The sequence below is a fragment of the Rhopalosiphum padi genome, chromosome 3 (assembly GCF_020882245.1).
Source record: "Rhopalosiphum padi isolate XX-2018 chromosome 3, ASM2088224v1, whole genome shotgun sequence".
NCBI lineage: Eukaryota > Metazoa > Arthropoda > Insecta > Hemiptera > Aphididae > Rhopalosiphum > Rhopalosiphum padi.
The window spans coordinates 48,241,045-48,307,210 of record NC_083599.1 but is presented as its reverse complement, the minus strand read 5'-3'; the positions used below and the strand labels follow the sequence as shown (position 1 = coordinate 48,307,210).

At 27.4% G+C, this 66,166-nt stretch overlaps 2 protein-coding genes across 3 annotated transcripts; one reads left to right on the top strand and one right to left on the bottom strand.

Moving 5' to 3' along the window:
* Positions 1-24,364: 24,364 nt before the first annotated feature.
* On the top strand, positions 24,365-52,607 carry LOC132928026 (protein abrupt-like). Of its 2 annotated transcripts, XM_060992583.1 has the most exons (8): positions 24,379-24,914; positions 26,875-27,086; positions 27,166-27,351; positions 27,422-27,643; positions 27,721-28,033; positions 28,106-28,168; positions 42,818-43,116; positions 46,004-52,607. In XM_060992583.1, exons 2-8 carry the CDS (start codon positions 26,892-26,894, stop codon positions 46,754-46,756), a joined length of 2,031 nt encoding a protein of 676 aa, XP_060848566.1. In that variant the 5' UTR covers positions 24,379-24,914; positions 26,875-26,891; the 3' UTR covers positions 46,757-52,607. The 2 variants fall into 2 exon arrangements, with proteins under 2 accessions (XP_060848567.1, XP_060848566.1); XM_060992584.1 differs by lacking the exons at positions 42,818-43,116; positions 46,004-52,607 and adding an exon at positions 36,214-38,550 and having other exon boundaries at positions 24,365-24,914.
* Positions 52,608-55,189: 2,582 nt separating this feature from the next.
* Positions 55,190-63,141, bottom strand: LOC132924634 (uncharacterized). Its single transcript, XM_060989054.1, has 8 exons — positions 62,941-63,141; positions 61,352-61,565; positions 61,048-61,214; positions 56,914-57,019; positions 56,550-56,791; positions 56,311-56,476; positions 56,083-56,215; positions 55,190-55,480 (listed from the first exon to the last, which is right to left on the bottom strand). Coding segments are annotated over exons 1-8 (1,047 nt in total). The 5' UTR covers positions 62,959-63,141; the 3' UTR covers positions 55,190-55,479.
* Between the last annotated feature and the right edge of the window lie 3,025 nt (positions 63,142-66,166).

Below are 66,166 nucleotides of genomic sequence, written 5' to 3'. Positions count from 1 at the left end.
ATACCTCCTCTAATCTACGTTTGAAATGATTAGGTAATTAATATAACGTTGATTTAAAACTATACCATCACTAATAATAAAAAATAATTATAATACTATACAAATTAATCTTTTGGTGTATATTCTGTATCAAACTTTATAAAATAAAATTTTAAAAAATTAAAAAGGTGTGAAACCGTAATAAATGTCTAATATGATGTAAAATGATGTATCTTAAACAACTGTAGATATATCTGACTTAACTTAAAATATCTCATTTTAAATCATAATTCATACAATTTATTATAGTTGCTGCAGGTAGTGGGTTATACTACGCTTATACGTCATTTAGGTACGTATATAAATTGGAATTATAAAATATTGATTTTAGATTGACATGACGTAGTCATATATAGACATATTAGAAATATTATCTTAAGATGTTATCGAAAAGACAATCACCTATAAAGGTATATAATACGCAAAGGTTATACGTGTGCTAAATATATACTATTATATTTATTTATTATTGCAACTTTTCTTAAAAGAATATATTATTATCTTGTTATAATATTTAAATATACAAGGATTCGATTTTACATGTATTTAGATCATAAATATAAATAAGCTTTCGTTTAGTTTAGTATAACATAATATTAATATCTAATTTTCTTCCACCTTCGTATTTTCGCAACAATAGATTTAACAATAATGTTATTTACACATTAAAATAATATTATGCATGCAAAAGGATGCAAAATAATATTCATTGTCCTCACTGTTATAGAATTTTGAAATGTCAACGGTTATGTGACATTGAATAATTTTTGCTTATTCCAATGTATTCTGCCATGTATTTATTTCATGGGAAACTATACATATTATGTATACTATTGAATGTTTATTAAGTATTGTAACATTTTCTAAATTCGTAACGCCGCCGTATACTTTTAAGCTTCAGCATCTAGTGATATGCATACAAAATAATATAATGTATTCTTATACATATAAAAATGTTCGACAGACGCTCAATTCTATTTGGTTTTTACGCATATAATAGGAATACACACTTATACTCAAGGTCAGGCAAGTTTTTTTTTTTAACTTGTTAGGTTAAGTTTACACGGAAACATGAGAGTTGAGTTGAAAATTATACTTTTATTTTTGTTCAGTATAATAACAAAAGTTAAATAGAAAAAGTAAAACTAAGTTAAAAATCTTATAACAGTTTCATTTTTTTTAAACTGAATATTTGCGATCTATTCCAATACATAAAAAGCATATTATATAATATAAAAGTAATAAATATATACACTTACAAGATTAAAAACAAATAGAAAAAATAAAAAATGCATTTTATAATGCATAAAATAGTAATTGACAGAAAATAAAACAAAAATGGTGGACATCCATTTATAATTTTATACTTACAGAAGTCATTAATTATTCAAATTTTAGATTAATTTTTTTAAATTAATTATTTAAATGTTTAACTGGTTTATCAGGTATTGATATTGTTCAAACTTTCGGATGTGCTTGGGTAAGATTCTAATTTTCTAAGAAAGTTTATAATTTATATAGTGTTGTATTATTTTGATTTGTACCTATTAGAATTTAAAAATAATATATTCAACTCATTAACAGTCTAAAATTTACTTTTATTACTATACAATATATTATAATAATATATAATATAATATTTAACAATATTAAATACCTATTAAATAATTAAGCTTTAATCTTTTTACTTATTTTATTAATGTCTAGCCTTGAGCCTGCCTGTATCTACGTCGCTATATGTATAAGTATTTGAAATAATATTATAGCTTAATATAGGTATACATTTAAACGAATATATTTCAATATGTATGTTATAATTTACTAACAATGTAATTATATAAATACAATTTGTTTATGATACTCAAAATTGCAAAATCTCTTTATTATGACTGTATTGTGTTTTATGATTGGAATATTTATTATGGAAATAGTTTTTGACACATTTTTTCGTATTATAGTTTATTGTGATGGTAAACATTATCCATCACTGCTATTTAAAATTAAAAGTATGATCGAAAAAACTCTGCTCAAATGTCATTGTTTAATAGATTTTGATTTTTATAGATAGAGTTAATTTAAATTTAAAAAATAAAAAATAAAAAATAAAAAATAAATTTAAACTTTTTTAGAAATTAAAAGAACTTATTAGATAATACAACTTTCGTATTTTAGTGCAATACGAATTGCGAATTTTTTATATAATAACAAAACATGGCATTTTGAAAATTTATTCCAATTATATATAATAAATAATTTGTAATAACATCAAATTAATATTTTTAAAAACGAAGGTACCAATAAAAAATACTCAGTGTCACAGTAAAATAGTAAATATTTCTTCGATTTTTTTTTTTTTTATAGTTATTTTACTATAATTTTAGACTTAAGTGATAACGATTAAGTAGGTACTATTTACTACTATTAGGTGCCTAATGAGTGATGAATAATGATAAACTTTATCTAATGAGCAACGAGTAATAACTAATACCTTTAATTTACTCACAATTTCAAACGACAATCATCGTTTATTAAAGTGCTGCCGTACGTATATGATGTAAGGTGGTTATATTTAGTTGTCTTATATATTTTCATGGCTTACTAGCTTATAAAATAATAATGCTATAATATAATAATAGTAATAATACCATATCCAATAAAACCAATCACATGACAATATGCGATTTATATCCAAAAAATAAAAAGTGATTTGTTAATCGTTATATACAAAAAAAAAAACAAAAAACTTTAGGCTTAAAAAAACCTTGCAAAATGTTAATTGTCCAAAATAATATATCATCGGTATTTTTATTATATTGTAACTTATTATTATTTTTAACATGGCTATTCATTTAGTACTAATTTCCTTTCAAAAATATCTTCTAAATAATGTATAGTCTACGCCCTATGCCATTAGGTAGGTAAACACTAATTTTAACACATTTATAATGACTACAATAGAACCCACATTAAAATCTGGTTTGGGTATTTAAGGTTCAAATTTATATGAAATTGGCTATAAAATAACGAATTTATTCTCTTTGGACGATTGTTTTCTATTTGGCTGTAACTAAAAAAAAAACTAATTGTAAAAACTTGAAACATTTCACTAATATGACCTAGCTACGTCTTAATACTATCATTGTGTATATACCAATTTATACAATAACATTTAAATTATTTCTATGCTTTTTATTTATTTTTTTTTGAGTCGGTCATTACCTCTTAGAGCAATAATAACAATAATTTAATCTTTAACTTTAAATTTGATTTCTGGTAGCAAATTGAATCTAGTTGGTACTTTTTCGAAAGTAATAGTTATAAATAATTATAAAATTAATACATTCGCGTTCCCCTCAGAATCCAAAATTTCCAGTAGGTAATTTTCAAAATGATAAAGAAAAATATAAAGGTAATTTTTACCCCAAACCAGTTTTTGACCAAATCAAATTTAGTTTTAAAAACTTTCGGCACTTTTTCTAATACTTAATAATTACTTATATACATTTTAAAATTTTAAACTTTATTTTCGATTTATATATGTTTTTAAAATTATAATTTGTAAATAAAAATTGCTTAAAAATTCTATTAGCCTCAGTCAAAAATCTTATTCATTCCATACAAAATTATTGTTAAGTTTTACTTATATAGTGATTAAAAACTTTTAAAGTTTAATTTTTAAATAATAAATATATATTAAGTTATATATATATAAGTATATATAAATATAAAGTCTGTCAAAATCACGAAAATTTGCAAAATTATTTTATATTGAAAATTTTGAAAATCTTTAGGTTTTAAAATTGAACACAAAGTTCTTCGTAAGTTATTATTGCAAAAAATAGTTTAATTTACCGCAATAGATATATATAAATGATATGTAGAATATCCTAAGAAATAGAGCCAGACGATGTGTCTCTACTCAGAATCGCAGAATCGATTTTCGTATTACATGATTAAAGTTTACGAGCTAAACTAAAAAGATTACAAATAAAACTCATAAAAGAGTGAATTACTATCTTTTTTTTTTTTTAATATAACTTTTTTCATATTTATAAAACTTTCCAATTTTTAATTTCCAAACGGTAATCACTATAACACAATTTAATGGTAATTATAAATTCCCAAACAAAAAATTATGATGACATAAATCTAAAATATGATTTAATATCGTATTATAACAAATTATTATTAATTATAATAGCAATTATCTGAGGTCCGTAAAATTGGAATTTGGGAGCAGACCTATATGAATGTGTTTCTAATTTTAGTTATTTGGACTAGCCGGACTATGTAATAAGTATTAAGTATACTGTTATTAACAAAAATCGAAATCGGACACTGATTGCGTAATGACAGTTAAAATATTATACATTAAAATTATGAAAATATTATATAAAATTTAGAATATGTATATTATGTATTATTAAAAATGTATAACAAAATAACTATGTGTGGATATAAGATAATTCTCGAGACCAACAATAATTATTTGGCTGATTAGTGATTTACATTTCAAAAATCATTCTGTACATCGATTTTACGGAATTTTTTAACAATAGTCCAAGGACATTTTCCAGATGTTCTCAAGATGCAGGGACATAATTATATTATATACAATATATATATATATATTTATTATTTATAGACGGCATGTAGGTTAAGTTATAACGAGCATTGCACGGAAATCATTAAGACGTTTCGATATCGTTAGAATTTCATACTATTAATAATAACGAACTACCAACTAGAATAAATCAATGCAGACAAGAAAATAATTTATAAATGTACTTTTTTATTTTTTTACATAAATTAAAAGCACGCATTCTAATTATAGTTATTTTGCGTTTTATCGATGACAATTAATAATATTATAATTGTACACATTTGGTGTACATACTACATACTACATATACGTACAGTATAATTTTAATGGTACTTAAAAATTCCAAAAATTCCCTAAAAACTGCAAAACTGATTTCAAAATCTTAAAATATGCACTATAAAAATTCTTTCAGTTAAAAAAGAATATAACGGGAATGTGTTGTATAATGTTGAATTTGTTTTCATAAAAATATAAAATACTTCAGATACTAAAATAGAAATATTTTTATCTACATTTCAATTTATTGTTAATAGATATGAAAAACGTTGGTCGAACAGCTATATTGCATAATAATTAATAATAATATACGTTACAGGTTCGACTATACAATAATTCCAAATTATTATAGTGATTTAATTCGACTACTGATTACTGAATACGTTCTATCAATATGCTGGTTTTTCATTACAGCAATACATACTCTCGATTTAAAAATAGACTGTGAAAATGTTCTAAAAACTTTAAAAATACCATTATAATCATACAACCTCAAGAAAAGTTGAATTTTTCAAAATAAAAATATCATAAAAAATATTCAAGGTTAACTAAAAACATTTTCCATTTATGGAACTACATTTTTTAAATACTTGCCAGGTATAAATGACATTTATTGACTGTATTTGGTATTCATAGACCCAAATACTAACCATTTTTGTTTTATAATTTTTAAAGAATTGTCGCATGTGTCGTCTAGTTGTTTTACACACGCCTAACATAACAAATCAATGTATTACAGATTATTTTTATATAGTTAATATTAAAGTTTAAAACAATTTTTCATAGCATAGAATTTGTAAAAATAAAATTAATTGAGCTTGAACGAAGTTTCTTCATATTTTTAATTTCTCATGATTAATTTAAAACTCTCATAAACTCATTTAAAATAAATATATGATAAGAAAAAACTCTTCACTCGAGTACAACATTTTCTTCTACAAATAAACAAATTTGATAAAACGACACGTACGTCCTGTTAAATAATATAACATAGTTATTATAATGTAATGTTAAAATAAAATATTACTCTAATTATACTCTGAAATGTTAATAGATAAAAGTTTGCAGTTAAGTGAAATAAAAATGTTGATTTGAAGATTTAAAATACATTTTATTTTATCAAAATCTCTACGGTTTTTTTAAAATATTTTATTATTACAATTTTATTTACATTATATTACATCAACTTTTAGCAAATGAAGTTTTTTTTAACATGTGTTGATAAAAATTTGGATGAAATAATTATATAGAAGATAAACATAATATTAAAATATAAATTTTCAAAAAAAATCATAAATTTGTCTTTTTAATAACGTAACAACTACACGGTTATTGACATTTTTTATTTTTTTAATAGAATAAGGTTTTATTATAATAAAAATTCACAAACAGTCAAAAGTTAAAATTGTACTAAAATATATTAGTAATATTGACACACATAATTTTCAATCTTTATAAATACTAAAATACCTAATACAAATAAAAATAATCTTATGGTAGTTATTAACTTAATCAAATTGAACGCGTAAGACACAATTTATTGTACAGCCCGAGACGTTGAAATAATATTTGTTTAGCATTCAGGTAGACGATGTTTAAATTTTTATGTATATTTTAATTTATATATCTAAAAAGAATATAATTTATATAATATGTCAATATTTATATAGTATATACAAATATTGTATAATATTAAATCCAAAACATAAAATCATAAACAGCTTTATCTTTATGGCAATTATAAATGTTAAGCTATAGGTAGACTATAATAATTTACTGTTTACTATACGCTAACTAGACAATTATTAGGTATTACTTTTTTTTCTACTAAGACGCCCGCGCACTCACAGATTTCTGCTTGCTAGATGCAAAATATATTTGCATTGTAAGAGCACCGACGGTGGGCTTCACCACCGGCTCTTCCCACACTTTGACCACCGCGCTCATCGCATTTTCAAACGGACGAGAAAATCCACATTTTCAATAAGTAAAACATATTATATTTAATATAAGCAGTTCAAACTTCAATAACGTTTGTTTGTCCGGAATCATTTTAACGCGGACATTATAATATAGTCCCTGCACTCGTATTATATTGTGTTGGCGTATATGACAAAAAATAAAAAATAATGTAGGTATGTACTGCGTGTAACGATTACAGTTTATCGTCTGTCAAGGTCGAGCGCAAACCATTAAGTATACATATAGAGACATTAAGTTAAATTTTTTGTTTTGTTTTTAACGCACCGCTGTACGGTGATAATAACAATAATATTCACATCGATATAATAATTATTAATTATGATAATATGCGTACATCGTAAACAGCTAGCGAGCGTATACTGCACAGCAGTCATTAAATCACAGACTATAATATTATAATGATAGTATAATGTATACTCGGTAGTACACTAGATAATCGTGTCATGAGAAGAATCTTGTTTCACCATTTTCTCGGTTGGCAAATTGACACGGGTAATAATATTATGTAAATATTATCATGTATTTTTAGAATTACGTGGTGTATTAAGTAAATAGTTTGTAATTTTAATGGACATTAACATTTTTTCTAACCTTGCATAAGCTGGCACTCGGCAGACCAGCTTCAATTATATTTTGTATTCGTTTTATTTAAAGTTCCAAATTTAGCAGCAGGTAAAGCGTAGAAATATATCAAAAAAATCGGGTAAGGCAACCGTTATGCTGTATAGTCGATGTCAACTTTTGAGTGCGCTATACGTCCGCAATAAATCATTGTCTATTTTTATGCGATGAAAAACGATTCTAAGAGAAGATGGTCGGTAAAACTGTCATAATATATGCCTACAAACAATTTACAAGGAATTTTTCAAATCGGAAATTTAAACCTTCAAAAAAACTCTATAAGACATTTCGTTCAACTTTTTTTTTTCAAATCATGTAAAAATAAATTTATGAAAAACTTGATGTTATATTTTCACACAGAGGAGAGGGAGGCTTAAAAATTAAAAATTTAATGAATTTTCAACTACAAAACAATTTGCAAATGTTTGCAATTATGTTTAACTTCATAAAAATTTGGGTTTCGAAAGCTTATAAAAAAAATTGTGACCACGAATTTTCGATATTTTTAATTGCTTAAGAAATACATTTGATGAATCACATACAACCTGTATCAGGAACTATATATTGTATTAAATTTCACATATACTGTATAGGAACTGTGAAATTTCTAGATTTCTAGAACAAAGTGTAATATTATTTTGTACTTAGTAGTGCAGACTTTATATAGATTCAGGACACGTATACGTATACCAGCTACTATATTATTATACTGATATTATTATTATTATAATACGTATATATTTTATACGCATATAGCCATAGTAAGATTACGCTGTTATACAAAATAATATTATCTCGTAGACGTTAAAAAAAACGAACCAAATATCATACTTTTAAAACAGAGACCTATTGTATAGAATAGTGCAATAGTATAAAATTCAATACTGAGTCTTATAATAATAGCATAATTTGATTTTTATAACTTATCAACAATTTTACTTTATGCTTCTAAAGAGACGTTTTTGTATAATAATTCGTTGAAATATTTACAGTATTTACACACAGTATCTCGAAAAATTGTAAGCTTTTTTTAAATTATTTTTTTAATTATGTGTTATGTACGAAAAAACAGGATGCTACTTTAATGATAACATTTTAAGTTATGTGTCATTATATAAAACTTTTAACTTTTTAAAAATAAATATATTTATTCAATTTTTATTTTTATAATTTTTTACTTTTTTGAATGACAACATACATTTCTAGTTTCATATTCTAAAACTCAAAATGTTTACCCGAGTATATCGATACATAAAAACTTTAAAAAAATTATAGAAGAGTAGGTAACTAGTGCAGGGGTTCGAAATTTAATGCACTAAAAATATCCAAAATGTGCATAATTTATCATAGTGGTGGAAAGTGGACAAGTGACTGCAAAATCTTGGCCATTTACTCTATTTATTATCTTAACTTCAAATAGTTTCAATCATAATTATTAACTAATATTTAAAAGAATGATGAAAAATCCAAGAATTTTGGAAAATATTCTATTTAGAATATGAAATTATAAAAACGTAAATGTTATCATTCAAAATAGTGAAAATTAAAAAAAAAATGTTCTTCTACAATGACATAAAAAATTCTGTGACAATATCTTTAAAAAAAGTAAAAACGTTTCAAAATAACGAGTATAATATTATATAGATAATAGATATAGATATTTAAATGAATCACATTATACATAATAATATGTATTATAATTTTACATATAGATATAGATGATGTTTGGGTCTTAGTTGTTTAAAAATGTGCACATGTCGTTGAAAAATTTTATACATTTATATAACTGCTTCCTAAGCGTTGTAAAATAATATCAAAATACGCACGCATAATAATATTTCGTATATAATAGTGATATTGATATATATTGTATGTCTATAATATACTATTGTTACACCTATTATACAGAGTGATTTTATTACAATGTAAAAACATTATCATTTAATCTATCATTTATTGTAATTTTTGTAATTTTGTAGGTTATAAGTATCTATTTGAATTGAAATAATTACATAGGTAGATATACTTATTATATATATAGTTCGAACTTCGAAGTACATATACTATCTAAATCTAATTGTTTAATGTTTATGAACTTATAAATGTATTTATGCTGATATTTTAAAGTCGTCGCAAGTTCCATAATCAAAATTTAATTCAGGCTTTTACTAAAAACCATTTGTTTGTAAAATCTAGGATGTACAAATCATAATAGAGTAAGAGCTGATTGATCTATATCAAAACACTAATATAATTTTTATTCATGGCAATTAAAAATTAAAAACTAATTTCTAAATATCTATTCAATTATATATTATACATTTAATTGTTAACATATTATACTTCTTTTGTTTCTTGTTTGAAATTAACACTAATATTACTAATATTTATTTAAATTATATGTAAAAGCTCAAATAAAATTGTAATTTCTAGCTTTCATCGAGTATGATTAGTAAAGCTTAAGCAATAGTAAAATCCATCTTTAAATGTTGTGACCGGGCTGCGGGTAACATATATATATTATATTATTATTATGTATGTATAAAAATATTTTACATTTAAAAAACATAATAGTACAACAGATAATAAAAGAGATAATAGAGTAAATTAGATTAAATATAATAATAATAATGAACTTGAATTTACAGTAGAGTTAATAAGTAGTATAGGGTCTTAGCTCTTGGTATTTGTAGATAAATACAATTGAAAAAAAAATAAATTAAAAAAAAAAATGTTTATTAATTAAAACTATAAACCCAGCTTTTATGATAAATTAGATTAAAGATGAAATAATAACGGGAAGAGGGGTTGAGAATTTAATAAGAGAATATGGTCTGGTGAGAAGTGCTTAGGGAGCAGAAGAAGAAAAAAATAAGTCCAGAGTCTGCAGAGAGAGAAGAATAGTCAATATAAGTAGTATGATGGCGGTTTCAACGTGGTGTTTCCTCTGGAGCGTGCACAAGGGGGGTGAATTGAGAAAAAGTAAATAAGAATGGGAAGCGAACAGATTATATGACTGAGTCGCAAACGTGAGAACGTGAATATAGTGCTTCGATGAAGGGGAAGTGCAAAAAACTATGGTTGTACCATGGGGTATTGAACATATAAAGTATACTATGCCATATGCGATGTGCACAGTAAAAAGGGTAAGAAGCCCACTTAGCTTACCAAGCTTTCCAAATTATGTTCTTATGGATATAGAAAGGAGTTATTCTAATTTACACACACAAATAATATATTATAATATTTGCTTTTTTAGAATTTTTTTGAGTTTTACATTTCTCATATTTTAGTCTATAAAATTATCAACAATAGATAAATGAGTACTACTCTGCTGTACGTCGAGTGGGTCACTATTATGGGTGTGTTAAATTTGAATTCATTAATATAACATTGTTTACGAAAAACGATTCTGAACAGAAACGATCCATCATCCTATTTAATCAAATGATAATATTTTTTTGATATAGTTAGTCATTTATTTTACTTTTGATATGACAAAAATATTATATTTATTTTATTATTAGTACTTAGTTATTATAATAATGTATTTTATAATATACCATATCAACTTATAAAACACAAAATGTAATAACATCTTTCGGTAAATATCGTAAAACAATAAACATAGATTTATAGTACCTATAAATAAATAATATTATAAAATAAATCAAAAATGTTATTGTATTAAAATTAACAATGTTAATATAAAATACATAAAAGTTTAAATTAAAACTTTTTTTTTAATTGAGAAATTAAATTTTCAAGCATTTCTATTTGGCAAACAATTCTTAATTGACATTTAAAAAAAAAAATTATAAATGTCTTATGTCTTATAAATAGCTCGATTCTGTAAAAAATTAGATTTGGTTGTATAAATATCACCGTTTTTCTTTCATATTTTTGTTTACTTTTCCTGATTATGTAAAAATAAGAATTGAAAATTAAATTTAGAAAAGTAGAAACTAAATAAAAATTAATATCTCAAACCACTCCGTTTTTGAAATCGATGTATTTAATCGACCATTTATCGTGTATTTGTCCACAAAAAAAACACATCATACTATGATAGTAAAATCAATTCATATTATACATCGCTCCGCTCAGAACCTCAACATTAAAACGTTATAAATTCGATTAGGGTGTATCGATTCATGTGGGATGAGTAAACAACAAATAAACTTCACCAAAATAAACCGAATTTGTTATTCAAAATTATACCACCTACAATTAAATAAAACAAAAGCAAATGCAATATGATCAATAATAAGAATGTCCTATATATATGGCATAGCTCACATGGAAATATCGACTACGTAGGACGATAAAGGAACCTGCGGTGTATAATATTGAAATATTGAAGCACTTCCTACGTGAATTGAAGCGAATAGAAATGAAAGTTTTGTCATATTCACCCTAACTACAATAAATCCCGAAAATAAAGAACTTACGCTTTCGTTATTTAAAAAACAAATTATTTTATACTATTCAGTAATTGTTAAGTTTATTAATCAAAACGTAATACTGGTAAATAACTACTCAAGTCGAAACTGTGAATAATAATAAAAACAATTTCCATATTTTTTTTTTACAAATAAACAATTAATTTAACAAGATAATGTACATCAAGTGTGACAAAAATCACCTTGTACAAGGTAACGCGTCGAAATCATCGAATAGATTTATATATTATTAGATATGTTTTTTAAAGATTCATCAGATGCAAGGAAATGCACAAACAGTCAACCATAATCGGAGCTATTCTCAAAGTAGGTACTTTCAGAATTAAACATTTTTATTCAATACTATACAACATTTTAATAGTTGATAATTGTTTTCTTTTAAACAAATGAAAATAATTAAACACATAATTCTAAAAGATTATTAGTACCTGTTTTCAATTCAATATTATTTAGAAAAAGAAAACGTAAAATATTATCGAATATAGTTATGATTTTAGTACATACTTAAAATCTTCGACAAATATATAATATAACCACAACTTATCGTTGTAATTAAAAAATTATCACCTTAATTCTTTAAAAATGTCTAAAAAAAATTAAACTATTATCATTATTACATTTAAAAAAATCATTCTAACAACTAAGAATTTCAACAAAATATGTGTAAAATTTAATAGGAGCGTGTATGCGATGCAAATGCACGCGTTCTCTATTGCATTCGCATTTTATATCCGTGAATGATGACCGCATCCCGCAAATGACGTCCCTAGACGAATGATATTAAATAATAATAACGATTCGCTCTGTATCTACCGTACATAATATTATTATAAATAACAATAGGAATATTATTTTCAGTTCGGTAGGGGCGCGTTTATCGATTGTATAACGCGCATAATATTATAATAATGTGTATAATGCTCGTAGTAATAATATTGCCGCGGTACAACTGTATACCGGGTGATCCATTTAGTTTTCATTATTTTTTCTACACGATAAAAACCGGCATTAAATATATTATATATTTGTTACTATTGTTTTTAATTTTTAACAACATGTGTTTTTAATTCCTTATTCCAAATCAGAATGTTTTTTTGGAGTTTATACTTCCACATCACATAAAAATGAAATGTTGGACGAATAGTTTATGAGTTTTGATGAGTGGAGTGGAGTGATACGGGGATACCCCACAAAATATTGGTCCACTAACTTTAAACACTCGATGGAATTAAAAATACAGTAGTTATCATTCGAAAGAAGAGTAAAACACTTAACAAATCATAACGAAACAAACAATAATAAAAACAGAATTTTTTACAATCGCGTAAAGGAAATATTTTCAAAAACATCAGTGTTCCCTGAAAGAAAACGAATGTCTTACGTGAAATGGATCGCTCCGTATAGTCAGGTAGGTATCGGCCTATGGTCGTCGATGATCGGGATTCGGGACGAAAACAAGAGTCGATGGCGTTTACAGCTGCGCGGTCGGCGGTCGACGGCGGCGAATCTCCCCGCTCGGCAGCGCGTTCCCGCGACCATTGTCTCCGCCGTTGCGTTTATTGTCGTCGGCGCGATATCGCGCGTCATCGATTAAATAATAAAACGTTATTATACGCGCAACATCCATACACACACACACACACACACACACACACATATATATATATAATATAATATAGAAGCATGCTTGCGTATCATCATGTGATATAAAATATAATTTAAAATCAATGTCGGACAACGATCGTCGTCGGCAGCAGGCGCATACGGTTGTTCGTTATATAGAATGCGAATGTATAACCTGCAAAGGTGGTGGTGGGCGAGTTTATTTCTCCGCTGAGAAAATGCAATTTTAGGATTTTTATGAATTATTGGGTAAAACGATTCTTCGCGTTTGAGCGTGTAACACCAATTAAGTATACAACTTACTACGGTTCTCAATTATTTGTGAAGACGATAAATTACATCTCCGAAAAGTCATATACATGTAACAGTCATATACCGTGACATTGGCATAAATCGCTGCTCCTGGAATATTTCTAAAAAAACATGCAAAGAAATACATACTTATATATTACTTTGAAAGTCAGTGAACAAAAAGTAGAAAAATTATAGAAAAATATATATTAATTATAAACTAGAAAAATGGAAAAACTGCACCGCACAAAAAAAATATAGGTATTCGTTTAGACGTTATGCGGGAATAATTGCATATTCATATACATTATACATTTTTACCAATTTCTTAGTTAAGTATTTTTAGTAATACATTTTTTAAGCATAGGTAATCAACAGAAAAACCATCATAGTTTTAATATAACTATTATAATTACCAATATTAATAAAATTATATTGCCAGTCTTATGTCTGAAAAATAAAAGAAAATATTGATTTTTCACAAATATCCCTCTACATAATAATAGACGTATGAATAAAAATAATATTTAGGCCGCAATTTAAACGACCCACAATTTGTCTGGTATAAAGTATTTTAACGATTAAATAATATTAAATAATTATTCTCATAAACCTATAAGCTATAACCTTACATAGTGATATCTATTGTGTATCTTAAAATTATAAATAATAGGTAATAATAGGGTTTCCAAATATAGGTACATTGGCAAAGTTACAAAAAAATATTTCAAATTTCAAATTAATTTAATTGGTATAGAAAAAATTTCAATTTTATTAACCATTACAATGTATACGTATATTTGAGTAGAAAAAAATAAATCGAAGAGCAGTCTAAATAAATAATTTAATAATTAGACTAAAAGACTGTTATTAAATTATTTATATTAATTCGGTATAAATATTATGATTATTTTTTTAATTTTATATGTTTTATTTTTTAATGTTTATTCATTATTATTTAGCTAGTGTTGTTTAATATCTCATTTATTTTAAAATTTATTATTTCTAAAAAATATTTTTTTATATTACTTATTATCAGTTATCACTAATACTATATGCAAGGTGGATATATCAACCTTGACTATATGATTATATGACAATATTGATAAAACGATTTGAATTATATTAATTTTTATTTTATAGAAAAAAAAATATTTATAGTTTCGAATGTTTCGATTAAAATCAACGAAAAATGTATATTGACACATCGTTATTTTATATTTATATATAGTCTATACTCGATATAGTATATACTATACCTAAAATTCGTCTGTCTAGACTCAAGACACTCTAGTGGATAATATTTGACTTTTTTTATAAAACATTTTAAAAAAGGGTTAAAAAAGGTTTCAGAAAAGCTATACGGTTACTACATATTGCCAACGCCTTAAATGGACAACGGTTCAGGAGACCGGATATCCCTCAGAATTATTTTTAAAAAGTAAATCACTCTTAGCAGTAAATATCGTCTGTTTATAGTTTTAAGAATGATAATATATTTTCATTAAAATGATGATAAAAAAGTCTGACCTTTCGAAATTTGTTTTCATCGTACTAGCCATGTGACGTGCGTAAAAAAATGATAATATAATATTTAAAAATTCTAAAAATAAAATTAAAGATTATTAAAGAAGAAAAGGGGGTGACTGGTGAGCTGCTGCTGGATGTAAATCGTCCTGTACAGTATACCGTAACCATATAAATATACACTGTATAAACTATAGACCATATACATATAGATACATCGTGCAAATGTTGTAATATAAACGGTGACGAGCGAAACGATTCGTTTCCGGGGCGTTCGGTCCGGTATAAACACCCGCGGGAAAAAAAGTAGCAGACGGCAGCAAGTACCTCTCCACTCCGCCATAATACATTTCCTCCGCCACGCCGTCGTTTCCGTATTAGACGCGCTAAACGCGGTGGCGGCGAAGGTGACACTACGGTATATGACAACACCGCGTGAAAGCACTCTAAACGAGACGGGGGAGAGAAGAGGAGAAAAAAGCGAAGTGTACGCATCAAAAAATTGCAAAATTGCGGAAAGCTGTAATAACCGATTTTTTTTTTATATATATATTATATATATTACCTGCAGCTTCCTGCAAAAGTGCATGTCTGTACACCAATAACGGAGGTGTATCGTGTATGATGTGTTATATACGCACACGCTGCCGTCACGTCAAAAGTATAAAAGTGAGTATATTATGTAGGTATACTTGTACCACTCTTAAATCAGTGGCGGATCTCTCTCCACTGGTAGGGCCGTATAAAAAAAAATTATGTATTAAGTATATTATATTAATTTAATCAAGATTATTCTAGAATATAATCAACTATAATAACGATTTTGTGATAGTTTGCATTATAATCACATAATTTAATACACAATTATTATTATTATACAATTATTATACATGAAGAACATATTTCGCAACGTTCGGCACATCAAAGGAAGTAGCATCCCCTTCCCACGGTATAAAAAAAATCTGTTTCCGCTACTGTCTTAAATTTATCAGTTTTATATTTATTATATAGACAGTACCTATTATATATGTGTACAAATCAAAGCCTTGCTGATTCACCCATGTCCGTCCGACTTCCTCAAATATGCTACTGCAGTGGTTGGAAAAATAAAGTCTATCACACACTCATTTTCTGTAAAGGATGAAAATATTTTTCAAAACATAACTACCGTCTACCATCAATAATATAAAATAAAGTAAAAAAGAAAAAAAATCGATTTTCATGAACTTTATTACATTATTTATTTGTTTATTTGATAAAAACGCTCCGGAAAGCAAACATTACACAATTAACAACATTTAAAATAGGTAGTTCATATATTATCATAATGAAATAATGCAGCTGTTAATTTATTAATTAGTCTCCCAGCAATCCACCACCCATTTTGGTAGTGATGTCGACCAAAAAGTCCCAATTTGAATTTTGGTTTACCTGCAGTAATTCAGTTTTTTAGTTGAGTGCTCGAGTATTACGCATGAATGTACGTCTTCTATATAGCACTTCAATTCTTATATTATACATAGATTTCCCCTCCCAGAGTCAATATATAACTATATAAGACAAAGAAATCAATTCAAAAGTGAATATACAATATTTCATAGTGTAGAATAATGGGATCTCATTTTATCGGGTAAATTTTTTTTCGGCTAAGCGTGTGTGTTCTCGCCGGTTATCATTATACAATATATTATAGGCGCTAACAAAAAAAATTGGTTTTAGTCCTACACTTGCGGCCTACCAGTGCATGTATATGCATGGCAAATCGAAAGATGTTTTCGATGTAAACTGTCCGAGCGAGCGAACAGCGATACCCCGCAGAGTCATTATATATAGAGAAGGCTGAAAAAAACACCATACGTATAGAAAATAACCGGTGGGGGTCACTCGCAATTCATTTGGACAGTTTAAATCGAAAACATCCTTCGGTTTGCTATGCAATAACCACCGCAGGTATAGGTCACAGCCCACAGGGTATAAAAAACCAATTTTTTTTGTCAGCACCAATAAATTATATGTATATATAAAATGAGAGAGACCCAGATCACTTTCTCACTAAGCCGGGGGAGAAATATGTACTCTAGAAAGTGATGATTGCTGCATATAACGGTGTATAAGATCTGAATATGGCTGCAATATACACAATAATGAGCTTTCGTTACAATAAAAATAGTTGGATTTGTTGACACTCTCATCTGTAGAACTAGGAATCGTAAAGAGATAAATTTCGACGAAATATTAAGTATTGCAGTGTATTAGCTATATAATATATATCACTATATATTATATACATTAATGCATATTTATAAAATTATTATTATGTATTATATTTAATTTAAGCTTATTAGGTATATGTAACTCATATGTACCACATTATCACCGATATAAGCTTATAATACTCAAAGGTGGATCATTATATTTTATTCTAATCAAAATTGTTTTTTATTATTATAATTATTTCTAAATGTTATACATATTTATGTTAAACCATGTTTACATGATACACTTTTGGTAATTATTTCGGATGAATCATTTCTAGTCATAGGTAGAGCTACGGGCGGTAGAGTATATGCAGTGACACCCCCTAAATGAAAAAAAAGTTCTTTACTTAATAAAATTCTCTAGAACGGAGCATGTGTATAATATATGATAAAGGTAACCTGACATTAGTCAAGTATAGTTCTCAATGTTGAATTACTAAATGTACAGCGTATATATTGTTATTATATAATACGAGTAATATTTTTATGGGGTGAGAGGGTTAAAATTTCCAGAAATATTTGCAACCCCTGAACATGAAGGCAGGTTCCACCTATGTTTATAGTGAACAAAAGTCGAAATCTACACAACTTAATTTATTGTTCAATGTGATTTCAACGTGTGTTCAATTTAATGATTTCGTTTTTACATGTTCGTTTTTATTCATTACAGTGAATTCATCCCATAAATAACCATCAAAAGTAAACTGTGGAAACGCTACTTAAAGTCTTAAACAAACCTCTTATTACAATATAAAACATATGAATACCTTAAAAATTAATGAATTATTATTCAAAAATCGAATACGAGAATACATTTTATTGTAGTACGAGTATAATATCATAAAGCCCCTTCTAGGAACATATAGGCACGCTATAAATATGTACCTAAACATATAATAATACCAGAATACGCACACACTCGAAACGTTAATCGTTATAACACTTTCCCTATACGGCTTCTGCAGTCACCACCGAAAATTTGTCGAGTGCCTACCCCCCTCTACATACGTACATACACTGTATAATGGCTGTAAATGGGGGTGAGACAATTCCGGGAATAACCATACGCCCCCGTACGTATTGTAGTCCCTCGCGAGATTCGTATTGACAGTATATACATATAATATTTGCACGGGTGGGTTGCTACACCGTGTATATAGGTAATACTAATAATAGTATAATAATATATAGCTGTACGCTGCAGTGGTGTTCGTACACCCGTTTCACTCTGGCCGTACTTACACACACACACACACTCAATAATACTATATGGTTTTGTCGACCGAGATGTCGTTCCGTTCGAGTATTATAAACATACATAATATAAATAAATAATACATATATATATATATATAACTTTGTGGTGAAACGACGTCTGATTTCAGCCGGACACGGTTTTCGAGTAGGTTTCTTGGTTTCTATACACACACATATATAAATACATAGAGAGAGAGAGAGATACTTACTCAATGCGTTTGTAGGAAAATTATTATTATTATTATTACTATGTACACTGCTAGAGATTCATATATTATATATTACTATTATACTGTCAGACGTTATCTGGATGATGGGAGGACAGTTGCCAATTGCCCTTTTGACATTGTAGGTATACTTGAGCAAAAATATCGTTTGCTCCCCCCTGCAGTTTTAATTCATTGAATATTACAATAAAACATTAATTTTAAAATATTATTTTTCTGTGTGATACGATTCATGTATATACCTTAAAATATGTATACTAAAATAAGTACACTTAAAAGTTAAAGTTATTATAAATATAGATAGTATAGGTACTGAATATTGATATATTTTCACTAATTTAACAATTGTACAAAATTACAAGGACTACAGCTATATACAATTTACATGTGTATACATTTAATGTTGGTATTTTTTTTGTGAAGTAGAAGGCATCCTTCCTCCACCCCATATTTTTAGACACTGAGTGAAAACATTTTTACTATGTAATATCCTCTCGCCAAAAAAAAAAGGAACTCCTAGTTACTGCTAATGTGGACTATAAATGATTAAAAATAATATTCTTTAAATAATTAAGAGGACGCTACAGCTATACACCAGTACGTTGTGATGCGTGTTTTACAAATGTACAACATGGCAAAAACTGTTTTACGCGGGAAAGAACCGAGAAGGCAAGGTCATAACTAAGAAACACAATTTTCACAACACCAAAGGAAAACTTTGGTTGTGAAATATCGTTTTTATTTTTTCGATATCAGAACTACAAAAAAAGTTATTCAAGTTTGAAAAACACAAAAATAATGGATTTTGAAACAATAAGAGCTATTTTCGTATAAGTGAAATCAAGAAAATAAAAACGATATTTCACATATAATGTTCTCAACTATATTATATATCAATTTGGAGTTTTAACTATTAGTACAGCCTGACTAGTTGTATCCCGTGCAAAACAGTTTTCGCTATGTTTTATGTTTGTAAGACGGAGACAATGCGTGCAGGTGCAGTATCCTCTTTAACTATAGTTTGTATACAAGATTTGAGTTGAAATTCAATTCTAAATTAACATTTGCTGTAACTGACATTCTAATCACTTTTTGCATTTTCAATTTAATTTTAACAATTATCATGATTAAAAATTAAAATATATTACGTAATTTTTATTAGGAAATAATATTCATATCACACTTTTGGTTATAATATTTTTGTTTTTATTGACTCATCAGGATTTCTGTTTGAAAGTTCAATAACTAGCTATTTTAATTTATAATTATACGATGTTGAATCCGTTAATTTTTTTTTCTATATCATATTTATTATTATACATTACTCAACAAACAACAATAAACTTTATATTTGAATGACCTAATCCGGTAAAATCTGGAAAAATCCAATACATATACATCAAGTGTATTATAATATTTTTTCAGTTGTTGAATATTTAGTGTGGTAACATAATGATATAAAAAATAGAAAGGTGAATATTAAAAAATTATTGTTACCCGACAAAAATTTCAGTTGCACAAAATAATTGGGATTTTTTGTTAAAAAATTCTTCATTAGTTCATCCCGCCCTGCAATGAAGTACATAAGTGCCATCTAACAACGTTGTCTGATAAATGAAAATGTATGATTAGGACCAAGATACACGTAAGTCGTAAGTCCTTAGTATTACTGCAATATTGTAATTACTAATTATGTTTCCGTTTTACTAACGTTCGGATTTTAATTTTAATGCATGTTAGTGAGGATTTTAAAACTGTAAATTGTACACAATTGTTTCTATTACTTATTAGAGACTATTGTTAGTGGTATGAAAACATTTATAACTTTGAAATTGCAATGGTGTCGGTGGTCGGGTGGTGTGTTCGGGCTCGAATCCGCATCCCATCGTGTATCCTGCACACACACACACAAACACCTATGACCTACGTTGTCCACCCGTCCAGTATGTATATGTAAGAGAGCTGAGCAATATACAGTCACGGTTTACAACATTATTAAGTATGTGGATATTGTTTTTAGGTGCACAAACACGTGCGCAGTATCGCGCAGTGTTCCTATAGCATGCACATTACACACGCTGTACGATCGCATCGGTGTGCGCGCGCGCGAGTTTACTCTCTTTAGGTGCGTTTCACACACGCACGACGCATATTATTATTATAATGCATAACATATAATAATAATAATAATACGCGACGACGTATATATTTATACCATGACCGAGTGTGGCGGTGTTTTAGTGTGTGCAGCCGTCGCATGATGAGAAAAACGTAACACATTATAATATTATAAATAGGACCCGGATTTATTAAGCACTAAAAAGTAAAAATGTACGAAATATATTATGCATGCATCTAAGCATTTGTTATCGTTATAAAATGTATGCATTAAAAATATGCAAAAAGCAAAACATGCCGATGGGAAAAAATATATATTCACGTTCGATAGATCGAAAATGGTTAAAAAATGCATAACATAATATTGTATTAGATAATTGAAATAATTAAACTGTACAAGACTGAAGTCAAAATGTTATATTACTAATTTCATTGTACAATTTATTTGAGTGTTCGTTTATCAACAAAAAAAAATTTATGAAATTAAATCAATATATGAAATATAAGTAAATAAAAGTAGGCGAGTGGATTCTGCTCTGCTGTATATATTGTAGGCATACTTTAAATATCGAGTAGGTCACTGTAATGGGAGTTTTAAATATGAATTCAATGATGTACTTATATATCATTGTGATTGTATACGAAAAACGATTTTGAGTAGAGATGGTCTGTCGGCCTAATCATTAAGTAATTTATTTTACTTTTAGTCTTGCGGTATTTTGTTGTAATAATAAATACCATAAATAGTGTAAATAAGTTTATAGTATAAATAGATAATATCTTAAAATTGTATTAATATACATATTTTTTAAATTTAATTTATAATACTCACATGCACTTAAGTCCTCTCGAATAATGTTTTCGAATTAAATCAAAATAATTAACAACGTTGTTTAACGATAAAATACGTAATTTCGTCCAAATTTGAATTATTAATATGAATAAAAATAATTGTGATTTGTGTTTGTATATTTTTTATGATTTTTGGTTCTAGTATAAACTACTTGTAAAGAAGATTTTATACATTTCTATTACAAGATATTTGTAATTTTTGATGAATTTTGTAAATATTTGAACTTTTAACTTGGTTTTTTTTTTTTTTTGTTTTTTCCGATTAATACCGAAAAATACTGGGAAATTCGTCATTTTGATATCCAATTTGCTATCCGAAACTACCTTCAAAGCTGTAAATCAAAGCATTTTTACTACCCCAAAGGCCAAAAGGTACACACATACATCGTTATAAAGTTAATACATTCGACATTCATCGTTCTGATTAGAATCTAAAATAGTACATCTGTATTCTGTATGCTTGTATGTACTATGTATCGTTTGGAGAGTTACAGTCAACTATTAAAAACTTGTATACATTTTCAAATAAAAACGCACGCTGGCTTTCAGACAATATTATTATGTTCTTGAATCGAGAAAAAATCTTTGTTCTATATGACTATATCCGTCAAAGAGTACACAATATAAAGTCACTACACATAGAAATTACATAGAAATGTACACTAGTTTTTCGTTATCGACGTTTTCGTTGTGGTGGCCATGCAGGAAACTTTATCTTGTTACAACCAGTTCTATTAATGGACATTTATTATCGATTGAGTATTGACAATGATAATTAAACCAGAGATCAACGATTTGATATAGGTATTAGATTACCTATTTATTATGTCTATTATGGGCAACAATTATAGAAATGTGGATGTACTGCAGGTTAGATTGGAAAATTTCAGTAACCGAAATACCGTATTTTTCTGTTAGTCTATTGAATTATACAAACAAAACGAATATCTATAAATTATTAGTAAATGTATTTTTGTGTATATTACTTATGTTTAATAAATGGCATTGTTATTGATTTCAAAATTACAGTGAGTGCTAAGCTTCTAAATAGTAGTGATTTTGAGGGGTGGCGATGGAGCAATCTTCCCTTAGCACTTGGTCAGCACTAATTTATTTTATTTGTGTAAAAGTTAATAATTTTTAATAATTATTCTGTTCATCATTTTTATTAATTAAATAAATATAGTAATACAATAATATTATTATAACATGGTGTAAATAAAAATAATATAGCAATTAGTAATACATATTTTGTAAAGTTGATGTTTCGTTTTGGTAAATATTCCCAAGTATATGAAATCTAACACTTAGTTTTAATTAATTAACTTTTTATTATATCTATATTGTACGGGGAATATCTATCGTGCATGATATTGTACATAAAATTAAATATAATTTTTTTTAAAAATATTTTTGGTATATTTTAACGTACGTATATTAGTTTTTAATGGCCCAAAAATGTATCGGTGGAATTTATATTCACCCTTAAAAATTCGAACCCTCCCTCGCGCCACTCCGCATTCTAAGTCTTGACGGAACCACCCGCGGTATCGCGCCCCTTTAAACCGCATAAAACCGGAGCGATAAATTGAATGATAATATTATAATCGCGCGCGCGGCAACGGAAAGAGTGAAAGGAGTGGCGAAAATAAAAAAGAAATAAAGAGGAAGAGCGAGAAAACGCCGACGCCGATACGTCGAGAGGGGAGGGACACACACACGAGTAGCAGCGGAGAGCGCGGCGGTGCGTGCTGGAGCGCGTGAGCGCAAATTACCGGGCGCCGTGCGCGGGCGCGACGCGCGCGAGCGAGAAACGTCGGGCGGCGGTGCGCGGAGAACGAGAGAGAGCGAGCGAGCGAGTCTGCCTCGCGGTGTTCCTCAAACCGCGACCGCGTTCGAATCGCGCGGGCTTCTATTCGGACGTTGTTACCGTTTCGCTCTTTCGTCTATTTATTTACATTTATTTTATTTTTTTTCTTCTTCTCCTAATTTCCCCCGCCGACGGACGTTACGAATTTTCACGCGATTCCCGGACGGGCCGCGGTACGTGTGCGGGCGCCCCCTTCGTGCGTTGTGTGCGTCGTAGGTAAATACGCGTGGGAAAAAATTCGGGCACCCTCCCCCGCCCCGCGTCCGCGCGCCGTTTTATTCCGATCGGCCGCGCCGCCGCCGCACCGCCACCACCGTGTCCGTGCGTGCCGCCGCCGTCGCGCGGCGTATGTGCGTAGTCGGTCGCCGTTCGCATCAGTACCGCAGTACACGCACACGCACACGCACTCGACCCACTCGATGACCGCCTGCTGCCGCCGCCACCACCACTACCACCACTACCGCTATCACCACCGTCACCACCACCGCCGCCGCCACAGACACCTCCACCACCCACAGATACGGCACTACCGATATCCCCTCCGCCCGCCGCCACCACCACCACCACCGGAGACCGTCGTGCCGACAACAACAACGACGACGACGACGACGCAGCGGCGGCGGCGGTGGTACGTCATGTCCAGGCCGCACCGGCGCCCGTCTGCCGTGAAGGTTCGCGCGCAGTTTTTACGTCGGCCCGCGGCCGCCATGTGAGCGAAATATTTTCCTCCACGCACGCACACACACGCACACACATTGTTGTCGCCGCCGCCGCCGCTGTCGTCGTAGTCGTCGGTTTTCGGTCGTCGTGTTTCGTATCGCCGGTGCACACGACCACCGCCGCGCCGCCGATATCGTCGTTCGCCGTTCGCTCAGTTCGCTGTCGACGGGGCCGCTGCAGAACGAGGTAGGTTTTTGTTATTATTATTATTATTAATTATATTGTTTTTGTTTTGATCCGTCTTTCGTGCACTCGATGTTTATTTTTATTTTTTTTTCCTCAATTTTTTTTTTTTTTAATTACATAAATAATATCCGTAAAATATTAATTTTATTCATCTTCTTTTTTTTTCTTCTATTTTTCAAATGTTTTTTTTAAATTTTTTTCTCGTCTAAACTCTCTCCCGTCCGACGATATATTTTTAATAATAATTTTATATATTTTTTTAATTTTTACGATTTTTTTTTTCGCGGTCCGCGAATTAAATTATTTTCGTCGTCGATTGCGCTCGTTTTCGCGCTGTTTACGGGGCGCCACCGCCGTGCCGTGCGCATCGACGAGTGTTAAAATGCATTCAGTGCACAGTCGTTGCTTTAACGCAATAATAACTTTGATAATAATTATTATTTGTTGTTTCTGTTATTATTGTCATCAGCTGCTGCTTCTGTCGGGGCGATTATCGTTGTTATTACGTCGCGCAATTATATAAAACAGCACGTCGACTCGTGCAATGTGCTGACCAATCGCGTAGGTATCGACCGCGCGGTTCCGTCGGGTACCCGCCGAACTATGATGGAAAACAAATCGCCAATCGGTCAGTCTCGTTTAGCATTCACCCCTAGCCCGACCGCCAACCATTATTATGATAATATTATTTTCGATGTTTTAAATAATATTTTTTTCGATCTATTTCGTCGACGCTCGCCGTGTCTTCGTCGTTCGAGGGTTGTCGACGAACTGACGACGGTCCGTTTGTTTACAAAAGTAATATCACTATTATCGTTTTATTGTCGTTTTCACTTTTTTTCACAACGGGTGGGGGTGGCGCATTACAGTAGCCACACATTAGGTATAATAATAGTATAATACACGTCCTTTCACCCTCGCCCCGGTGGAGGTCGATTTTCTTATCAACAATATTTATTATTATTACTTTACGATTTTCGCGGATTTACCGTCGTCGGCGAATCCGAAAATATTCTAATATATTAATATTATTATACAGTGTGACGGGACGACGGATGATGACTTTTATAATAATAATTATTCGTAATTTTATTAATACCTACCTATTTATTGTAATAAAGCACCTATACTGCGATGACATCGCTATCTTCTATAACTCACAAATATTCAAGTGCCGTTTTGAATTTTCCGTTTTTAATGTTATGGCGCACTTATTTTGTCTTTTTTAGTACGAAAAAATATGTAATTTGATAATTATGCAAAACGTAATATTATTTGGGAGGTACTTTACGTACCTATCTACGTCTCCGCACATGAGTTGTACCACACAAACATATTGCGCAAAAAAAATATTTTCGATGAAAATAACCCCTTTAGAATCAGTATGAATAAAAATTAATTTTATTAAGTATATATAATATGTATTTTTTTTATTTAGGCTAAATATATTTTTCAATTTAATTACCTTATACACTTTAAATGTCCATTTGTGTAAGGAATGTATCAATTAAGCATGTTAATGTATTTTGTGTGTATTAATTAATATAAATCGTTTGGCAATGATTAAAGTAGATATCTACATTCATTGTGGGAGATTTTTTATGCACCAATTAGGATTACTACTAAGATATTTTACAAACCTTTTAAATTCACATTATGCATTTAATAATTTAGAAATTGTATTTTAATTACTTTTAGCACAATTTACTATCTCGACATTTTTAGTTTTTATTGATAGTTTAATGTGGTTTAGTTCTTCAGTAAAGAGTTTTACACTAAAAAATACAAATCAAATTTTTATTCTTCCAGTCCCAAAATGTTGTGTTTAATTTTCAATGATTTTGACTTTTATATATTTTATGATATTCAAATTAATTAGGATTTTAAATACCTACTTATATATAAGTTTAAAGCTAATCACTAGTTTATTTTATTTAATAATATGATTATTTATTTTCAGATGAACATAAGTCAATAATGGGCGGAATGGATACAGATCAATTATATTCCGTGCGTTGGAATGAATTCCACACAAGTATTATAACATCATTCAGACATTTACTCGATCAAGAAGACTTTATAGATGTTACTATCGCTTGTGATGGTCATTCATTTACTGCACATAAAGTTGTGCTTTCTGCATGTAGTCCTTACTTCAGATCTCTGCTCAAGGTATTAACTTAAAATAATATATATATATTTAATATTTTAAGTAATTTAACATAATTTATTTATTCCTTATTATTCTTAGGCAAATCCATGCCAACATCCCATTGTAATCCTTCGCGATGTTAAGAAACAAGAAATGGAAGCATTATTAAGTTTCATGTACAATGGAGAAGTTCGGATTAATCAAGAACATTTACCAGAATTTTTGAAGACTGCTCGTAGCTTGCAAGTACGAGGTCTTGTTGATTTTACTAAAGAAAACCAACCAGTAAGTCATAAACTAGCCATGGATGATTTTGGGACATTTTTAACTATTATAATTTTATTTTATTTATTAGTCCTCATGGGGAAGTTCAAGTGTAGTTCCAGTTGATGTGGTTGGAAAAAATAAAGCCAGTGATAATTTACCTAGCCCACCATATAAAAGACAACGTAATAACTCTGAACAGTTGACTACTCAACCATTGACTCCTAGTAGTAGTTATAATGCCGATAGAGATAAAGATACACCATCACTGCTCGTTCAAGCATTGGAATTGAATCAATCACAGTCAAGTCAGGTAATAAATGTACTTAAACAATCATGTTTTTAAAATAAGTATGTTTACTAATTGTTGTATGTGTTTTGAATTTAAAGAATAAAAATACAGTAGACTCGTCGGTTACTGGTCATTCATCCGATGAAGAGGATAGTAATTCTGGAGATTCAGATGGCAGTCATACAGTTAATGATAATCCACGTTCAGATGTAAATCAGCAAAACAATGATATTGTTATTCAACCTCAAATATCTCAGGCCCGACATTCAAAACTAGAACCTGCAGATTTTTTATCAAGTAGTGGTAATAATCATGACCTACACAACACATCAATCTCAATTGAGCAACAATCCAGGCATTCTTTTCCTACTTCAATTTCATCTGGAGTTTCAATTATAAGTAGCTTACAAGGTTTGTTTATTTTATGCAAAATCTTACAATTTTTTTAGTAATAAATATATATAAATATATTAATTATTTTAGGATTGCCAGGTTTATTACCAGGTCCATCAGGCTTACACAACAATAGCCAAGAAAACAGCTATGGTGAGTGAATATTTATATTATGCTTACTAACAACAATTGCAATATGCTTTAAAAATGAAAGTTAGATATAATATTTAGTTATTCCTAATAACTAAAAACAATATTATAACATATTTATTACTTCACAAAAAGGTTTAAATTTAAGTCTTAAGTTTAAGAATTATAAAAACTAAATTGCACTTTTGTGTATACCATAAAAAAATAATGTACAGTATTATACAATATACATGTTATCATAAATATTATATTTTATATTATAATATTAATAATCTCTGGTTACTAAAATATGTTCCTTTGCCAAATTAAAATTGTATTTCATATGTTACTAGAGAACTATATCTAATTAGTATGTTAACTGTAATATTAATGAATTATTTATAAACAAAAAAAGAAGAATTATCTAAGAAACTTGATTAATTATGTTTCAGTTATTATGTTACCGCATTAGTAACAAATAGAAAATAAAAGTAGTCAAATTTAAATTATGAGCTAATTTTGTTTACAATTTTTTAAAACTTATTAAGGGTTATATAAAGCTACATTATTATATTTCAATTATAATTATTAACTCTTAGTTCTCTTATAATAATCGGATATATTTTACGATTGATGTTTCTAAATTTATGAGGTAGGTATTTAAGTTTGACTACACTACACATTTAGTAGGAGTATTAGATACTTGTAATGTACTTTTATTTGAGGAAAACAAATGGATTGATTAAATTTTGTACAGTGAAAGAACACTACATAGCTGACAGAAATTGATTCTTTTGTAGCCATTGAGACTAGTTAGTTGGATGTTATTCTTATGTATTTGCAGAATCGGTGTGTTCTCTTATTTGATAGAATATTGTTTTTATTCAAGAATAAAAAAGGAGGTATAGACATCTTTAAACAAAAATATGGATTTTGAATACATAGGAAATCAGGAAATTAATGATTCTATATTTTCTTCTACTAGCTACTATTACTTATAACTTTTAAGTTATAATAATTTATATAGCTTATATTGCTGTATATTTTATTATTATTTTGAACAATAATTACATTAAAATGTTGTAAAAAAAACAACCTTACCAAACCCACATTTTACTTAAACCTTTTTTCATCTAAAGTTTTTTTGTACTTATAAATATTAAATTTTATAATGGTTGAATGAATGTTAGTTACTATTTTAATTTATTTATAATAGTTAATTATGTTTATACATTGAAATGATAACAACATCATTATTATATTTAGTGAGAAATTAATCTTCATTTCATAATAAATTAATCAATTAAAAATTTTAAAATATGATTTCCTGACTTGTTATCAAAACTTTAAATGCAAAATATAAATTTCAAACAAACAAATTGGTTTTTTTTTTTAAAAAATTATATGTACAAGTAGTTATTTGTTTGATTTCTCTTAATTAATTTAAAAAATATAATATACATTTAAACATACATTTAAAATTTAAATAATCTAAATATTAATCTAATATTCATCATAATTCTTCAATTTGAAAAAAAAATATTTCCATAACATGGTTGAAACATTAATGATTTTACAATTCATATTTTTTAAATATTCCATCAGAAAAATATTCGTACATATTTTATTATGTTCATTTTACATACTGAACATATTGTTATTTCCTTTAAATATCCTCTTTATATTGAAGTTTAATTATATCAGTTATAAATATATATTAATTACCTGCTTATATTCAAGTTAATAAATTAATTTATGTTTATAATTTAATACTACCTAGTTAATTTTGATGTAGTGTGTGTATCACTATTCAAGAACTATTTGAGAAAAATGTAAATCCCTCTTTGAAGAATTAATTTTTTTTAAAAGATAAAATTAACTTATAAGTCTTTAAGTAAGAATATTATAAAATAGGACATTATAATAATAGTAAAAAAAAAAAACACTAAGTTGGCTAATGATAAAGAATAAAACAACATTTAATAATAGCTCTACTATGCGCTGATGAATTATGAGTAATTTTACAATATTTAAAGAAATATAAAGTATAAATACATAAAGTAAATTAGCTCATTATTTTTAATTTATTAAAATATATTGGCTTCTCAGGATGATAATTTTTTTTATAAGACTTGTTAAGCCAAATATTTTATGTTTTTGTTTTTCAATTTTAACTATATCTATTAACTATTAATATTAGTTGTACATTGTAATATGTAATCAATATTTGAAAATGTTCATTAAAAATTTTAAATTGTACATCATAGAAATGTTTTTAGATAGTTTAATTTAATTAAACAATTTTTTTCTAATGAATATCGGTTAGTAGGCAAGTTGTAACATTAGTTCAAAAATTGGTTCATGCCCTATTGATTTGATATTTATATTTATTCTTTAAATAGATAACATTTAGTATTACATTCTACGTAAACATCAGGTTATCTACCTGTAAGTTAAACTGAAATTGGCCGACATCTAACTTCTGATAAATTGTTTTTAAAACTCATGGTTTCTGATTACATATTTTACAATTAATTAAAAATAAAAATCTTGGATCTAAAATGCGTAATGATATATTTTTTTGTATTCTATTTATGCGAGATTGCATAATCTAATGCGACAATTAATTAATATTGGTTTATTGATAATTTAGTTTAGACTGTTCATTTTTTATGATTTTCTCTGTTTATATTCCAATAATATTTTTGTACCTATATAATATAATATATATATTAAATATTAATACTCTTTTAAGTCGCACCATCAATATTTATTTCTAGACTCTAAACGGGGGGAGTATATTTTTCCCCATCTGGAAAACGTTTATGTTAACCGAAAAAATTCGAAATTAATACATTTATATTATTGAAAATTGTTAAACATAATATTACCTATATAGTATATGATATAATGTTATGTACGTTTGCCTTTAAAATAAAGCAATTTAAAACTAACGGAATACTTATTTAGTTATCTCATTAAATGTGCTCTATTAGATGTTTCTGCGTTCATTGATCATCGAGTTGTTTACGACTGAATTGTTTTGTTATAAATGTTTTCGCCAGTAGGACTTAAGATAAAAATAGTATTGCATGCAGGCATCGTTTGTTAGTACACTTCAAAGAACTCAAAAATGTATAAATTTAACGATCTTAAAATTCGTACAATTTTTGTATATTTAAAAAATTTGTTTGAATATTTATACAAAACATACATCACACAGTATACTAATAAAAATAGTATTTAATGTTAAAAGCTATGAGAAACGAGTAAAAAATAATTTATACTTCGATGAAACAAAATACTATACAATATAATATAGATACATGTTATATATTATTATTATTATTACAACTATTTTAATATTATATACACCCAGCTTAAACTGAAATTAATTAATTGTTTTAATTTAAAATATTTATTTAAATCGATAATGATTAAAACTTACAAAGAAACTGTTGTATAATATTAGTATTCGTATTTCTTAATTTCGTCAATCATTATTCATTAACATACCTATATTTCAGAATGTTATGTGTAGATTTTAACTTAATTTGTTTCGTGTGTACTAAGTCATGCGCCTTTAAAATCTCAGGTCTTTAAGTATACTGCACAATAAGATTAAAAAAAATCTATTAACTTGTAAATTTATATTTGTTAAATAATTATTTGTATGTGTATAGTGTATAGATTCATTAGTGCGTTATCAAAATTGTTTAATTTGTGTGTTGTACTACTTAATATTCACAGTAGCGTTTAATATATCAAATGCGAAAACATTGATTAAATGTTTTCGTTGATTAAACTGTTATTGAAAATCGTCTATAGGTAGTTTTGTTTTTAACAACGTTTCAAGTTATATTTTACTTAGGTATTTACTACCATTATGCCATTGAGGAAATAATGTCAATTGGCATCCATTTAATGTATACACAATACACTACACTTAATGTGAATGTGAATTATTTTGAAAAAAATAAAATTATCTGAACAGTTAGTATATACTGTTGACGTTGTAGTATTTGTGTTGATGTAGACACTTTTTTTCGTCATCTTATAAATATAACTAGGTTGGTAGTATTCAGATAATTTCTTATTGAATTATATTTATATAGCATATTGTTGTGTTATGCATTTGAGAATCCGAGTAATCGTGTATGAATGAGTTTATTCATTATCGAATTACTCTTGCGTACTTAATTTTAAATAAACATTTGTCTATGTTCTACAGCATTTCATGATTATTTTATTATGATTATGATAAAAATATAATTTTTTATTTAATACATGGTCTTAATTCATATCACAGATTTATTTTATACTAAATAGTTTGTAATATATATATCTGTGATTTATGAACAGCAAAATATAATAATAATATTATGTATTATTATATATTGTAATATAATATTAATAATGATTAAACGTATTATATTAAATATATACTTAACCAAAATTTAAATTAAGAAAAAAGTCTGCATGGAAGTTGTTTTATGTATACTGTTTTAAAAGGTTCTTTTAGGTATTATTATTTTTGTCAACAATTTATTATACGATGGAACTAGAAAATAAACTTAAATACCATTCTAAATAACTCTTGGGTAAATTGTTTTTGTGCAGTTACATATTATTATATATATTTTACAAATTAACAAAAATCTCTGGCTGTTGATGAATTCCAGTCCTTTTCACGGTTCTGCCACATTTTTAAGTTGCACATTTTAAGAACCGTTCGGAACACATGTGTACGGCACATGGTGAGATCGTGCAATAAATTGTAAGGCACTGCTGTATAAATATGGTTCATAATAAAGTGACCTTAGTTTTTGGACTGTCTTAGATGTTGGCACTGAAGAAACTAAATACAAATAATCATTTTTCATTACGTACATTTTAAGAGTATTCGTTGTAGTATGAATAGTGTTTTTTATTTTTAAATTATTAAAGTAGACACATATGTAATTTTCAAATTAAATCAATACCTAATACCAGTAATTTTAAAAGTAATATAATTTTATTTAATAAATAAAAAAAGTAAATAACGAATTAAGGTACGGCCACATTGAACGCAATTTGCGATGTGAGCGATTTATTTAACGATTTAGCGATTCTACGATTTTTTTAAAACTATAGAATTGCTATGACATGGTTTCATAGAGTGAATTTTGGGATTTGCGTTTTGCGATAAATCGCTTCTATCATGTTAAAATCAAAATAGTTCTCCTGCGAATTATCGCGAGTAGCCCACCAAAAACGTAAATATCGCTAATTCGGTCGCATCGCAAATCGCGTTCAGTGTGGCCATTTGGCCATACCTTTAGTTTAACCATAAAAATTAAACGTATTACTTCTAAAGCTAAATTTATTGTTCTAATGAGTAATGATTATAATTATTATTAATTTTAATTGAAAACTATGCATGTTTTGAATTTAATTAGAATGTAAATAAACTGATAAATGATAATATATCGTATTAACGTATTAAGGTGATAGATATTTGTCCAAATAAATTCTCGTAGTAAATCATCAATAATAATCGCAAATAATATGTCTATTGGTGCTATCAGGCCACCAAGTATGTACTTGTTGAGGTTGGGTTTAGGCAAAATGTTACGTTTCGCAAATGAGTCCAAACTTGTTATTCTTTATCGAGCAGAAAGTACTGAGAGAATATAGTTGTCATGTATGCCTTGTATGTGTGTGCGTGTATGTTGTATGTAAGATGTCTTTGAACTGGAAAATAGAATAGAAAGCTCAAAATGATGCTTTTTGTCCATATAGTTAAAATTATAATTTCCTTAAATCCTAAAGATTATCACTATAGTTAGTCACAATGAATTTATGTCGATTTAATGCTATCTACTGGAATGAAATAAAAAAAATTAGTTTGGAATTTTTAATCTGATAATCTGATAAAGTGATAAAAAAATTATTTTAAAATGTAATACGTTTTGTGCTGCAGCATTTGGCCTTACTACAATTCTTTATTTACGAGTATCTTACTTAATTTTTTTTCTTGCACGTAATTTTTATGAATTAATTTTTTTTCCTGGCCGTATAAATATTTTTCAAGAAACTCATTTGTAAATATCCGTTAATAATAATATAAAAATATTATTCAATTGTTATAATATATTTGGTTTCACCTCGTCACTAAAATATTAGGTACAGTTAATTATAATATCTACTTAATATAACTTATGTATAAAGAATGATAGTCATCATTTTTCCTGTCTTCCCGTAAGTAGCTAATACAGGGATATAGTGGACATTTGGTTATTTTTTGGTAGGTTAGTATTATCTAAACTAAAGTGGTGTATACCTCGATTTATATTAACATTGTTCACATAAATTACAGCTAAATTAATAAGACTGTGCACTTAAAAGTTCTCATCGATATCCTTCTATGCGTGGGTACATGGAATAATGTGGCGTCTCACTCGAGTCTAGATAATTATATATATTATGTAAAAAATTGCCAGTGAAAAATATTCATGTTCCAAAATAACGAATGGAAAAAAATGGTAATTAATGATAAACATTGTACGTAAAAATATTTAAATTACCTATTTCTAAACTATACACAGATAATCATGTTCAAATTAGTAAAGCAAAATGGAAATAAAAATTTTAAATGTTCAGTAATTATTTATATTTGCATAATTTTCTATAAACATGATACAATTTAAAAAATATTTTGACTCATTTCTGAGGAGTATACAATAATTTATCATTGATTAATTGATTTAAATTCAAAATTCTCACATCAATTTCAATGACCTACTCAATTACGATATCTTCTCAATACAGTAAACACTTAAAAATTGTAAAGTAGAACGGCTTCCTTGACATTTGAATTTAGACTTATTGTCTATGGTTTTTACATACTACCACCTCACTTTGTATATTATATACTTGTAAGGGTTGTAGATATATTGGTTGATAATGTATATGTATTTGTGTATAATTAATTCTTGATACAAATGTTATCTAGGATCGTTAACACTTAAGTAAAAAATACTATATTAATTGTATTGTATTCTAAATAGTAAATAGTTTTTAATATATTTAACATATATTTTAATATTTATGTTTACTTTTAATTCCCTAATATAACTTTTGATTATGATATTGTTTTACTTAAAAATAAATTATTCATTACCACATAATTCAATTATCAGAAAACACTATTTTTGACGAAGGTTATGAATAATTTTATAGTCATTATTTGACTTTATTAAGTATAACCAATAATAATAAGCTGAAAATAAAATATTATCCCAGAAGTAAAACTAATATTGAATATATAAAACTTTTTCTTTTATTATACGTCATATTTACCTCCAGTTTCCCCATTGTATTGTACAGAACTTATAATGGAAAATACATTGGCGTAACTATATTGAAAATTATTCTTTAGGACAATAATATTTCTACCATGAGTTCTGAGGGTTCACCTGCTCTTCGTTCTCTGGTGATAAAATAAATGTAATCATGCCGATTTGTATATAAAAAACAAAATAAATATTTCGAATAAGTCATGGTCTATAACAATGTATATGAAAAAAGTACTTTTATGCAGATACAGGGTTTCTCACCTTATACGTACTGGTGCCCACCTATACTAACCACTAGGTATACTCCTTTTCCGCCCTTTGCCTAAACTTTAAACGTACATACTACATAACAATTTGAATTATTTAAATTCTATAGTTATTCAACTTGGAAATATTAACATGCATTTTTATAAATCGGTTGTCTATACGGATAAAAAATTATTTCTCGTAAACCATAAAAATACTATAAATTATAATATGTGTATAAAATATATAAGTAATATATTTGGCTAAAATCATGTTTGAAAAATACTGTATAGAAAAAAAGGCAATACTCGTATTATTGACATGGTGACAAAAACGGTATACATCACGTGTGTATGCGTGTATGTGAGAGTGAGATATATTAGCCGTGAAGAGAAAATCGAAAAAAAAACCAAAAAAATAATGTTATTTAAAAAAAAAAAATGCTGTATGACACGTATATATGACACTAGACTGGTGGGGTTCCAGGGGATGGCGGTGGACCTACGATGGGATGTTACTTGAACGCCACCGAACCGAAGCCAGTATGCACAGAATGCGGCCGGGTGTATAGCAGCGTGAGCAACTTGAAGCAGCACATAGCCAACGTCCACTCAGCCACTCTGCACTGGGAACCCTGCCCGGTGTGCGGTAAACACTTTAAGACCAGACAGTATCTGTTCAATCACCTGTTGCAAACCCACGGCATCCGGCAGCGGGGCAGCAGGATGCACATGCACTTACCGGCGGGAGGTGGTAGTGTCGGGGGCGGTGGCGTTGGGGGTGGAGGCGGTCACCATCACCATCACCACCATCACCATCCACCGCACCCATCGGCGGTCGCGTCGTCGTCGTCGCCGCTGCAGGCCCACAGCCCCTCAGCCACAATTTCCTCGTGTTTTTCCAATGCCTCCGTGGTCAAACCACTCATGTCGCATCACGCCGACATCAAGCCCCTGTCGCATGCGTCCGTTGCTGCGGCCACCGCAGCAGCAGCAGCGGCAGCCGCTGCCGCCGCCGCAGCCGCCGATCATAACGAACAGCGGCAGCAGCAGCAGCAGCAGCAACAGCAGCACCCCCCTAACAGTTTCGTACCTCCCCTACCGTCGTCTTCGTCCGCATCTGTGTTAAATCGACTCAGCAACCCCGACCTATCTTCCCAGTTCTACATGTTATCCAAATCGGCCGTTACCAGATAATATGATAATATAATATAATATTATTATTTATTGTTATTATTGTATACTTCCCCGTTTCATATCATACTAATTCTGTTAAAATATATTATTAATAATACTAGTTTAGTTAGGCGTATATTCGTGTACCTCGACGACGGGATTTCGATGGATATATTTTAATATTTATCATTCAAAAACCACGGTTTCTCATATTACCTATATATACTTGTATATATTGCGTGTAATGTATTATTGCCTATATTGGCTATTATATATTATTACGTGTCTACGCAGCACTTATACTGTGCGTATTATGTCGGACGACGAGGTCATTGTTTACGACTTTTTTTGCTTTTTTTACTCGAAGTATACTTTTATAATATCGTTATACTGATTTTTTTTCCAACCCGTCTTTCGTACTAGGTTAGATATATACTATACCACATCCTTTATCCAGTTCACACTCAGGTCTGACGTTCAATAAACTGTGGTTCGTACCGAAAAATAGGTACCAACGTAATATATTATATCATATTTGACATTGTTTTCCTTCTCTTGTATTTGCGAGCGAAACTCTAAAACGTCGGAGGCGGGTAGCGGTGTCATGACGTCAACTCGTCCAATTTTAGTAATAAATATTAACTAAAACTTTTTTTTTATATTTCGTAAACGACTAAATATGTGCCAATTTCGACGATTTTATAAATGTATATAATATGTTATTAATTGTGCTGATGTCCGGTAATATCATATAAAACTCAATTGTAGCATATTTTATTAAGCTGCATATACCATCATACTTTGCTCATCTTATTTTTGGACATGTTCGCTTAAAATTATGAAATCAAAAAATGTGCACCGCACTGATTCTAATAATGATTGGTATTCACGGTAAAGCTTGATCAATAATACTATAATATCAATAAATTATTTAAACATTAAGCATATTTTACAAAAGAAAATATGGTTAATATTCTTCACGATACGCCGTGTTCGTCATTAGGCATTACTTTGACGTGTATAAAAATGTGCTTATTACACATAATTTTAAAATAAAAATCATATCTGAATTCTTTTAATTTATCCTTTACAGTCAAATAAAAATAATAATATCTAATATATTATATTATTTTTATGTATCAATTCAATTTTAGTGTATAGTTAATTAAACAGTTATTTAACTCAGACTACTTCTTTTTCATTCAGATTAATTGATTTTTTTATATGAATTACTTACTGCTGAACATAATCATCAATAAATCCTTTAAATAATTAAATTACTTTTGAAAATAATACTAAAAATTAGAAATATTAGATAACGACACATTAAATATGATGCGATAAGTGGGTGAGTGATATAGATATTTATTAAAATATTTAAATGAGTCCTACATTTAAAAATGATGTAAATATTTTGTTGACATTTACTATTTCTCAGTGAAACAGTAGACGTTTCTACTGGCAGATAAAAATAATAATGATTTTTGTTAAATTTTAAATGAAAACATATATTTTTACATTTCATATATAATATATAGTGAGGATTATTTGTATTTTATTACTATGTAAATATGACTGCGTAAATATTGTATATTTTATATTATACCGTCATTTATCCTTAATTTGGTCCTCTGATTCTAGTCTTTAGTACTGTGGAAATAATTATTAGATATTAGTCATCTAAATATTTTAATTGATTATATTATTAAAAAATGTCTTCAGACAATGAATTGTATCTATATAATGCATTATCATGTTGTATTACATATCTTACATTTATTTACGTTTAAAAAATGTTTGAAAACTTTTGTGTTTTAATTACATTTTATTGGTTATTTTATTTTTAGTTTATAAAAAAGTTACTTATATTTTTGTTACTTGACGTAAAGTATTTTGGTTGGTAATGCAATTTTTATTTCATCAATGAATTTATTGTACAATTGATAAATACTATTTTCAATTAAAGTTAAATTTCGTTAAATTCATAGTTGTGTCTGATATTTTAATTTTCTAAATAAAATACCATTTTCATATTTAATTAAATACATAATATTATTTGCCTATAGAAATTATTTTAAAGTATTGATAATAGTATTTTAAATTTATATTATTCAATTATAAAAATTAATTTTCATTTTCATGGATTACAATAACTACATAACCAATTTACTTTACACTGTCAACTATATTTATCAATTATTTTGATTTTTGTTACGTTTTATTTATAATTTTTGAAATGTTTAACTTAAATTTTTTTAAATAGTTTATTGGTCATTTTATTATTATTTTTTTTTTTTTTTAAAGAGTAATATTAATAATAAGTGTACCATTCATATATATTAAGTATATTAATCATGTAATAATAATAAGTTTAAGTGCATTATTTAGTCAATAAGATGCCAATTATAATATCATTTTCATCTTTTATTATTCGGGCATTTCAAAACTAAAATGTAATCAAAACTTATAAAATCAAAATGTCGAAAAACTGTTGTATTTATTTGATATCAAGAATAAGCTATATTCGAACTTATTTTAATTTATTGTTTATAAACTTGGTTAGCACTCGGCATATTCTGGCCGTTAAAAATAGAAGTGTTTCAATCAGAAAAATTTCAATTTTATATGAATACATGCTATTATATAACATGGAATATTTTATTTGGTTTTATTTTTATGATAAACTTATTTGATATAGTAATACATAACTATTAACTGGTTAAGGTCAGATTTTATGTATGTTGGTCATTTTCGGGTGCTATGATGTTTATATAACATTTAATATTATTTTTTTTTTATCGAAGCAATACAAGTTGTTTTTTAATGTATGTGAAATGGTTTGTTTCTTGAAATTAAACTTAGTGATCGATCTCAATTATGTGATACCTATTACATGTCTGTTACTAAACACTATATAAACAAAAAATGCTAGTATTGTTCCTTTCGACCAACTGAAAAATTATTTGGGTTATTAAATATATTATTTTTATTAAGTAATATTCTCGTTGTAAATAAATGATTTTTCTGGAAATATGTTTTTTTCCTAGTTTTAAAATAATCAATCGCAATTTATTTATTAATTTGTGGTTGTCAAAATTGTTTTAATTTACTAATGTACCAATATTAAACTATATAAATCACTATATTCCAATCATCAATTTGATACTTTTTATTTATTTTGGACTTTAATCAGCATCAAAAAATGTTTGCAGTAAAATCATTTAAAAACTTTACTATTATGGTTTCACTTGTTGCTGGTTTTCTTTATTTTTTTGTTTACATTATTAAACTCGAATAGCGAAGTCTCTCAGTTTAATATATCTTTGAAATAATAATTTAAAACATGTTATTGACAATCATTTAGATATTCTTTTTATTTTGGTTTTTATGTATCTGTTGTGTAGTATGTACTCCGTTCTTGTCCAATAGATAATATATGTAGTATACAATCTTCTTTTTACACCTCTTTTAAATTTGACTATAGGTAGTTTTTTTTATATTTGAACATGATATTTTACCATTCATTTTTAACTTCCTGAAATTGATTAAAAGAAATAATAAAATAGTATAAAATAAATAAATAAATCAAGTAATACATTTATAAGTTGTACCTATAACAATATTACCATAATATTATGCTTACATCGAATTTCAGATTTGTGACTGTTTTTTATTTAGTTCTGTTTTTATTTCTTTTCAATAGAAGACTGATCGATACTAACACAGTTGTTTGTATACATTTATCAGTTAACGGCAAACCGTTTATTGTTACGTGTCATCAAAAAAATAAAACGATGAAAACGGTGTAAACTGTTTTCATGTGATAATCGCTAACTAATAATTTTCCACAGAAATATACAATACTGTTCGAGTTACATAATTCAATATTTTCATTGCGTATCTATCAGGGTTTTTGTTTATTGTATATTTTGTATGAGACAATGTGTTTAATTTATCTTTGTTTAAATGTGTAAGGTGGTTGACCTTATATTTTTTAAGTGAAAACTTCTATACGCATATTGTATTTTTCACCCTACAACTACGACAGTCTATTTTATAGTTACAAAATCACATTTAAAATCTTCATTATTGTTTTAGACTCTTGTAAGAATTGTAAAAATTAAAAATTAATTTCATACAAAATGTATAGAAATTAAACTTACAAATTTTTCAGATTTTTAATCGGACCGCGGGGGTAATGATTTTTATTTTAATTCCAATTATTTGATCTAAATCTATAATAAAAAATTTCAATATATAGGTACTCGACCGCCTTAATAAAATATGAAAACCATTGTAAACTGTTAAATACCAATAAATCTATTTCTTAAGCGTATTTTATAAAATAAATAGAAACTTTATATAGTATTATATATTTTATTACATTTTAAACAGTCAAAACTCAAAATAATATTATAATATTTATAGTACTTACATAATTATACACATTTATTTTATGGTTTTATTGTACATAACCTATTCTAATTTTTAAGTGTAAATCGTAGATATTGTAGCAGGCATCTATCTATAATAATAATAATGTATATAAGATATACCTATTACGCCTTAATAAATAGGTAATATTTAACTATTTATATGCGATTATTTGACGATGATGTATATCATATTAATATATTTTATTATTTCATACGATTTTATTTTTCTTCGATAACTGTGTACGTCGTGTATTATATGGTAATATATTATTACATGTATTAAGTATAATGTATATTTATATACATACATTTATGGCGAAATACTCTGTAATCTATACGGTTTATTATCGATTGTTTGTTGAAATATGGTATTATAAAGAATCCCTAACGGTTTCTTTTCTATTTTATATATTAAAAATATAGATGTATAAATAAAAGCAAAAATAAAAAATAAAAAAAATAAAAGGTTTTTTTACTAAAAAAATGCGCATTTATTTGCCTATGTGTATATGCATTTTGCGTATAAGACAACAAAATAACGTAAAATATAAACGTTATTCAAAATAAAGAATAAAACATATGTAAGAGGAGATAATAAGTACAGGGTCAGTACTTTCACTGCTTAGAGTTTCAGGTCAATCTATTGTAATATATTATAATATATTACGATTCATATGGCGCTATCTATTCAACCCGGCTTCGTTCGTGCAGTGTTAAATAATCGATTCGTTTATAAATTGGTTTTTTTATTAAAATTTAACTTAATTTATAATATTTATAGCTGAAATGACAAATAAAATGAAATTGAAAAAAAAAAGAGTGATTTACTCGTAGGCTCATTTTGTACAACGTTATGAAAAAAAAATTGTTAAATTATTTAAATGACACGCTAAAAACCCGTAACCTTTTAATACAAATCCCCCTCTCCCTCCCCTCAGACAAAAAAAAATGAAAAATCAGGTGATGTGGTGACACTTAGAAGAGTATTTGGAACATGTCTGTGAAAAAATTGGAAATAAGTTAAATAGTGTCGTCACAAAATTGGAACATAAAAAACGCCTGTTCTTCTTTTATATATATAAGGATTACGATTTATATGGCATGATATTATGTGTTATGCAATTGTTAAATCTATGAATATATTTTCTTTACATAAAAGTGGCATATTAAAATAAGAAACGATTACAAGCGATGAGCATCATGTATAATAGGTATTGACGTTGGCAGGTAAATGGTTAGGTAAGTAATAACCGAACTAAATGAATTTAAAATTATTACAGGTTTTTTTTATTGGTTTATCTGTATGAATATTTAAAAATTATTTATCCGCTGACGTCCTCAATAATAATTGTGTATATAGACTATAGAGGTACCTACATCGTATAAACTGTAATGATATAATTGTTATTAGGCATATTAAATGCATTTATTTATTTGCTTGTTCATTGGCCCGTCTTTATAAACGTGTAAATCTTTCAGCCAGGAGATCGATCGAGATGACCAGAGTAAGAGCAACCGACCCGAGACCGTGTCCAAAGTGCGGAAAGATCTACCGTTCGGCACACACGCTCCGCACACATCTGGAGGACAAACACACCGTGTGTTCTGGATATAGATGTGTACTGTGCGGCACGGTGGCCAAATCGAGAAATTCGTTGCACTCGCACATGTCGCGTCAACACCGTGGTATAAGTACCAAGGATCTACCCGTGCAACCAATGCCGTCCAATTTCGATCCGGAACTGGCGTCAAATCTGCTGCTAAAAGCTGGAGTCAAGGTATTAAAATTTATAAATAATAAAATATGTAATTTCTATTGTTGCTTTTCAAGCGTACTTTACTCGAAAATCGTCATCTTGGAGCTGGATATTTTAAACGTACAACAATTTAAAAATACATTAATTTTTAATTATGTTAAACTATACGTTAAACTGTTTTATAAATCATAAGCATTACATTAAAAGTTTATAAATGTTTTGAGACAATATTTTGAATTACTTTATTTTACAAAATGAATACTCGAAAAAAAATGTAAATATGCTTTAAAAATTACTAAAATTAAAAATAACCTTTTTAAACAATAATTAAATTTTAAAAATAGGGATAAAAATAAATGTTGTACGAATTATATATATATATATATATATATATATGTTGGTTATTTAATAAAAAATCCGTTGCCCTATAGATGACCTCTAGATCGAATTTATGCGTTATGTGTGGCGTTTGGTAGAAATGTCTATAGCATAAATATAAATAAAGAAAAAATGGCATAAACAAACATTTTTACACTGTGAAAATATTTGGTTAGTTTGATATTTACATAAATAATGTGTGTGGTATCAGATAATCAACTATAATAATATACGCGCAATGTAAAATGGTACGTATAATAGTATAATACTATATTGTCTTGAACATTTACAAAACCATAATAAACTATTATTTGTAAATTTACCATCTTCAGACTTAAGAAAGTTTAAATTATTATCAATCTGTTTATGCAATTTGTAAATCTAAGTATTTCCATGTATTATGAAAATCAGAGAATGTACTAATTTATAAAACAAATCGAGCAAAATATATTCACATTCATATCCAATGCAAGTATACCTATGCAGTATTTATATTTTAAATTCACCAATATTTTTTACAGTATATTTTATTTATTAACATAGAACAACTAATACTTTTTTATTATTATATTTATTTTAGAATCATATAGATTAATTTAAAGTACCTCACTGAAATTAACTATATTATGAACATAAGTGTATTAATAATTTAAATATAGATTACAGATAAAAATATATTATCTTTATGAATTTTAATTATTTCAATATTCGATTTTTTTTTTTTTTTTAATAAAAGCAAAATTTAAAATATTATAAATTTAATAAATAAAAAATATGGATAGAACATTCAGTAGGTATTAAATATTATTTTCAATTATTTGTTCTTCGACTTTATTTTGCTAAGAATTATAACTAAAATATTACAAATTTATCTTATTTTAAACCTACAAAAAATTAACAGCAACATCTTAATGTATAACAACTATTCTTGTGTAATTTTAATTTTAATATTTTAAAAAATTATTAAATATTCAATTAAATATTCAATTACAACTATAATATTATTCACGATTTTATTGAGTCCCAACATTTTTATAATATCGTTGTTACAAATGTTTTGTCTGGATATAGGTAGGTACTTACTATAGTACCTACTGGCTACTAAGCACAATAGATTTCATGTCTCTGTATTTTATCTGTTTTATGTCGCAAGCGCGTCAGGGACAGTAATAATTATTATTTTATTATTATTTATTGTTCACTGTTTAGTACAGAGGCCCCCTTTTCTACCGTTCTTGATTCTCAGTGTTTCCGAAAAATTAAGGACGGGACTCTCCTTTTTATTACTTGTCCCGTTTTAAACCGTATATAATTCCAGAGAACGGAAATGCGAGCGGTCGCTAAACTCTACCGCTGGCCATTTACTCGTTTCACATACGGTGCGTTTTTATTTTCAAATGGTTTTTTATTACAATGGTTGGTCTCGATTACGTCCTATTATTAATGTTATCGATAGCAACCAAAAATCACATACTTTTTAGTTTTATTTTACAAAGAAATACCACAAATTATTTTAACTATTTAAGCATTAAAAAATTAAACACAGGCATACAAAAATAAGTTAGGAAGCACTATTTTTTTTTTAAAAATTCATGCCCAAAATGAAAAAAAATTATTTATGTTTACCATAAAAATAGAAAATTTATTTTGACAAGTAAAAAATATCGAATTCTCATAGAATTATTGTGATAAGTAATTATTTGACAGTTATTAAAAATATATTTTTTTATTTAAATACATATAAATAATAAATTAAACAGTTCACACTTTTAGTAGGTAATTATAAATTCATTATAAAATGAGCAGTGGGTTAACTTGGTGCGGATTTAATCTATTAAAAGTGAGCAGTGTTGTCCTGTATTTTTATCTAAATATAAGTATGTGGTTTTTGGATTCAAGGATGGTATTAAACGTGTTATCCATGTTTAGACCCGGAATACTACGAGTTGAACAGTGCAAATTGGCACTAATTTATGTAGTTTTGAAAAACCACCACAGGTGGTTAACGGAGAATATGAAAAAGATTTCTTTTTGAAACAGTATAATAAATTTAAATAGAAGCTGCTTCATGTGTGACATAGGGTAGGTGGTGAAATTAACGCTGTCCTCGTTGGGAAACACGGAAGTGTATAAACACATTGGACACACACGTGTAATAAGTCCCATACAGCTACCCAACTTTAATACTAAATAAACTAACCGGGAAAATTGTAAGTTCCTCGAAAATAACATGCATCATATGTAACCGAAATAAACTTACAAAAAGACTTTTCACTTCGTGGTCATCCCATGATTGTTCAAATGATACCAGACAAATTGTAAATTGGTTATTCAGTATCATTTGGACAAAGTGGTCAGCTTATGGTATAGTACTATAGTGTGAAGTAAACCCCTACTTCCCATGAAACATATTTTTTAAAGTTTATTTGTGATTACAAAAATAGTTAGTACAATTAGTATAAGCCAAGTCTATTTTGGTAGAAAACACAATCGAGATCGTATCCCCCTAATGCACGTCCGATGATTACAGGTATCGCCGGCTGAATTACGGGCAAGAGCTTCGCCAACAGACGCGGTCACGACCAGTCACCGGCGCAGCGACGGCAAGCTAGACTTGCAGTCGGCTAACAGCAGCGTGTGCGGCGGTGACGACCCCGAGGACTTAACCGTGAACTCGTCCGGTCACCACCACAATCACCATAACAACAACAATAACAACCATCACCACCAGCAATACGGGAACAACAACAACAACCAACAGCGGTACAGCGAATCACAACAACAGCAACTGTTGCAGCAGCAGCAGCACCATCTCCACAACAGCGGTGGTGGCAAGTTTCCCACGGCCATGGACTTGATCGACAATTACGCGCGAGCAGGCGGCGGTGGGGGAGGCAGCGGCGGAGGTGCTCTGTCACCGTTCCTGCCGGCTTTTGCGGCTTGTGGCAAAGACTTGCAGCCGGGTGACAGCAAGATCTCACCGTACAACAACAAGGCGTTCCTGGACTCGTACCTCAAGGCACTGGTGGAGACCAACCCACCGCTGTTCTACGCATCCAAGATTGCCGGAGACATGATCAAGCACGAGATCGCGCCCGATGACGCGGATTACTCGTCAGCGTCCGACGAGGACGATATCGATGAGGATGACATCGATGAGGACGTCGATGAAGACGTCGACGACGAAGACGACGACCGCCGTCGTCGGCGTGGGCACAGCAACGGTGGCGGAGCCGGTAGCGTCAACGACACGCCATTGCCGCTGCAGGCCGGCAAGAACTGATCGGGCAAATCCGCCCCCAATCTCTCCCCCCTACCAGCAGGCCCACCCAATCTCACTATCAACTCCGCACTACCATCTACACCGCTGCCGTTCATCGGTGCGAGAGCGACGAAACACAAGTGTAAAAAATTTTAAAAAAATCAAAAAAAATTTAGAACTTAGGCCTTTTAGTTTTGAGTGTATATTGAATAAATCCGTGATTCTTCGTCTGCGGGGCGAAAGAGAGAAGAGAGTACGTACATAAAATATTATTGTAATATTATTATTATCATTATTATTATTATTATTATTATATAATAGCTATAAAGTGTAGCGGTCAGTTAGGTCGTGTGTTTGATGTATTCACGGACGGAACTACCTGTATCGTAAGATCTAAAATTTATTTTTTTAAAGACTTCATGAATGTATACGTCAACGGAAATTCTCGGAGGACAATAATTTCTAATATTATACTTACTAAGCAAATTCTATCATTAAACACGGTACAACATTTATTGATGATTTAATGCCACAGAAGACAACGTAGATCTATTTTCTGATCAGGTGTTTTTTTTTTATTATTATTATTATTATTAATCAATTTTTTTTTACGTTTTTATTTATTTACGACTAGTCATTAAATTGTTTAACAGTCTAACATAGCAGTTCAAACATGTTTGTTCCTAAATGTTTTTATCAGATTTTTTTTCTTTTCGTTCGTGCCATAGTATATAATATACACCTAAATAATAATATGATATTTACGAAACCTTTTATGGGTTAGACTCTCTCTAATATTATATAGATACCATACCATTCCTCTTCAACTACCTCAATCGTAGATGTTAAAATGTGTTTTTTTGCTTACGCCAAGTAATAAATCGATCACAACCTCTTAACACAAGACTTGAATTATATTGTTACATATATAATATATTTTTTCGTCTTTTAAAACATGCCATATTAAACTTGTTAGTTAAAAGTAGGTACACTTCCTAACTATAAACCAGTATTAATAAAAACAACTTTAGTGATGCAGCAAAGTTATATTATTATATTTTTTTTGAAAACTCGTAGTACCATTATTAAAAAAAAACATCCCCTATGAGTTTCATTTTTTTTATTTATTTATTTACATATTTATTTATTTATCTAATTAAACACAGTATTGCTGTATGTTGACCCGTTTGTTTTAAAAATGTATTTCAATGATAAAATTGCTAATAGTATAGTCTGAAGACTTCCTCATTTCATGTGTTCAACAACAATATAATATATACAATACAATATAAGATAAATGATTTCATTTTGAACTAGAAATATTATATGCAAATGCATTATCTTAAATCAAATAATAAAAAAAAACGTATAATTTTATAATATAGTTCTATAGAACTTAAAATATTATGTTTTATATATACGACTAAAATAATACTACTTTGATGGTATTACTATTCTATATGTATAAATTAATTTATAATATATATACAAACAATTTATAAGGCTCAATGTATATAATATCGTGTTTTATTGAATTATTATTTTTAATTATATTTTACACGTTTTTTTTAAAATAGAGTACAAATCAAAGTGCAAAATTAGCATTAGTTTTTTTCAAGCGGTTAATAAACGATAGCCGATTTGAAATTAAATTACAAATCTAAACTAATTGGGTTTCTTTTTACTACGTTATAACTTTATAAGTACAATTTAAATAATAATATATAATCTTATCAAATATAGTCAATACAACTTAAAGTACAAACATAAATGTTATTTTTACTATTAAAATTATTTTAATGCGTGTTATTACTGTATACATAGTTTTTAAAATAATGTACCTATCAAAACTCTGAACAAAGATATTGTATTATTTTATTCTTTCTGTATCTCTCTCAATCGAACCCAAGTGCAATAATTATTTAACATCATAATATCTTTATTATTTATTTATATTAATTTAAACAAAACCGTTAACAAAAAAAAAAAAAAAACAATTTAAAAGTTCAGCATCTTGGTTGTACAAATGTTATGTGTATTTCTGTTGATAATTCATTCATTTTTATTAATTATTTTTATTATTATTATTTTTTTTTTTATTATTATTAATTGACACTAGTCATTGATTTCTTTCATGCCACTCATCGAACAAAATAATAAAACAGCTTGTTGACCAATGAAATAATATTATGAAATATTTACTTACAAACTTAAGTTATTAATATTTTATTCTTTTTTTTTTTTTATTAAGGTCGTGGTCATTTTTCCTAATTAGACTGATGAAAGGAAAGACTGATGACACTTTATGTATTTTTATTTTTATGTTTTACATTGAAAAATCTGAAGTGCCTCGCATTATTAATTATGTTAGTAGATAGGTGGTTGGGCACAAACTGAACAAATTTTTCCATGTATACATAACAGTTTCTCATTATTATATTTTTTTTCATTTTAATAATTTACCTCAACAATATACTAATTATAAAATATAAAAGACTACCATAAATTGAAGCATATATAATATATTTTAAAAACAATATGTCAAATAAGACTTATTATAAATTAAATTAAAATAATGTATAAATCATTTAAACTGAGTAGATAAACAATTTAATAATATATTTTTAAACTTAAAATCGATAAGTTGTATCTCTATTAAACACATTATTAAACCAAGAAGTAGAACAATGATTGATTAATATTTGAGTTATTTAATTTTTTTAAATCTTTTTTTTTTATATATATAACACGTTTTTGTACAGATTTATATAAGCCTTCAAGATTTTATTGATATGTAGGAAAATATTTATGCATACCGATTATGATGTTATTGTGTAACGTAGACTGGTGCTTTAACAATGAATTGCAATGTATAATTATTATTATTAATATTATACTCAGCTCACAATGTAAAATTAAACCAAGATTTTTTTTTGTTTTGAGACTCAGTGAATTGAGTATTTTATTTTGTCATATGTATAATGTATATACAATGTTTTTTCTTTTTTTGTTAATGAAAGTTTAGACCAGGTAATTATTATAGTACAAACATTTTAACATTTAAGTTAGATAGTATCATGTTTAATTTTAGTTGCTAAGATTTGTTATGCATAAAATAATATTGTCAACGATTTTTTTTCTTTTGTAAACCTGAATAAGTAATTCTTTGTATGTTGATCAAGTGCCATAATATATTTTAAAATATTATAATCATATAATTTTTTGAAAATTAAAGAAAAAATCAAATGGAACACTTGTACCTGTAATCAATGTGTCTTTAAATTTTAACTGTTGTTAATATAACTGTATTAGAGTATGAATCAACAGCTTATGATCTAAATTGTTAATCAATCGAACTTCATGATTTACAAAAAAAAAAAAAAACTCTTTTTGTTAGTATAAGCAATCACGAGACATAATATCACACTAAATGTTTTATTTTTATCGAAACAATTGTCAATTATCATGTTACGAGAAGTAAAAGATTACTTAAACAGAGATTTAGTCGGGCCGTGAAGATTTTGTTTGTACAATTCTCATTCCAGACCATACTCTGTCAAATAAGGGCTTGTTGGTTCATACTTAGTGTATAATATTGGTATTAAAAAGATACCAATTATTGTGAAACATCAAAACATTTAAAATCACACAATGTATAAAGCGCTCTTTTAAAAATAATTTTCTTTATTTTGTTTTGTTTTTTTTTTTACATGCTACTATTAATCTTTTAAAAATACTCGCTGTATCAAATATTTTGTTTTTTGTTCCAACATCTTTTTTCATTTTTTAAAAACAGATCTGCTCTGCTCAATTTGTTAATATATTTTATTTATAACGTTTGGTTTTTTTTTTTTTAAATAATTACAGTTTTAATTTTTAATTGTATATGGTTTCTTATAATTAATATTATATTTACTATTATTATTATTATTATAATTATTAAATTTTAAAGGCCTTGTACTTAAAAACAAAAACAATACGATTAAGAAAAACAATGTACAAACATTTTTAGTAATTTCAAATGATAAGCGGAGACCAGTAGTTTTAAAATGATAATCATAATGAAATTGACAATGTTATGTTTTATTGATTTTGTAAATTGCAACGTTAAAATTGTCTTACTCATCAATATCGCTACCAGTCAATGTTCCTAATTATTTTTATGTATTTTATTATTTGGTTTTTTTGAACGTACTATACGATGCCCGCTGAATTCTTGTTGTCTTCTAAAAAGCTCGCTGGCCGCTGTTTATTATATTCTCTTTGTTTGAATTCCATCAAATTGAATAATCATCGATTGTTAGTGTAATAGCATTGATACCTATTGTATTTTAGTTAAAAATAATGGGTTGTCTTTTACCGCAAGAAACGTTCAGGGTTTTTTTTTCTTATTGACACATTTGATTGTCTTATACACACGTGTATGCTCGCGCAGTGGTGGGCCATTCGTCGACCTTTTTGTTGAGTATCATCTCTCTGTGATTATCATTTAAATCGTTTTACCATCAGCTTATAATACCACTTGTGGTTGTTACCGCCGTATATCGGTTACTCGATCCCGATGTGTGTTACCACGATAATATAACATATACTATTATAAAAGTCTAAGTTGGACCACTATCATCGGCCATCGCGTCTCACCCTCCTCCCATAATCGTATTTGAATAATCGTTTCGTCATATGTGTGTGCGTGAGTGTGTAACTAGTTGTCTAAATTATTGTTTTTAATAACACTATTTACGAAAAAAAAAAAAAAATTAAAAATAAAACAAAAAAACAATTAAAAAAAAATAATATATTATATAGCGAGTCACGTGTTGTATAGAGTTTGAAAAACCAATAAAAAAAAATTATTTTGGTTAATATTTACTTGCTTATTATTTTAATTATTATTATTATTATTATTAAGTAACTCTTTAAGATTATGCACACACGTTATTGTAGTATATTACATAATATAGTATGCGTGTTGTAGTTTTGTTTTATATTTATTTTCGTAGTGTACCTGTTGGATATTCGTCTCTTATACGCGCCCTGGGCCTTCTCCCCCCTCATTGTTGGTTATCTGTTAGCCTCATCACCCGTTCGTTCACCATCCCACAGAGTTGAATGTTTAAATTTCATTGAAGTTTTTATTGTACCATGACTAAATTTTTTTATTATAATTATTATTATTATTATTATTATTGTTTAACAATAAAATTACCGGTCAACGCCATTTTGTCGAGCAGCAGTTTGTTTTTTTTTTTAAGTTAAAATTGATTATTATATTGTTTTATTATGTCGTGAAAAAAGACAAAAAAAAAATTGTTTTTCTAAGTGCCTTTAAATGTACTAATGTACCTGTGTGTGTGTGCGTGTGTGTGTACACTAAGTACTACTTATATACATTAAAAAAAAATCAGTGCAGGTAGTCATACGCACCCTTTAAACTGTTTTTTTTTCTTATTTTTATATTTTATTATTATATTATTATCATTATTATTATTATTATTATTATTATTTATGTTTTAGTTCAGATCATACTGATATATAATGCACAATATTATTCGCCTTTGTTCAGAAAATAATAATTATTAAATATACAATAGATGTTAGTAAAAATCGAATTTATAAATATTGTTTCGAGAATGAAATAAATATCGTCATACGCTATAATATAATGATGTAATAACTATTTAAATATTATTGTCCTAGAGAGCGTTATGTTTAAAGTAACATTGTTCTGTTACAAATAACGGTAAAAAAATTTTAATTCCAAGAAAATGTGTGTACTTTGTGTAAAACATGTAGATAGTTTTAAAAAAATATAGTAATGTGCAATTGATTTCAGCAGTTAATAATAATAAAACAAATATAATTTAAATTTAAACCGACTTTTGTTTATTTGTTGTTTGTCATTTAGGCACAACTATACCCATTTACTCATTAAGTGTGGCTGAGAATACACACAAAAAAAAATATTAGATTGAATGTCTCAATATTTTGAGTGAAAAAAAAATACTTGTTTACGATCGCGGATCGATTGTTATACATTTTGCAGAGCGAAACGAATATATTGGTTTTCAAATGATTTTAATTTGTTGTGTATGTTTGTCATTAGTCCAATGTGGAGGAACTTTTAGTATTTGCATATTTGTAAAAATAATATTTATTAAAAGGACTATCAGTACTAAGAGTACTATTTGATAATATTCGAACGTCTCTGTGCTTTTATTGAGTATTTTAGTATACAAAAGCACCGATTTACACAATTACCTATATTGTATTGTATGACGACGTTTTTATTTTAAATGCTATTTATTTCTAATATATTCTGATATTCACATATTAAGTAAGCCTTATATTTTAAGTAGGTGATCATCGCCTAGTGATGGTATAACTATTTTATGTTTTTTTAGGTAATTAATATACATATAATATAAATTTTCATAATTTTGACGAATTGTGTCAAAATTAAAACTATAACAGTTGTTCAAATGTATATAAGAAAATAATGCAGACCTCTTTTTAGTATTTGTATACCGATATTGTAACAAGTAATGTGGCATTAAATTTTTTAGAATGATTCGGCAAATAAATTATTGTCGATTGACATTTATAAAAAAAAAATTTATAAATTTAAAATCTCTATAAGTAGATAGTTAAAAAGAAGTCAAAATGTTTAGAAAATTATACTATATGTTGGAAATTCGAAATTCGGATATAAACATTGTGAAAATTCCAAGTATCTCTACTTTTATGGTTACCCATATTCATTTTTGAATTTTTGAACTTTCCCGGGTTATTTTGAAAATTATTGAGAATTTTTACACCACTGAAAATTCTAACTATCTATAATTTTGTACTATAAATCACCCATAAAGTATAAATTTAAAGCATTATTACGGCCCCAAAAGGTAATGACAGACAGAAAAAAACCTAATTTTAAAAATCAATACATTCAACTGCTCTGCTCAAAACCTTAAAAAGGAGCCTAATATTTTAATGATATTCTTTTCTTAGCTTTTCGTGTATATGCATTATAGAACTACATATTTTTTTGGTTTCACCACTATCGGATTTGGCTTTGCATACTAAAAGTAGAAATATAATTAATTTGAAATAGGCAGTAACGAGAATATTGATATTGAAACTGTTAATAGGTACCTACCTGGTTATCTAATAGTTTTTTTTTTATATTATTAATAGATTTTTTGTTAATGAACTAAAAAATTGCTATTAAGCTAAATATACAACGCTATTAGATAATTCTACTCAATTTAGAAGAAATAAGTCTTTTAAATATAAAGTCTATTCGACAGTTGTGATTTGTGAAACAGTCAATCATTGTTGTTTATTATACTCGTACAGTCGTACATGTACATCTATAATAATATTAATATATAATATATCTATAACAAAAAAAAAAATAAGACACTTAAGTCCAGTAGATATTTTTAGCCAATGAATGTTACTAATAATTTGTAAAACATGAGTTTGAAAAATAATTCAAATCACAAAACTTAATTTACGAGCGTGATTTTATCACCCATTCAATATCACTTTGGTTAAGTTAGACTCCGGTTAGAGTACTCGAATAATGGTGTAATTGTAGATGTAAAAGAACAGCACTACACAAGCGACTGGTTATTTCAGCACTCTAGGGAAGCCAAACTCATAGAGTATTGCATTGGATGCAATCTTGGGCTTCCTTGAAATCCACTAATACTTACCATACCTATGTTTTGTCTCGAACTTTTTTTTCATGAGTTATTCAATCGTTACAAACTAGTGTGGACTTACCTTTTCGAAAATATTATCAGTAAATTTAAAAATAAATATAAATATATAAAAATATGTATAAAAAATAACATGTAAATTAAATTGTATTTTAGATTTTTAGCGACGGGATAAATAAATAATGCACTGATCTTCAACTTTAAGGGTGGTTTCTGATAGCACAAGAATAAATTTTAAAAAACGAATAACTCTAGAAACTTAAAATGTTGACCAAATGTTAATATGATTATTTTGTATACATGATAAAAAGTTTGCTCGCGGAACATTATTTGGTGACCCATAAACTAGGTTAATCCAAGTATAGTACCTGTTATAGGAACTATTTAGACTGAAACTCATTTTAAGAGTTACAATTATAAGTGGACAGTGGTTGTTATTAAAATATAGTTATAATTTTTAATCAAATTTTAAATTAAAACAGAATGGTTTATGGCGAATTTTATTATTTATTATAATAATATCAACATTACTTTTGTTAGTTTTAAAACATAATTAATTATAACTCATAAATAAAAAAAATATAAAATAACTTGATTCAAAATATAATTCAAGGAACATTTAAATTAGAAAAAAAACATTTTATTACAATTCAGCTCTTAAACAAAATAACAAACTTAATATCTGTTTAGATTAAATAATCATCAAAAAGTAGCTACTTAAATAACAATACTTGTAATAATTAGGTTATAAAATAATAATTAAATTAATCACAATATGAAAGTTCTTTTTTGGATAGAAACTGATACAATAAAAATAAAAAGTTAATGAAATAAAATTGTAATATTTGATTAAAAAAAAAAAAAAAAACTTAAATACTTTTATAATATATAAAACAATACTAGAGGTACATATTAATAATATAATGTATTGATAAACATTTATAATATTAAATAATTAACAACTGTTAATTAATGTTGTATAATAACAAATATTTTGAGTATAAATAAGTCTTGGATTTGATATCTGAAATTGTAATTAAATTATAACTATTAGATACTATAAATATGATAACCATGAAAAAATAAATTTACACTAAGCACTAAAAACATTTTAACTCCAATAATTAAATAATAATTTTTTTTTTCTTATAATTTGATCATTAAAAATTAGGTGATCTTTCAGTGAAAACCAATTTAATATTTGTTATTTTCTTTTACAATTTTAATAGTTAATGAATACCTAGTTGAAAGAAATTTTTTTTTAAAGTTTATTGAGGATCTACTTATTGCTAGAATAACTTACTCTAATTTATAACTTCTTATAATCCTAATGGATACTTTTGGTAGAATATTTTATTTTTAGGTTATTTGGGATAAATTATTATGTTTTGAATTGAAAATATTAAATTAGTCCATATTACACTTTTATTTTACTATAATTTCATAATAGAAGGCTTAAAATAACAAATTGCTATGATAATTATTAAGTATTAATAAATGAATATTAAACAATTAGTTATATTTTATAAATATAATAATGAATATCAATAATTTCTATAAAGAAATATTAAGTTATAACTTAATAAAAAAATATTAATATCAATTAAGTAATGTTTTTCATTTTACCATGGGATTGGGTTTGAAGTCTTAGCTTTTGATTTATTGTATCTTGTAACAACAGACTTGAGCCACCCAACTACAATTTTTTCAAACTCTAAATCTGTGTTTATTTGTGGAGCATAACATTCTTGGACAACTCCTATAACACATACAAACAATTTAAAAAAAATATTCTAATTATTTGAAAATATTTTAATATTTTAAAATATGTAAAAATCAAAAAATCTGCTTTACTTTTTAGTATCATAATCAAACATTTATCACTAATTTTAGACAATTTTCCTTTTCCTCTGCCAGTCCATGTACATTTAACTGCATATTCATCAGTGATAAATCTTGACAACGCTCGTACTACATGATTTTTAAAAGAATGACCACCAATTGTTTTAATATAAATTTCCTATCAATAATAAAAAAAATAAAATAGAAAATTCTAAATTAATATACTTCATGTCATTATTAAAATACTAAACTAGTTTAGGTCCAAAGTCAAATTTGTTCAAAAATATACATTCTTCTATGAATTTTAATTCATCTGGACTGTTTATTGGAAACTTTTCTAAGAACTGTACATCTACATTTTTGATTTGTGGTAGTTTCATTTTAGTAAAAAGTTTTTTCAAATCTTCCAATTTTGACAATACATCGTTTAACATCAATTTTATATTTATTTCATTATTATAAATTGCATTTAACATATTTTTTACATCCAAATCTAATCACAAAAGAAAAATTTTCAAACATAATGTTACTTATACTTCATATATTAAAATGTATTTATTAATACATTAATTAAGACAGATTTAAGATTTTTAGGGAAAAAAAAACTATATTTACCAGTAAGAATAATGGAATTATCAGTCTGAATGTCAGTTGAGTTTGGAGTATTCATCATTATCGACCTTTGGCTAGTTGCCATCCCATCATTGGACATATTATTACTCTACAATTAACAATAATACATAAATAATGTAAATAATTAAATTTTTCCAAGGTGACTTTCTAATCCAATGTGTGCATGTCAGGTAATTGGGTGCCGAGTATGTGTGGTGATGGTAGTGTAATGAAATATCAGAGAGCCACTCATGCAATTCTATGTTAATGACTCTTATAACTTGCTACTTCGTTTTTATATAAGCGTTTAAAGTTAGAATTTTGACAAAATCTTGAAAATTCATAAATTATTTTGTAATTAGAAATTCATAACAAAGCATGTAATACATTAATTATTAATATTTAACTATTATAATAATATATATTTATAGTTTATATTATATTATATAATCATAAACTTTTGAGTTAATAATATTTTAGAATTCTTAGTATATTACTGCCAGTGGCGTATACAAGGGGGGACGCAGGGATCAAATCCCCCACATTGGCTTTTTATTATTTTTTGTTTTTGCTTACATTTACAGTATGCACTATAATGTAATATTTAGTGATATCATGATCTATCGAGCTATTGAATTTTGACAATTTTGTCAATACTGAATAGCATTATAATTTTATTTGTAGCAAAGTAATGTTAATTTAGTTGAAATGGCCAATGACGACTATAATTAAACTTTATTATAGCTTATCTTATTATTTTTAGAGACAATACTGTATATATAATATGTATGTAGGCTTGACTAAAAGAGTTATGCTTTCACTATGAATCTGTGTTTAAAATGTTATCAGATATTATCGTCGTTATTAAGATGAGAAATGACTAATGAGATCATTATGGGTACTCATATAACATGAAGTATGAAACTTTGCTTTTTCGGGAAAAAAAAGTTTGAATTTGTGCTGCACCCGTAAAAATAACGGCAGTCTTCAATTGTGTTCATACCACTACCCTGCGCGCATTAACGGCACCATAATAATAGCAACATATTATGTTAAAACAAGTTTATTATAGTCGCGCACCAGTGCTAAGTTTATAAATACCAAAATAATAATAAATTGTAGATACAAAATAATATTGGGTATAAAAATTATTTTATTTAATTCTTTTCGATTTTATAATTCGTACCTGTGGTAAACCACATACTATTATCGTACACAATTATAATATTACATCAGCTAGAAAAAGTATGATTTTATTTTAAATTTTGAACGGAACAAAGATGACGTATTGATTTTACAATGTTTATTTTATTTATTTTTTTGTATATGTGTACGCAAAACTACAAAAGTACTTTGATTTTCAACTTTGAAGGTGGTTTTAAATAGTAAATCGGATCTAATTGCGGTACTTAAAAACATTCAGAATTTAAAAATTTTATTTATACTTTTTTTTATAATTGAGGAAAACAAAATCAATAAAAAAACCTAAATTTGTATGCAAATCTAATTTTGGACAAAAATCAATTTTTTTTGTGTGTATAATTCAATAACGAATAATTCGTAATTGAAATTTACATAAAATGTATTACTTTATACAATCGTTTTCCAATTACGATCAAATATTCAAAACAATTCAACGATTTTTGATCTAATTATAAGCATGAGAAATTTTCAAGTTTTTTTTTTCTATAAATGTCGATAAAAAATTATTTGCAGTCAAAATTCTTGAAAATTGAATATAAAATTACACATAAGTTGTTCTGATATTGGTATAAAAATATTAATTTTACATATTATGCATTTAAAGTTAGAATTTTGACGAAATTAGTAAAATTCGCCTAACTGTTTTGAAGTTAAAAATTCATAAAAAAAATTTTCGGTTTATATCCAAGTATCCCACTTAAGAAAATTCAATACAAGATTTCTCATAAGTAGTTTATACTGGAACCATAAAATCTAAAAAATACATTATTATTTTTTATAGAAATTTTAAGTTAAAATTTGGTCGAAATGACTTATTTAAACAATAAATATAATAATGTTAATTATTTTAATACAGAAATTTTAAAACATAGTTCGTGGACACTTGCAACTTTTAAATTGATAAATTATATTATTATTAATTTTATTATAAGTATGGTAAATCTATTTTTACTGATTTACGGTATTTACTATTTACAGTAAGACGTTATTAAAAATTGTGTTCTATAAGTTAATAATAAAGTATAAATACTATTATAATAATTAAATACTAATAATAATAATAGAATAATGAAACATTTTCGTATTATTAAAAGTAAAATAAATAACTTTAATAATATTGTGTGTATTAAAAATATCATGAAATTAAATTTGTGATATAGGTTACAGACCGTTTCCACTCAAAATCGTTATACGTATACGGTATACAACAGTAGATAAATAATTGAATTCAAATTTATAACACCCATAATACTCACACCTGATTTACAAACAAAGCGCTTCCACCTTGCCTACCTCTTTTTTCTCTTCAAATTTTAGAACATTTTTCAATAAAATAAGTTTTTTAATTATCGATAAATTTTTTTTTATTTTTCATAGAAATACACAATCTGTTAAATATTTTATTTTACAGTAAGTTAAAATTTTAATTTAAATCAGTAAATCAGTATAACTAGTAAAAATCAATAGTCATATCACATTGGTGTAATGGTGTATTGTGTATAACAAAAATAAACCATAACAGTACGTATTCTAATCAAAATCGTCGACATTTACAAGACTTTTTTTATGATGAGACTGACGTGAAATTCAATGAATAAAATACTTTAATATTTTTAAAATTAAAAAATCATGAAAATAAACTGAAAACCACATTGATTTTATCGGAGAACAATAACATTTTGTGGCTATATTATTTATTCTATAATCTAAACATAACCAAAAATAAAACTAAGATTATATTAAATTTTATGATCATTGTTCAACTATTGAACTATTCCTATAAACTACCTATATTAATTTATAAGCATTGCATTAAACCTAAATATATTTCTTGAGATATAGAGATCAAGGGGCTTTATTCAATATTGTTTCTAATTACAAATTGAATGTAGTTGCCGGTTGGTATTGACACTATTTATAGACAAATACAATTTTCGAATTGTTAATACAAAAAATTTCATCAAACCAAAAACCTTGGAAATTTAGTACAGGTTACTCATAAGTTGACATTAACACAAATAAAAAAAAAAACTAAGATAAATCTACAAAAAAATTTAAAAAGTGCTTGAAATAAGAATTTTAACAAATTTTGTTAAAATCGCGAAAATTTTACAAATTATTTTGTAGTTAAAAATCATACATAAGGTTATTTATAAGTTTTGAAACCTATTTAAAAATTTGTTTACCAAAAGTCAAATTAATTTCTTATAAACGTATGAAGCTGAATTTTAGCAACATTGCATATTCACTGATATAATAACTATTTCCCTCAAACATGTTTTGTTATTTTATTTTAATTAAAAATTGCATTTTAAATTTTCCATTTTTTAGTTGTTTTTTTTTATAGATGTCGATAAAAAAATTATTCGCAGGGTAAAAATGTTTGAAAATTTAACGCAGTTTCTAATAATTTATTCATTTACTAATTAAATGATATAATTACAATTTTTTTTATACACATTTAAAGTTAGAACTCAGATAAAATTCATCAAAACATCAAAAATTACAAGTTATTTTCTTGATATTTATTAAATGGAAAGTAAACTTACCATTTTAATAGACAAATATTATTAATCAAATTAAACTAAAATGTGGGTGGGTGATATTTAATTTTGGAAAAGGACTGTATTATCGATATAATTTATAAAAATAAAATCATAATTATTAAAAACTATTCAATTTCTGTTTTAAATTTCATAAAAAAATAATATTAAATTGCATTAATAGATGATCAATTAAAACAAAAAAGGATAAATAAATTCTCATGATGTAGCTCCTAGTTATTTCAATTAAAACTATTAATTAATTAATATAATATAGTTATGACTTTATGAGGGTATGTTAAATTTAGTAAGATAATGAATCAAAAGTTATGACCATCAACATTTTCAAAACATCAATACTAAAATCATAAAAAAAGTTATCATAACCTACCTCTACTGATTGACTTGAAGAACATGCATTGTTCGACGTACTAACATTCATGGGTTTTGATAATTGGATCTTTTTATGATCAACCTTTGTCCTTATAATTGGTGATGTTTCTGTTGAAGAAGATTCAACTAATACAAATAGTTCATGCCAAGCTCTCACATAATCATCTTTAAAACATTTAAAGTTTTGTTTAGTTAGGTAAATCCTAAACACTAATTCATTTTACAAAATAAATTGGATTCAAATATTTATTAGACGGGTATTACTCATATAATATTAGCTTAAACCTAATTTAAAGACTTACCATATGGTCTATTGACAATTATTTTGATTTCACAGATTAACCAGGATGGATCTGGAGGGTGAGCTCTTATTACATCTTCGCTAGTAATGTTTCGATTAGGAGGCCATAGACAATAAGTTCCATTTGGATTTATACTATTTTTTTCTAATAACCAATTCATAGGTATTACACCATATTCATGGGATCTTGTAAAGTAAGCCACTACCCAATAAATCTAAAAAAATTAATAGTTATTTAAATAATAGACTAAAGCCAACTAATTTATATGTTTATAAAACATTTATTAATATTGTACTTCAGTACAGTAGTTTATTTAAGGAAGTTTACTCAAGGAAATTTTATGTAGTTTAATCTGTTAACTGTGTTATTTTTACTAGTATATATTATACAAAATATCAACAATTTAATAGTTATCCTTTTGGTAATAAATAAAAATATAAAATAATTGCTTACCTATACTCCGTCCAGCAAAAGAACCCAACCAAAATCAGTTTTTCTGCTCATTCCCCAACAATAACTAGCTATAAGCGAACCAGTTTTGATAGCATTGTAACGCGGAGGGATGCGCAGAATCGGGGCGTTCTCTCGCTGAACAGACTATAGTTTAGGAAGAAGTGTATAATAGAAGTAATTAACAATTGTTAACTAGTAACAACCAACAAAGCAGGGCATACAACAATATTAACAGAGTATAAGTATATGTAGGTACTATATTCCATACAATATAGATAAAATGGCGGGAAGACAATATTCTCAATCTGTTTTTCACATTTTTTTTTTCAAAAAGTTCTTTATTAGAAATATTATTAAGAATATAATAAAAATATGTAATACTATTATTTTAAATATATATAATAGTTACTATATGGTTCACAACCCAGTACCACGCTGCTCGCGGCCCATGGGTTGGGAACCGCTGATGTAGAGGATGCAAGTATTTTTTACTAAATTAACTTACAAAATCTAGAGTTAAATATAAATTGTTTGTTAACTATATCAATACTTATAGCTTGAGCTCAGATTTTTACATTTAATACATTTTCATGGCGAGTTGATAAATTAATTTAGGGAAATTATTTATTAGTTTCAAGTGATTTTGAATTAAATGAGCTTTATTTTAATTTTTATATTAGGTCATGAATATCCATGGCCACTCAATTTTTAGGTTCTACAATAAGTATGTTTTTTCTTATATTTACACAATTTTAATAATTTAGACTGATAAATATATAATTTGTTTACTTATAGACAATTATAAATAAAGTATCTACTTATTAGTTATTCCTAAACAAAACAATATTTGATCCATTCGAAATACCCGAAGTATAATGAATATACTATCGAAATTAATAATTGTATTTATTAAGCCGACTTAGATACTACAGAGTTGCTGAATTGTAGTCCAAATTTCGAGGTTAAATCTGTGTTTATTCGTCGTTTACGTGTCGTGTTAAACAAGTATTTAGCATAGGCAGTAATATATTTATTTAATTTTTTTTGATAGGTAAGTACTAATTTATTACGTTAACTCGTCCTGTGCGTGTATAGACACTAGACAATAGGTAGATCGTATGGTGCACTCTACTCACCTTTTGAATACCAGCCATTTTAATGGTTTGCGTATTGTTGTAGTCCGATTGAAATTAATTACAGAAATCTGGACTCAAAAAACTGTCTCGATCGTTTCATCAACGGTTTTGCAACAGTTGCACACACCGATACACGCGAGGCGCGAATGCGTGAACGTCGAACACTCGCACGTTAGTACCTACCAAACAATACAAACTCGTGAGTCGTCGTGAGTCCAATGTTTTTCTGGTTCGGGCGGGAGTATCGTTTACCGCACTACCACAGTGCGACGGAAATTTTACTTGTTATTCGAAACAAATAATTATTTATAGACGTTGTCGACCGATACTATAACTATATAAACCAATTCCGCGACTATAATTATTATTATCGATATTATTTTCATTGAAACAATTCTATTTTTGATATTTATTGAAGCACAAAACGTTGAAATCATATTGTTGTATAAAATACAATACGTTAGGTATGAGAAAATAATATGATATCGGTTTCTCGTCTTTCAACATTAATTTATTCAATGATGTACCTACTATGTACAACCACAGAATATAACAATGTACAAACTACAAGTACAATGTATTATGTACAAACGTTTGAACATTTGCTATGTTTTTGGTACTCGCAGGTCCGTGCTGGCAGCTCTTATGGGGGACGAGTTGCAAAAATATTTAAGGGCGCCTTAATCTTTTATTATTTAATTTTAATAATTTTATATATAAGCTATAGGTAAAGGACCTTCATTAGATTACAGGATAAAAAATTTTAATTTTGTTAGCTTCGCCGTATTAAAAAAAAATTAATAAATAAATACCAACTTATTGATATTATAAACTTTTATTTTAACATTTTTAAATGAGATGAACATACGCGTTTATACAATAAAACATAATATAAAGGTACTGTTAATTGTTATACATTTATAATTATAACACCTCAAAATGCATCGAACATTGAATTTATAAATATAGTAACATGGCTTATTATTATATTAGGTACCTATAATTAAGAGGCCACAACACCCGCGTATGTTGTATGTTAGTTTTTTACGATTATTAAGTTTTTGAGTGAGTTATGACTTATGACTGTTATGAGCATTTTTAATTTACGCTATGTTATAATATACGCATAACTTGCTAAAATCTTGAACTATCGTGAAAAACCAACATGCAAACACAGAAAATGTTCTTACCATCAAGTTTCATAATAGGCCGATTCACTCTAATTTTTAAATTGACGGAGCTAAACGTGATCTGCTGAGTGTAAATTTGCTATGTTACGTACTTGTAAGACGGAGACAACATATTATGCAAGTGTGAACTAAGAAGGCAGCAAAAACAAAAATTAATATCTTATTTTAGGTGCGGCTAGATTAAAAATTTAGGAATACGGAACAAAACAAAACATTAGGAAGGACTTTTTTTATAATAAATAACAATGTACGAACCATCTATCAATAGTTTTACTTAAAACAATTATATTACAGAGTAAACAAAATAAAACGAATAATTTGTAGTAATTAGAAACTATCCTTTATAAGTAAAAATTTAACATTTGTTTTTAATTTTTCAATTACTAAAATAACGATCAATTGAATTTCGCTAATAAGACTATAAATATCCATGGGATATATTATAAGATATATAATTTAAAAATGGGGCATTTAAGCGTTCCGAAAGTATTCGTCGGGACAACAGGACAGTCTTCTGAAAACAGAACTTTCCCGTATAATTATTATTATTATATATCAACAAAAGTGAATGTTAAATTACTAGAAATAACGTTCATCTATTGAAAATTGACAAAATGTAAATTTACAATATTCGATGTTTCTTGGATGTCAACACGTCGTCGCAGCGGAAAATGCGGGTCGGCTTGCGTTTTCCGCTGCGGATGAAAACGTGGCGTATTACGCCCGTCGTGTATATTAGCTACTCTGATACAAGACTGAATCTTGAATTCGACGGAAAACGCGGCAAAATATACGCGGCGGAATACGCAGTACCCCGGCCTTACAAGGCACACGTCTTGTGATTTGTATTTGTATATTAATTATTAACGCGTTAAATTCCGCTAGCAATATCTACACCTAACCCGTGTCACTGTGTCAGTACTCAGTCGTGTGTCACCACTCACCGTACCAAGAGAAATAATTGTAAATAAAGTGATAATTAAAAATAAATGTAAGAACTGATATAAATAATTTTATATTTTTCCAATCACTCCGTACTCTATAAGAACACGCTGTATACATCAGAAAATATTTTATAATAAAAGATCAAGAGGTAACTATAATAATATGACATATATTATAAATTTATAATATTATGGTATTATTGTTATCGACGACGAAGTCATTTTGGGCAAAGAATAAACAAAAATAAAAGCTATTTATATCCAGAAAAAATCATTTAATATTAAATGGATACCCATTTATAACTGTGAACGGTGTACTGTATAATGTATATTATGATTATTATGTTATAACTCAGTAAGTCAATAATATACAATATCATATTCCTATCAATTATGCTTCCGTATTTCTTACCGAAGTAGCTATGTTTAAAACTTTAAACTTCAACTAAGTATTCAGTTTTTAAACTCTTAAAATCTTAAATATAGACGTAATTTTCATGGGGGGCGCATAACGCATTGTATTTTTCTTGGAGCGTATCGTGCATTCGTGAATCTGCCGGTTGCTCGATGTGCCAGTACAGCCAATATAGGTCTGATTACTCGTTAATACTTATGATTTATGAAATATCTAGATACTAGATAGGTATTTAATACACTAACAAAATAAAAATGATGGTCGATACTCGATGAAACGATAAAGATAAACCATATGACATATACCTAATTTAACTAAACATTTTATAAATTCCTCATGATTGTTCAATGTTCAGTTATATTGTATAATGTGTATCTAGTATCTACGAGTATATTGGTAATTACTAGTTACTATAAATTAGGATAAAATGAGATTTCTTCGGCGTGCAAGCTAATTTGTTTATTTTCTTTATTATCAATAACTGTTATATTATGATAATTAAATTGATTATTTTATTAAATAATTAATAATAATGAATTAATAACAATGGTCAATGATAGGTACCTACCTGCGTCTATGTCTACGTCTATCGACAGTCGGACACTTCCGACTTCGTTAGGTATAGCAGAACGTATAAATATTTCGTCTTTATTCATGTACACAATATTATAAATAGT

Excerpts from the sequence above, each read along its gene's own strand:
- LOC132928026 (XM_060992583.1), top strand. The coding sequence starts at position 26,892 with ATGGGCGGAATGGATACAGATCAATTATATTCCGTGCGTTGGAATGAA. Across the intron at positions 27,087-27,165 it reads ACTTCAGATCTCTGCTCAAG|GCAAATCCATGCCAACATCC; the intron begins GTATTAACTTAA and ends TATTATTCTTAG. Across the intron at positions 43,117-46,003 it reads TGCTAAAAGCTGGAGTCAAG|GTATCGCCGGCTGAATTACG; the intron begins GTATTAAAATTT and ends CGATGATTACAG.
- LOC132924634 (XM_060989054.1), bottom strand. Across the intron at positions 56,792-56,913 it reads TAATTCCATTATTCTTACTG|ATTTGGATGTAAAAAATATG; the intron begins GTAAATATAGTT and ends TTTTGTGATTAG. Across the intron at positions 56,477-56,549 it reads TTGACTTTGGACCTAAACTA|GAAATTTATATTAAAACAAT; the intron begins GTTTAGTATTTT and ends TATTATTGATAG.